This window comes from Homalodisca vitripennis, unplaced genomic scaffold, assembly GCF_021130785.1.
Source record: "Homalodisca vitripennis isolate AUS2020 unplaced genomic scaffold, UT_GWSS_2.1 ScUCBcl_976;HRSCAF=3990, whole genome shotgun sequence".
Lineage (NCBI taxonomy): Eukaryota > Metazoa > Arthropoda > Insecta > Hemiptera > Cicadellidae > Homalodisca > Homalodisca vitripennis.
Genome location: NW_025777092.1, coordinates 38333 through 101088, shown reverse-complemented (window position 1 = coordinate 101088; position 62756 = coordinate 38333). Strand labels below are relative to the sequence as shown.

General features: G+C 35.3%; 2 protein-coding genes across 2 annotated transcripts; one reads left to right on the top strand and one right to left on the bottom strand.

The window, feature by feature from the left end:
• Positions 1-2161: 2161 nt before the first annotated feature.
• LOC124371130 (ATP-dependent RNA helicase DDX18-like) lies at positions 2162-12387 on the bottom strand (the record flags this gene model as incomplete). The annotated part of the gene is made up of 7 exons (XM_046829444.1): positions 12166-12387; positions 9186-9290; positions 8772-8876; positions 6699-6851; positions 5135-5398; positions 4564-4713; positions 2162-2326 (listed from the first exon to the last, which is right to left on the bottom strand). Coding segments are annotated over exons 1-7 (1033 nt in total), but the record flags the coding sequence as incomplete, so codon positions are not given.
• A 9389-nt stretch (positions 12388-21776) lies between these two features.
• Positions 21777-41869, top strand: LOC124371132 (WD repeat-containing protein 36-like). Its single transcript, XM_046829446.1, is given in 5 exon segments — positions 21777-23325; positions 23328-23468; positions 23470-23554; positions 36134-36408; positions 40353-41869. Coding segments are annotated over 5 exon segments (2703 nt in total). The 5' UTR covers positions 21777-22011; the 3' UTR covers positions 41241-41869.
• Positions 41870-62756: the final 20887 nt, after the last annotated feature.

Here is a 62756-nt window from a genome sequence, read left to right as displayed (position 1 = left end):
ATGTCCCCCTTTTCTGCATTATTTTATCTTTTTAAATCACGGTATTTTGACAATAAAAAGAAATTCCCATTAATGTTTCCCCCTTGAATTACGATGGGGGTTCTACAGCTTTTCAAAAGGTTGTAAGACAATTTTTGGTAAATGATTAAAAGCTTTAGACTGTTTAGGACCCAAAATAAAAAAATTTTGAACGGTCCTGTCAGTGTAATTTAATTTAAAAAACAGATTTTTTTGAATATTTTTTTTTGACATTGTAAATATTTTATTATCTTAGTCTTCGATTCACCCCTGTTAAAGAATTGTTAACACAATTAAAAAAATTTGAAACAATTAAAGCCTCCCTTTAAAAAAATTGGAAATTCATTTTGGACCATGTTTCGGTTTAATATCTGTTGAATAAGGGGGCTCTTCATACCGGGGTTTAAAGCTATATCAAGCTTTTTCATTGTGTTAAAAATTTTATTTTGATTCGTGTGAAACCAAAAAGATTAGATTATATTTTTAAAACAAGAAAATACAAGATTTAATCCTTTTTCCCTACAAGTTAGTTAATGGGGAGTTTACATTAACTGATTTTAGTAAAAGTAGAACAAAAGTAATGTGAGATAAACCATCCCTTGATTACCATGAAAAATAAACCAGAAATTCCAGGAAAAAATATATCTAAAGCCCAAGTTCTTTAATTGCTTGGCTACAAAGCAGATCCAAAAGAAGAAATGTTAAAAAGCACAATCAATCCCCACAGTCCCTAGTTGATTGTAAGAAACCCCAACATGCAACACACAAATTATTATTTGCCCAATTGAAAATATACTGATGAGAAATTCCTTATACTTCTACATTTCTGTATATTAACATATGTAATCATTGCAGAAAATAATTAGGGAAAAGTATAATATAGAGATTAATTAATCTTACAGGTATACATTTTTACAACAATTATAGTTGACACAATGTCCACTCTCTGCATTATTTTATCAGCTCCATCACGGTATTTTGACAATAAAAAGTATCACATTAATGCTTGGCTGATATTACTGATGCGGTCTACAGCTTTTCACAGGTTGTAAGACAATGTTTGGTAAATGATTAGAGCTATTATGACTGTTTAGGAGCAAAATAATATATCTTGAACGGTCCTGTCAGTGTAATTTAATTTAAGAACAGAGTTTTTGAATATTTGTTTGACATTGTAAATAGTTTATTATCTTAGTCTTCTGATTCACACATGTTAAAGCATTGTTAACACAATTAAAATATTGAAACAATTCAGCCTCCCTTTGAAACATTGGACATTCATTTTGGACCATGTTTCGGTTTAATATCTGTTGAATAAGGGGGCTCTTCATACCTGGGTCAAAGCTATATCAAGCTCTTCATTGTGTTAACAATATATTGACTTCGTGTGAAACCAAAAAGATTAGATTATAGTTTAGACAACAGCCACATAAGCTTCAAAACTGTAAGCAGTGTAGTAGTTGTAATATATTCAGGTATACTAAGTTCAGCTAGATATAAGAAAAAACTTAAGCTTTCAACGTTTTTCACGAGGTATTATCAATTTAATTAAAGTAAATAATTCAATAGCTAATAACTCAATTTTAAAATAAGTATTGTAGCAAGAATCTAGAATAGTAAATTGTTATTACAAACTTGATTGACAACTACAGGGAAAATATTAAATTTCCAATAGAAGATTTAAATCATGACTTCACATGTGAAAGGGTGAAAGCGCAAAACACTACCTACTAAATAACCACCCAATAATAAATGCCAAAAGTTTTTTTTTGCAATATCAATAACACAAGATTAGGTTAAAAATGTTTCCTTACAAACTGGGTTTACACATAATGTAGCTATGGTAGAGAGGGTTGATTCAATTGAATTTAGAGTTTAGTTCCGGTTCACCATCCTATTTTTGCAGCATCTGGTATCTGACACTGTCGCAGACTTTTGACTCCTGGAATCTGGAGCCATGTTTGTCTGAAGGGATCCAAAGAAAGACGACAACGAAGAATACCAGACGCTGCTGAGCAAAAAGGAAGGTGACCTGGAGCTAAACTCTAAATTCAACTAAGGGTTTAGTTTTCTTTCTATCGATAAGATTAAGTTTTCATTACATTTTGACTTGTATCACAACTAAAACTACAGAGATACGTACTGGGTAGAAGGTTGATGATCTGTTTCATGTCTTCCTCAAAGCCGATCTGCAGGATCCTGTCAGCCTCGTCAATCACCAAGCACTGCAGGTTCTTGTACAGGAAATCTGGAGTGTTCTGAAGATGGTCCAGCAGGCGTCCTGGGGTGGCCACTAAGATGTTGATACCTGTACCACATAGACATTTTAGCAACAATATTCCTGGAAAATTCTGCAAGGCCATGTCAAATTTGTGAATTATCTGACCATGCAGGTCATGATAATAATTTTATTAATATCCCATTGCATACCACTCACTAGAAGTCCATCTTTATAAGACTTTAAATATTTTGAAACTAATTATATGTATCCCCTTCTTAACTTGGTTTCTAAGAAGGAAAAATATAACTGATACTTTTTTTTTAATTTGTGTAAAAAGTAACCTGTTCTTTAGATGGGTGACAGTACTTTCAGTCATTTTGCAATCTGTCCAATCATAATGTTGGGCTCAATTTTGGGGCCTACCATGTTTATAATTTACATCAATGATCTATCATCAGCCTTTACAAATGATTATGTAAGTGCCTACATGTATGCTGATGATTTAGCTGTTCAAATTAATTGTAAATATTCTAGTGTAGCTAATCACCTCCTTCTGACTTCTAACTCCATAACTCCATAATCGAAGATTAGACAGCTGCCAACTCACTATGTTTGAATAATTACAAAACTCAGAGTATTGAATTTCAGGTTTAAAACAAGACATGAGGACAGTGTTAAGTTTTTAGGCCTGTTCGTGCAATCTAATGTTAAGTGGAACATTCATGTTGAAACTCTATGTAAAAAGGTTTCTAAAGGTATTTTTATGCTTAGAAAAACTAAAATCTTTTGTAAGCGTAGATGTGTTGAAAGCTGTTTACTTTGCCCATATTCAAAGTCATTTATCTTACGGAATTATTGTGTGGGGGCATTTTGGTAATGTAAGAAGACTATTTTTATTACAGAAGAGAGCAGTTAGAGTAATGTTTAATGTCAGAAGTAGGACGCACTGTAAGCCATTGTTTAAGCAACTTGGTATTTTAACTATTATTTCTCTATACATTTTAGACTGTTTATTATATTTCAAAACTAATTTAGATACAATTTCTACAAATAATTCTATTCATAGTCATTTTACCAGACAAAACAATTTCCTTAGAGTAAATCAGTGCAATTTTTCAGACAACTATAAACAGTTTTTGTGAATTTGGTCTGAGGCTTTATAATATGCTACCATACAATGTTAAATCGCTCAATGTAAAACATTTTAAAAATGAAATTAGATCTATTTTATGTGATATTTGTGTATACAATGTAGAAGAATTTGTTAATTTCTTAAAAACAAAAAATGTTTAGGTAGATTTGTATTTTATATTTGTATTTTATAGTATTTGTTCAGTTTATGAATAAAGAATCTTTTGACTTTTGAAAAACTATGTCATGTCAGAGTTGCCCTAAACTGTCCAGAGTCTTTCTTGAAAAATAATCAGAGGGTAGTTCCATATGCAGAGCAACTTCGGAAGTCACCTCTGGAGTTCTTCGCGGTTTCAGTTTCTTCCTAATCTTACTCCAATGATCTCATAGAACTTACATCCAAAGCCCAAGTCCTCATGTATGCTGATGACACTTATTCAATATTAGCTTTTCTTATTAACAAAAAAGCCACCCTTAGTTGAAAATAATGGGCAATTAAAGTTCTGGGTTTTATGTAAATAGCTTCAATCTTAATTCTAGTAAACTCAGTTCATCTAAACCATTACAAAGTCACACTGTTTCTCCAATCTGATTTTAACTGTGTTACTTCTACTATTTCTTTAGGTTGATACCAATTATACCACAGTGTGGCGTCAATACATTGGTTTCTCTTACAAAATTGAGCAAAGCCTTCTATTCAACCAAGTACATGATCATCAGATTCTTCGACAAAGCGTACTTTGCTTATTTTAATCAGACTTAAAATCATCTTTATTAAGAATCTTATATCTTTGTAACATATATAAAGTTGTTCTTTTGTATTTTAAGTTTTGAATTCATTTCAATATATACAGTTTACTTTAATTTAATTTAATTTTGTATACGGTACGTTAAGCATTTTTGTGACTTTCTATTTACAGCATATGTTACTAATTTACTGCAAGTGTATCAAACTATTGTGAATTTACTGTATACAATATAAGGTTGAGTGGTAGAGAGAGCTTGATTGCCCTAACTCCGTCTCTTTAATAAAAGGCATTTTTTCATTTCATTTCACAGTTTAGACATCAATGTATTGTGCAATAAAGACAATGGACTACAGCCTATTACTAAGCTTCTGCTGCACTACACTACACAGCTAGACAATTGATGTAAAACACAATTAGAATTTAAATCAAGAATGAAAGCCATACCTTTAGCCAGTTTCTGTGCCTCAGTGGACCTGCTGGCACCACCCATTATAAGGCCATAGGTGAGGTGATGGTGGGTCATCAGCTCCTTCAACACGCCAAACGTCTGCATGGACAGTTCTCTGGTGGGGGAGATGATGATACATCCAACTCCTGGAAACACCATATAGTTTTAAAACATTCTTTACAAACAGATGATAATTCTTCTGAGGACTTCTGTAGGAGTTTGAATGTAAATAAGAGTCAGTCACAACCAGAAGACTATTCACAAAGTTGTGGAAAATTTGGATTTGAATCCCTTCTCTGCAACATGGAGCAATTTGGAATACTTAGAAGGACTTCCTAATTTTGGTTTTGGCAAAAAAATCTGTTAACAGGCTCAGTTGTTTGAACACATTTTATCTGTGAATATACCAATAACTGGTCTTGAAATCATTTACAAAGAACAACAATTAGATTATTTAATGATATAATAGTAAACAATCTATCTCTTCACCACTTGGATATTAATGAAATGTCTTATATAACAAGACCATGGACAGTGTTGATAAACACAGACTTCAATAACACATACCATTTCTAGGCATGAACTGTAGCTTGTGTACAAGTTCTATAGCAGGAATCAGGAAGGCAAGGGTCTTGCCGGAGCCGGTCTTTGCAGAAGCCACAACGTCTCGACCCTCTAGCAGCGGTGGGATGGCCTTGGCCTGTATCTCTGTCATCTTGGTGAACCCCATCTCCTCTACGGCCTTTAGAGTCTCCTCACTAACCCGGCCCTCCAGTGCAGAGAACGAGGAGTCCTTCAGCAGCAGGTCCAATGTGATATTGGAACCAGGCACTAAACAACATTAGATTTACAACATTTTAATTTTAATTTCATCACCTCTTCATTGATTGTTGAACTTGAATAGTCAAATCCTTTTCTGACTTTCAAAATTCCATTTTGGGTCATGATGGTTCCAATTAAATGTAACAATTCTGTTATTATAAGATTCAAAAGTAAAACAATAAAGATAATACATAATATGAACCTTTTGATGTTATATACAACAAATCCAAAAATATACCAATTTGAATAAAACCAAACCAAGGCACAAAAGTTAAAAACAAATAGTTGGTGATTAATCATATTGAAGCCATAGTTATTTATTTGAGAAAATATAAATTACAGTTTTCTTTACAAACATAAACTTTAGATACATTATTATAAAAAGAAATACTTTACCAAGTGTAAAAATGTTTTAAAGAGGGCATAAATTAACTTTTCAATCATCAATTTTCTTATGATAAAATATAACCATTTATAAAATATAATACCCATCCCATTGTTATCTTCAGACTCTCATCAGCCTTTATTTTATATTAAAATTGAACATCTTGAATTTGAAAATTTTCCTTTGTTTCTACAATATTTGTAAATAAGCACTAAAAAATTTAAGTTTCTATTTTCAAACACCATTTAGTAGCTGGAAGTAGTAGGTAAGAAGCTTTGCTTTAATTGAATAATGCGTCATTTTCTATTCAGACACTTAGAACGAAGGGCAACATTTTTTAACACGAATAAGTCGATCATTTCCCACTTAAACATTTATAAATATCTTAAAAAATAAGAAAATTCCCAAATATCAGAAGTTACATTTACAGTTTAGAGCATTCATTAACGGAACACCTATTTAATAAAGCGTTTTCTCAATCTTAAACTCCATAAGAAATCTCAAAACTTGGAGCTCAAATACTTTCTTCATTAAGGTAAATATTTAAAAAGTAGCAAGAAGAAAGAACTAAAATTACTTTTCTCATCGAAAATAGTAATAATATACAGATTGTTCCATAAGAAAAAACAAAATTGACTGCCATGTTGAAAAATGGTGGCAGTTTTTAAATGTCTCTAAAAACAAGGATAGGTATCCCATTTAAAATTTGCTGTCAGATTTATATTTTCCAAGATCATAATGGTGACCCCTTTAAAGACGTCACCCTGTATAGTGAGTGCATTACACAATTGTGATTACACACAATCAGGTTGATATATGTAAATAGATATGTGCTATGTAAAGGGTTGACCAGTTATTGTGCTAGCTAGTTTGTCTTTACTTGGCAGTATATAGTAAGTGTTTCACAAAAAGTATTGTACTTACATTGGATGGATACGTCATTGCTTTGAGCTTCTTTGACATCTGTATTATTCTCTTTACTATCGCTACTCTCGTTTAATTTGCCACTATTTTCACTCTCTTCAGTTGTTGTTAGCTGTGTTTTCTTCTTTTGCTTCTTCTTTTTCATGACTGGCTCTACAACAAAATAATGATAATTTGCATTGCATTAAAGATGTTGTCATAAGTAAATTCAAAATATAGTGATTTTATTTTCAATTCCCAGCTGCCTTACTTTATGTATAGTAAATTTTTGTACAAGGTATTAATGTACTATTTTATCTCTTAAATTTACAATAAACTTCTAATATATCTTGCACTTCTTGAATAAGAACAATTTTAGTTATAAACTCGTTAAGGTCTCTTTTACATGACAATCAGCATCAAAAATAAATCGCTGCAAATTGAACTAATTGACATTCTTTCAGTAAACGGAATGTCTTACAAGGGGGGGAGGAGGAGGGATAGGGTCAATGTGCTAAAAGCACAGAAGTATTAAAGAATACATATGATAGTGATAGAGCTATGGGTGGTTCACAGAAAGATTTCTTTAATATCAAAATTTTACTGAAGTAGATCCAACATCTATTAGCAGCCTATATGACGCCTTGGAAGCTGACATAAATTATTTATTCCCTTGTTCCATAACTTAACTCTGACTTTTTATTAATTGATGTACCATTAATTGCAATAATACTGCTATGCAGGGTGTCCAAAAAGTCCCGGGTGTCGGTTAAATATTTTTCAAAATATTTTAAATAGAGATACAAAACCTTACACAGAGTTACTGGACATAAAAATCTATTTTATCACATATTCAGTGATCCGATACTTCATCAGGGGGGCGGCCCGCTAGGAGTCAGAAGAAAATCTTAAATGTAAGCATAGGTTGATATGCATATCAAATAAAAGGTCTTTATTAGTAGAGTACAGAGCCGCAAACCCGACCTCAAACGGATATAACCGAGTCAAAAATGACAGCCGTTCAAAGATGGCAAGAGTTTGGGTCCAAAAAGTCCCGGGTCGGTTAAATCTTTTTCAAAATATTTGAAATAGAGCTACAAAACCTTACACAAAGTTACTGGACATAAAAATCTATTTTATCACATATTCAGTGATCCGCTACTTCCTCTTGATGCAACTTTGATGAACCTTTGCAACTTAGGTTAATGTAACAAAATACACTGATGAGCTTTTTGATTTTAACTTTACTAACCCAAAACTGTTTACAATTGAATCAGTCATTTTAGAAACACCTCATGTCCATTTTTTAATGTTAGTAAAGTTAAAATCAAAAACCTCATCAGTGTATTTTGTTACATTAACCTAAGTTGCAAACTCTAGCCATCTTTGAACGGCTGTCATTTTTGACTCGGTTATCCGTTTGAGGTCGGGTTTGCGGCTCTGTACTCTACTAATAAAGACCTTTTATTTGATATGCATATCAACCTATGCTTACATTTAAGATTTTCTTCTGACTCCTAGCGGGCCGCCCCCCTGATGAAGTATCGGATCACTGAATATGTGATAAAATAGATTTTTATGTCCAGTAACTTTGTGTAGGCTAAGGTTTTGTAGCTCTATTTCAAATATTTTGAAAAATATTTAACCGACCCGGGACTTTTTGGACACCCTGTAGATTAATGGGCTTTAAGATTTCATTTCAGAGTTACACTGTTATTTATTATCATACCTATATAATAGTGTGGTTAAAAAAATGTTTTTTCCCAGAATGCAATAGGAAGTAAAATTTATTATTAATATTGAATAAGGAAAAAGCAATGAGAAAAACTTGTAATGTTTAATGCAGCATCTGAAATCTGGCGCTGTACTAAGCGGAAGGTGAAATGGAGCTGAACTTAAGTGAAGAAAAGTGTACATGCCATTCAATTAAATTGCATCTTTGAAATTTGGAAAATAATATTAACATTTTTTTAGATACTGAAGGATGTTATGATATCCTATATCTGGTAAACACATATTTAAAAATGGGATAACTAAATAAACATATAAATAAATAATTATTTGTTTATCAATCATTACTAAAATAATACTAACCTGGAATGTTGGTATTCTCTGAGGATTCACTTGTTATGTTTTCTTCCTCATCTTTCTCTTCATTAATGGTTTCGGGAACATGTCTAAGTTTCTTTTTCTTTTTTCCTAAAAATATTAGATATTAAATCAACGCTTTATTTCTATAAAACACAATTATGCATGTAAGTAAAACCACATAAAACATCATACACACACATACAAAAAAGATATGTCTGTGTGTGTGTATATATATATATGGTTTCTTTTCTTTGTTTTGTTTGAACTTTAAAATACTTGAAAGAGTGTGTATGTATATATACACACACATATATACACATTTTAATAGATATATAAAATATAGCTCGATAAGACAATAAAAAATCACATAAAATGTATAATTTTTTCACTAAGCCATAATTTATTAAGGAAACTTACTGTTCAACACTTCCATTTTCTGTCCTTCCAATTTCCTCTTTTGTCCTATTAATGAGCCAGACAATCCAGCAACTGATCCGTTTTGAACGTTTGATTTATCAGGGCCTGAAAAGTAAAATTAAAATTCATATTTTAAAATAAGCAAACTTAAACAAACCAAACTTATTACATACAATAGCGCTTAACTTTTTTCTTGGTAGTATATAGAGAGCGTTACATTGCTCAGAGTTGTCACAGTCAGGACGATGTATCTAGATGGATACATGCTAATTGAAGGGTTAAATATAACAAATTTGTATGACAGCAATTTTTTTGAAAGCATATATGAATATTTATTATTTCAGTATTCATAGGATAGAGTAACTCAGAGCAAAATTGTGACTAGCTATAGTATATTTCTTGTGTTATAATTGATTTTGCTGTTTTTCTGATCAAGAAAAATAATACTTACATTTACAGGCTTGAGAAACCTAATCATAAAGTATCTATGGGTGGATTCTATAACAGTTTAAATAGTATTTCCAAGGTATTAAATGGTTTTAATTCGTCAATGGCACAATCTATAATGAAAATTACACAGTAGTTTGTCTTTGATATTAATTGTACTACTAATTATGCAGTTTATACTTAAAATGTTCTACAATTTATAGTTACATTAATAGTATACAGTACAATAACAATACAATTTTGTTATTTGAACAGTGGTTAGAAAAGGCTGAAATATAAGAAGTATTAAATATAAGAAGACTTCAATTTAATGTAAAACAGAGGTGTATTCGTTAACTTTCCAATACCGGAACGCGAAGGTGAAAAGACATGAAATCTTACAGCAAAACAGAAACCGGGGACCTTCCACCCAATGTGCTTTTCATGTTGATTTTTTACATAATCAATGCACAATTAATGTACAAAATTGTGAAACTGGATGCCGAAAAATTATAATTTTGAAGGCCAGAAGTGTCATTTTTCTGCATGACAATGTCAGGACATGTGCGGCAAACGCTACAAGGCAAACATTGGTTGCTTTAGGATGGGAAACATTGAAACATCTATACGACAGCCCAGCCCAGACTTGTGAATTTCATCTTTTTGGACTCCTTAAAGATGAGCTTGGAGGCCAGTGTTTCAAGGACAATGAAGCAGTGGAAGCGTTTCTGTTCCAATGGCTAAGAGAATATTCAAGGAGTTTTAATAATGATGAAAAACTCCCAATTCAACGGGAAAGAAATGTATTTCAATTTTTTTTTTAATTCAGTCCAGTTTATAATTGATACACCCTCAAATTGGTGACCGAAATTTAATGATTTACTTATGGCCAACAGCTGCCGGTGAACTTCTGAGATGTGGGTGCAAAACAAGTCAAACTTCATGAGGCAGAATCATGATTTACTCTGGAATTTCAATATGTTGTCTGAATAGTATTATCTCAAGAGATAATTTTTGTTGTCTTCTAAACTATAGGAAAAGTCATTCTTCCCATATTCAAACGATAAAAAAATAGTAAAAAATTGTGTCTCTTGGAATCAACCATAGAAATCAATTTAAAACTATTTTGAAAGCAACATGGGATATTTGTAAACTTAATATTTAGTTTACTACATTTAACTAATCTAATCAACTGACTCCACAAAAACAAGCATGGCATCAACTAGAGACTTAAATAATATACTGATTCCATGTTCACCATGAGCACCCATTCATAAGGAATGTTATAACAAAGTTTTAACAATATTACCGGTCTTGAAATCAAAATCTATTGTTTTCTATCACACTTTTAACCTACACGAATTTCATTATGTTTATGTTTCCTTGTATAGTATAGTAGACTGTGTCTCAAATGTGTATTTAAAGTTTTATCAAAATCGATTTGTACGTTTTTAAGGTACCTACAACTATCTATAGATTGGTTTTGTCAGCACATTGGTGTGGCTCCAAAATTAAGCGCAGCCTAAGTATGAGGGTTGTACTGTAGTATAGTAGACCATGTATTGAATGTGTATAGAAAGTTTTATCAAAATCAGCTCGTATGTTTTTGAGGTACGCCCATCCATATGTTATTTTCAAGTATTTTACATATAAATCGATATATCTCTGAAAATATGCATGGCATAAGAATAAGGCTTATATTGTAGTATAGTAGACTGTGTCTAAAATGCATATAAAAAAGTTTTATCAAAATCGGCTTGTATGTTTTTGAGGTACGGGTCCATCTCTAGGGTTTCTCAGAACTTGTCTTGTTAAATGAGTGTAGTCGTGAAAATGGCCGCTATAAATGGTGATTATTATCATAAACATAGTCTTTGTTCATTTAAATCCTTAGTTATAGTATTTATCTTCACGTTATGAAATTAATATATATTTTGCATGGGTTTAAGTTGATGAACTTAGGTCCAAATACTATGGATGGAATCTATAGCCAGTATCACGTCGGCTACAGTTGGTGCAGATAATTTTAGTTATTGTTCAAATTAATGACTATCGGTTGAATAGATTGACAAGTATAATAACTAAATATTGTATGATACTTTCGATATGTAAAAAAGCGGGTCCGCTTATCATACTCAAACTTCAGTGATTATCTTACATAGCCTATGTGTACCAAGTCCAAAACATCCATTTTGCATTTTTTGCCTTTACTATTATAAAAATAAAACCCACTTGATTTATGTTTATTTTATGCTCTACTAGGCATTTATTGTTAAATAACAACCATAATAATAGCTTTTAAGCTGTTTACATAACTCATACATACTGTCTAAAATGGCTTTAGTTTCAGAACATCACTTCATATAAGGGTTAAAGAACAAGGCCCAAAACTTTACAATAAAACATAAACCTACATATTATCTTTTATACTTTGTAAAAAATGCACATCAAACTTAATAAATTTAACATGAGCGATACAATTAACACAGGTCCATAAAGTAAATAAAATCATTACTTAACCTAAAACTATCAATTAATTTCTGGATATACTCACTCTCATTACTTGGTCCATCTTGATTTGCATTAATCTTTTTCTTGTTTTTATTTCTCTTCTTCTGCATTACAGAATTCTTCTCAATAGACATTACTTTATTCTAACAAAATAAAGCACAAAACAACAAAACAGAAGTAAACAATCACTCGCGTGTTCAGTCTAACCTACAATATAAAACAAGACACAAGACTACAAGAGGCAGGCACCGAGTGTGACAGTCGAGTAGTCAATACAACATTTTAGTACACGTGAGTTTTTCTCATGCAGACAGTGTATTAGGGTATTATATCCATAGAATATACAAGCCCATGAGAGAGAAGCCATAGTATAAAATCCCATATTACCTAAACAATTATATTTCCAAAGTTACGAAGTGTAGGATATTACACTGGTCAAAAGTAATAAAAACTCTATTTAAGAGTGATGGAATATTTCAATATTTCCCAAATTCCCAACTTTTCAAGAAACAGCCTCATTATGTCGAAAGAAATATATTTATTTTCGATAGCACCGGATGAGGAATAGGTAAACAAGTCTTGAAAGGAGAGATTAAGTGGAAGGAGACCGCCGTTTGTAAAAGGTCAAACATCAGAAACCTGAAGAACCAGATTAGTTTATATGGGTCTGTAGTGTTAACTCCCCTTCTTGTGAATAGTCAAAAAGAAACACCACACGCTGGAACAATCGCAATAAAAGCAAATGTAAAGCCAAACATTAGAAAACAAATTTACTATCAGTACAACTGCAGTTTTGTTGAAAAAAATAAATTTGTAGAGGGGTTGTTTCTGTTTCATTGATATATTATTCAGTTGTATTAAAAGTTTGTATGAGAAATTCGTTTATCTAAACACGTACTTCATAAAATCGTATAATAATTGTTATTTATATTGTTCTATACAAGTTTACAGTAAAATAATATTTTTTGCAATAGATTTCCACCATTTACTATTTTCTGTTTTAGTAGAATAATAAAATATTGTATTTATATAATATATTTATTTCATAAATATCACTTTTATTTCGTTACACAATATTATTCTTTAAAACATTCAGAACATTAATTTTTTTTTACAAAACTATGATATTTTCTATTAAATCTCACATAATAATCAATAGTCATAATACATACACAAAGTTGTGGTAAATTGTAAATAGTATTACTTATATCTAATGTTTATTATATTATAATTGATTTGTTTAAATTGTGAGTTTTTTTTAAGTAAGTGGAAGTCAACTGTGGTTATTTATTTAGACACTATTTTAGCATTATTGTTATGGTTTTGTTTATTTTTGTTTATTTTAGTTGATTAGATTGTATTTATTTGAGCTGATGGATCTATTTTGTGTTACTGTATGTTACTTATGTGGTCATATATAGCCCTTTTTAGAATAATGTTAGTTTTAAGTTTTGTACATTAAAACTACACGGTGAAGTTGGAAATGTTTGTGTGTGTTGCATGAAAGGGTTGCCTGCAGTGACGCAGCCACGGTCTGTCGGTCGCGGCCCGCGGAGCCTCGCGGCTTGTTGTGGTGCTGGCGTCTGACGGTGCTGCCCCGAGCCAGCGCGTGCTTCCGTCAGCCCTCCCAGATCTTCTCTGCTAATCTCTCACTCCTTTCTTAAACTTCTTAAAGGCAGCTCATGTCAATGCACAATCTCTTTATGGCCACATTGATGAATTTCGTTCAATTTTTCAACCATCTCCTGTTGACATTATTCTAATTTCAGAAACCTGGTTGAAACTTCACTTAAGTGACAGAAGTGTCGAGTTCCAGGTTTTAACCTGTACAGAAATGATCGACTGCACAAAGGTGGTGGCGGGGTAACTGTGTAAGAAGGAGGCCTGTGCGGGGCCTGAAGGAGCTCTGGTAAGAATGTTCCGCCCCCCTCGTAACCCTCATAGTCAACAGGAGGCTAAGACCAACTCTGCGGATATAGATTTTTTAGAAAAAGTTGTGTCCTCTTTAAATCCAACATAAACAACAGTGTGAGATCTGTGTCTCCTAAATCTGAGTTTAAAGTCAATTCTGACTCAGGATGTAGAGCTAATCGGAAAATCTTATTTGGCAATGTACAATGCCTAACAAACAAAGTGCTGGAAATTGAAGCTTTGATGACCACTGAACTGTTCTCAGTCATTTGTTTTGCAGAACACTGGCTAAATCATGACAACTGTACTCTGTATAATTTCAAGGGATTTAAATTAGCTTCGATTTATTGCAGGCGTCACTCGATTCATGGTGGTGCTGCTGTGTTTGTCTGTGATGCAATAAAATACTGTGTGATTGATGTTGAGAGGTTCTGTATAGAAATGAACTTTGAAGCCTGTGCTATTAGACTATTTACCCTAAAACAATCGTATTAGCTATATACAGACCAAGTGGAAGTAACAGTAAAATTTTCTTTGATCAATTGGAGGCTCTACTGGAATATCTGACAAAATTAAATTGTGACCTTGTAATTTGTGCAGATTTTAACATCGAGCTCTGTGGAAATTCGAAGGAAACTACTGTGCTGCATAACATTCTTCGCTCTGCTGGTTTGTATTGCACGAACTATGAACCTACTAGAGGCCTAGCATGTATTGACAACATTGCTACCAATTTGACTCCCTCATCTTACCTGACTGAGGTTTTGGATTGGCCTATTTCTGATCATAAGTTCATGAGTATCGAACTTCTTTCACATTCAAATCTGTGTACCAATGATGTACAAAATCAAAAGGTTTTGCCTATTAAACACCGCCCATTACCACAAGGTGCTCTTACAGATTTCAAACGCTGCCTGGATACACTCGATTGGGTAAGCATGCTATCTGATGTGGACTCTGAAACCTCATATAATAGGTTCCATCAAACTTTTGTCTACTGGTTGGACATTCATTTGCCAGAAAAGAAAATTAAGCCTTCAAAAAAACCGGCTAAAAGAGCTAAGTGGTATACACCTGAACTGGACAATCTTAAAAACATAGTGATGAGCTTGTTTCGTCGTTCCCAAACAACTGGCCTGGAGAGTGATATAAACTCCTATAAAATTGCCAAGAAACACTACAAAATTGCCCTGTGCCAAGCTAAGAAGAAATTCAACGAGAACTTTATTGCAACTGCTAGCAATAAATGCAAAGCAGCGTGGCAGGTCATCAAAATGGAGTCCGGTGCCTCATCTGCTACACACGCAGCTCCTGATGCAGACAACCTCAATAAGTTCTTCACTGCCGGTGTCGAAGAGGTGAGGAGGAGTATCCAGCCGACAAACACTTCTGCTATTGACCTCATCCAGACTCAAATTCCTGTACCAACCGAGAGTTTCCGATGGAATACAGTCAGCCCTAGTGATATTGTGAGTGTAGTGGCCAGGCTCAAGTCAACCAAAAGTTGCGACATCTACAATATGTCCGCTGTACTTATAAAAAGTGTCATACATGAAATTGCCGTTCCCTTATCCATGTGTATAAATAATTGTCTCGTGGAAAGCAATTTTCCAGCCAAACTTAAAGTGTCAAAGGTTGTTCCAATATTTAAGAAGGGTAACAACAATGAATGTGACAGTTATAGACCGATCTCCCTGGTCCCTGTCTTCTCCAAAATTTTTGGAGTAGTTATAAAAAGTCAGGTGAGTACTTTCTTTGAACAAAACAATATTTTTAGCACTAGTCAGTTTGGTTTCAGGCCGGGGAAGTCCACGATCGATGCAGTCGATGAGCTTATATCCTTCATCCATTCTAACCTTGAAGTGGGATTATCCACTGGTGCCGTCTTGTGTGACCTATCAAAGGCCTTTGACTGTGTCGATCGGGACATACTCCTGAAAAAACTAGAATTGTATGGTGTGATTGACCGTCAACAAGCTCTTTTCAAGTCATACCTCAGTGAAAGGTACCAAACAGTTTGTTCAAATGGAAAGTTTTCTGAATATTCTGAGGTTAAGTACGGGGTACCACAGGGGTCGGTGCTGGGTCCTTTTCTATTCATAGTTATGGTAAACGACTTGGTTTCTTGTGTAAGCTCGAAATCTGTAATGTTTGCTGATGATGCAACTTTTGCCACATCACGCTTATCAATCGCTTCCTTGCAGACAGAGACGGATAGTTTACTTATACAGGCGAATAACTGGTACAGAGCCAACATGTTTCTGATGAATGTAGAGAAAACAAAAAAAATTTATTTTTCTTTTAGTAACCATGGAAATAATGACAGTAGCCAAACGGTGAAGCTTTTGGGAATTATACTTGATCCAAAGCTATCCTGGAATCCTCATGTTGACTATGTGTGTAAAAAGTTGCATAGAGTGATTTACCTTCTAAGACACCTTAAACTATGCATACCAAATGATAGCTTAAGAATGGTTTATTTTGCATCTTTTCATAGCACGATAGCTTATGGTTTGCTTTTTTGGGGCAACTCCAGTGGCATAAACAGTGTTTTGATCACGCAGAAGAGGGCCATGAGAATTTTGGATGGGAGTGATCCCAGAGCTCACTGCAGACCTATATTTGTAAAATTAAAAAATATTAACAGTGGTAAATCTTTACATACTTTTTGCTTTGTTGCATGTTAAGAAAAATTTTAGCAGCTTCACGCTTAACAAGCATGTACATAATTATATTACTAGAAATAGAGATTTAATTAATAGACCATACACAAGATTGAGTAAGATCTTGTTTTCCTATGAGTTTGTTGGTATATCGCTTTTTAATAAATTACATTTAAGTGCTCAGAATGTCAGTGTAAAACGATTTAAGAAAGTCATGCATGACTGGCTTATTGAAAAACCTTTTTACAAACTTGATGAATTTTACAGTTCTGACATTAGCATGTTAATGTTTGAGTAGATATAAGTTACATGTGTATTTTAATTTTTACCTAAACTGTAGCTTATTTTGATTATCCCTTTGCCTATGTTACAATTTTAAAAGTATCATTTTTCCATGTTACGTTCACATGTTAAGTTAAATTAATTTCTTGCACTGGGTTGCACGTTTTGATTGTTTTTTACATTGCTATTAGTCTACTTAACTTTTTAACTTAATATTATTAAAAGCCATTTTTTAACTTATTAACTATTGCTTTTAGCTATCGCTTTGATTCAACGGTATTATGCCCGTGATTTAACTATGAATTTACTGCACGATTGATTACCATTGTTTTATGTAATGTATATTTATTTGAATGCAATTCTTGATCTGTTTTAACTTGCAAGTTGTAATTGCATCATATTGTGACGAGATCCATTGCATGTAAATGTTTAAAGATCAATAAAGATATCTATCTATCTATCTATCTATGTGTACGTCAGGTCACACTTCCTTGTCTCTGTCCTGCTATCATCCGATACATTCAGAGATGGACGGCCAGAATACATGTTTCTGGACGTCTGTGTTAATGGAGCACACATTGTAATTGCTGTTTGTTACAGAGCTCCTCACCTGGGCTACATGGCTGAGTTCGAACATGATCTTCTGGGTTTTTTGGCTCACTACAGTCATGTTATTGTGATGGGAGATTTTTAATACTGATTTACTTGGACTAATTACTTATGACCAAACTTTTTTAACTAATATGTTTTACTCGTGGAACATGACCATACTTCCTCTGCTAGCCACTCACCACACTGAGACTGCCGACACCTGGCTTGATATCATTGCTGTCTGTGACCAAACCCTGGTTGCGCACCACGGGCAACTTCCTGCTCCTGGCCTTTCCAAACATGGCCTTATTTTTCTTGCTTATAAACTAAGAACTCCCAAGATCGAACCAAAAGTTATGTTTTATAGAAACTACAAAAATATCAATCTTTATTCCCTGCTTATCGATGCTTCTCTAACTCCATGGCATGAGGTCACATCGGCTGATAATGTGGACATTATGGTATCAAAATTTAATTCATTAATGAATGGTCTTCTTGATAAACACGCTCCATTTGTTTCAAAAAGAGTAACCAAACAGCCTGCTCCATGGATCTCAGAATTTATTCGACACCTTCGGAAGCAAAGAGATAGAGCTTTCCTTAAGGCTAATCGATCCAAGTTACGTAATGACTGGGCTGCATATAAAAAATTAAGGAACAATGTGCAACAACAAATTAGAAATGCCAAGATCAGGTTTTACTACTCTTCCCTGTCTAAAAAACAATCTAGCAGAATTTTATGGTCAAAACTAAAAGATCTTGGAGTTGGCAAGCCTAACACTTACTCCCCGGTTTCCCTTAATCTCGATGAAATTAACAACTTCTTTGTTGAGATTCCTGTTGATCAGTCTGGGGCTCAGGAGTATATCTCCGAGCTCGAAGGTGCTACTTTTGATAAACCTGAGTTTCAGTTCTCTTTCACTCCGGTAACAGAGATAGATGTGTTAAAGTCTATTATAAAGATGTCCAGTAACCCAGTCGGGGCCGATGGCATTCCTATAAGGTTAATAAAATATACTCTTCCAGTCACTCTTCTAACTATCACTGATATTTTCAATAAATCTCTGGCTACTTCAATGTTCCCATTGACATGGAAGTCTGCTTTAGTTCGCCCACTTCAGAAATGTTCCTGTCCACAAAATCCTTTACAATTCAGGCCAACAAGTATACTCCCTGCTTTATCAAAGTGTTTGGAGCGGATTGTTCATCAGCAAATTTTCAATATACCTTGAAAGTAATAACATTTTATCAAATTTTCAATCTGGTTTTCGCTCCAACCACAGCACTACTACTGCACTTCTAAAAATAGTTGATGATATACGCCTTGGAATTGATAAGAGTCAGGTAACAATTTGTACCCTTTTCGACTTTTCAAAGGCTTTTGACTGTGTTTATTATCCCCTTCTCCTCATCAAACTTAGGAAGGATGGTTTCTCTTATGGTAGTGTCAAGTGGGTTGAGTCTTATCTTTCGGGACGACGCCAGTGTCAGGTCGGGTGAGAAGCAGTCGAGATGGAGACCAGTCACTTGTGGAGTTCCACAGGGTTCAGTCCTGGGGCCACTTTTATTTTCACTGTACATCAATGACATTACTACTCAAATTACTCATTCCAATTTTCACCTATATGCAGATGACTTACAAATATACCGCCACTTTTCTATAAGGGACATACAAACTTGTGTGACTCTCATGAATTCCGATATTGACGCTGTTACTCACTGGACTTGGAAACACGGACTAAAATTAAACGTAGACAAATCTCAGTGTATTATGATAAGTCATTCAAAGCTTGTTGGTAAAATTGACTTTACTACGGCTCCCAAATTAAAACTAAATGACCAAGAGCTAGAATACTCAGAGAAAGTAAAAAATCTAGGACTTATTATTGACAAACACTTAAGATGGACTGAACAGGCTTCTTTGATATGTAATAGGGTCTTTGCTGGTGTTCACAGCCTCAAGCGGCGGCTGGCTTCATATCTACCACAGAAAGTTAAAATAATGCTGATAAAGACTCTTTGTACTGCCTCACTTCAACTACTGTGACATAGTCATTAACGACATGAGTGTGGAGCTTTCAAATAGACTCCAGCGTGCTCAAAACTTTTGCATTAGGTTCGTTTTCAATCTCAGACGTGATGATCACGTAACGCCCTTCTTCAAACAATTATCTATATTAAAATTACAAGATCTTCGAGACTACCACTCACTCATTCTGTTGCACGCTCTTTTAAATACAAATTGTCCCAGTTATCTTTCAAACAACTTTCAATTTATGTCTGAAATAAGTGAACGAAGTACAAGGAGGGGTACATCCTTATTATCTATACAAATTCATCGAACAACTACCTTTAGTAAGTCGTTTACAGTTTCTGCCTGCCGATTGTGGAATGCCTTACCTATAAACGTCAGAGCCATTGATAAGCGCGCTCGCTTTGGGGCGGAGGTCAGGGCCTTGATGCTGGGGGCTCAGGGGGTATAGCGGTTGGCGGCTTTGGAATGAATAAATGATTTATTCCTTCCACAAAACAATAAAGTTAATATTGAAAAATGAACATCTTGGAATGTGTTACTTAGGGCAACTGAATGCAAGTTGAATGAATGCGTGTATGTCTTATTATAGTTTTGTAAATATTTATAAAGTTACATTAATTATAGATGTTGTTTTTTTATTATTTTAAAGCTAAGATTCTTTTAACGTATAAGGTAAATAAATAGATTTATTTTTTAGTTATACATGTATATGTATGTTAGTTTAATTTTTTTACAAGGTTAAGTGGTAGAGAGGACTTTATAGTCCTAACTTCGCCTCTAATAAAGACATTTTTCATTTCATTTAATTTAATTTCAAACCCATTTATAAATACTGGTTGATCTCCTCGGAATTAAACACGAAACCTCTCAAGTAGAGTCCCAGTTTGTCCATGTGCTATGAAGAAGATAATTATTTCTATACAGGCACTCAGTTCCCAGTTGATTTCTTCATAGAGCGCAGTCCGAAAGTAAAAGTACCCGACAGGAGTTTTAGATAGCGGCGTATGTAGAAATTTATAACAGAGGGGACTGATACGTGGACAGGGTGACCAGACGTAAATTCCTAAAAGGAGAACTTTTGGGGTGAAAAAGAGGACATTCAAGCAAAAAAGAGGACAGTATTAAATATTCAAAGTTAAATAAACTTTGTGAAAAACATTTATTTATACATTATTTAAAAAAAGTACACTATAAATTAGTACTGTATTTGAGCATGCAAATAAAAAACCTCAAATAGGATTTGATTTCACATATAAATTGAAAAATCAATTGTTATTAAAGAATATATTGATGGATTAAAGTATTATTTTAGGTTATTATTTTGTATGTGGCATAAGGTTAATTAATTATTGTTAGAATTTTTCTCTTTAAACATTTTAACTGATTTGAACCAAATGTTTAGAATGACATTAAAAACTAATTTTGTGAAATAATTGGAATTCGTTTATTCATTACATTATAAGTAAGCTATACTAACATAAACACATACAACACTCAACCTACAATTGAATCTAACAGCAGTTCACATGCCATGGTACGTGTGCGCTGCAATAGGTTTCTATGGCCTATAAATGAGGGGCAATGCTTAATCTTATGCAACTACAACAATAGGTTGCATTCTTTTAAAATTAATGAACTAAATTGTTGAAAGAGGAGCAATAGAATGTACAAATCATAGTACTGATTTTGTGTCACTAATGGAAATCGTTCCAAACTGGCCATGAAGTTTTATGTTGATTTAAAGTTAAATGTAACTTTCACGAGACAGATAAATCGGTTCACAAATTAAGATTATGAACTGGGTGGGTAGGCTATATTGTCTGAAGCATTTAGAAACTTGATGACTAAAATGTAATCGAAATAATTAAGGTTCATTATTATTATTATTTAGTCTGTTATTTTTCCAGTAACATTGGATCTTTGCATCGGCTATATCATTGTTATATTATATATATATATTGTAACTGTCATTGTAAAATATGTTTCCTTTATATATATTTTTTAAGAATTTATGAAATATTTATTATTTTATTCGGTACAGTATATGTTCGCAGTACGAATATATATAAATTAAGTTATAAGACAATATAATTAGAATCTCCTGATAAATCCTCCTCTTGTAATGATTGTTATTACTTTGAATTACTAAGGCCGTGGGTGTTAGTAAGACCACATGGTCGAGTTACGACAACAAACCGTGTTGTCTGTTTGGTTAGAATTTGATTTTAGGTTGTGTTTTTATCTTCATTTTAATGTGAAAGTTATTATATTTCTTCTTATTACTTTGTGTTTACCTTTTTGTGTTTTGGCGATGTATGTGATTAATTTAATCCCCATTTTTTAACCCATAAAAGTGCATTTTGTCACTTATAACCACAAATAGGATCACTGACACTGTCACGTAAATATGCCTAGTTCTAGTAAAATATTTCTACCTCATCGTGCTTTGGGTTATGTGAGCAATCATATTCCTTTAGTAGTGAGATATATCCATAGACGAAAAGAAAATGTAATTGTTACATGTGTAGGTAAATCATTCCATTCTTATGGAAGTACACATTTAAAACTACTGGCTGTTAGTGATTTACATGCAGATGATATTACATGTATGGCTGGAGATACATTTCACGTTTATACAGCTAGTTCAAACAATGTTTATGCTTGGAGGAGGGGTACTGAACTAAAACACACATACTCTGGTCATGAAAGACCAGTTCATGCCCTCTTACCTTTCGGCCCACATCTCATATCTGTTGATGAATCAAGTGTTGTTAAGGTATGGGATATTAAAACGGAGGAATTATATTTAGAGCTGAACTTTGATAATGATGTATTTCAAATAACAACTGTATGCCACCCTTTTACTTACCTAAATAAAGTTTTATTTGGAAGTCAGCAGGGTTCTCTCCAGTTATGGAATCTAAGAACCTCTAAACTCATTTACACTTTTCCTGGATGGGATAGTCCAGTAACGGTACTTGAACAATCTACTGCCATTGATGTTGTTGGTATTGGACTAGAAAATGGGAAAATAATATTACACAATATTAAATGTGATATGACAGTGGTAGAATTCACTCAAGACTGGGGACCAGTCACATCATTACACTTTAGAAGTGATGGCCCACCTATCATGGCTTCTGGAAGCATGGCGGGCCATGTAGTATTTTGGAACTTAGAAGAAAGAAAAGTTGCATCTCAGCTATTGAGTGGGCACGATGCTGCGATTTCTGGTCTGTATTGTTTTCCTAATGAACCTCTGATGGTGACATCCTCACCAGATAATTCTATAAAAATCTGGATATTTGACATGCCTGATGGAGGAGTGCGATTACTCCGGTTAAGGGAAGGTCATGCTGCTCCTCCATCCTATATTAGATTTCATGGAGCAAATAGTCAAAATATTCTGTCTGCTGGAGGTGACTCATCATTAAGAGTTTTTAATACAGTTTCAGAAACTGCAAATAAAAGTTTTGGCAAAGCTTCATACAACCGGAAGTTAGCCAAGAAGAAGGGAAAACATGATGCGCTTAATTTGCAAATGCCTCCAATTGTTCAATTTACTTCAGAAACCACACGTGAAAAAGAATGGGATAACATAGCAGCAGTTCATCTTGGTTTGCCAATTGTTACAACTTGGTCATTCCATAAACAGAGAATGGGTGACTTGAAACTTTATTCAAAACAATCTTCAAGGTGAAATTGTTGAAACAACATCTAACAGCTACATCAATTTGCCTCACACATTGTGGAAATTTTGTTGTCATCGGTTACAGTTCTGGAAATGTGGAAAGATTCAACATTCAGTCAGGAATCCATAGATTCAGCTATGGAACACCTCAGTGTCACAAAGGACCTGTCCGAGGGGGTAGCAGTAGATCTTGTAAATCAGATGGTCATATCTGGAGGTCAAGATGGATATGTCAGATTTTGGTTCTTCAAATCAGTAGGTAAGAATCTTTATTTATAATAGTCTAAAAATGTTATGCTATACCATCGTACAATATACAAAACAGAGAATGATGTATTATATATTTTATATTGAGGTAATTTTATACAATTCACATGTTACCAAAATTCTGTATAGGCTGTTTCTGAGATATTCTATACACAATGCATTTCTAAAGATGAAGAAACGTGAAGATAAGTTACAAAGTTGAGGTATTTGTAGAAAAGTGATGGCAACAATCCTTATCGCCTATTAAAAAGTCTGCTGCTGAGCTAGTTGGATTCATGGTCAGACCCTCTAGAAATTAAATTAATTTTTTTACTTGTAGGTAGCCTACTTATATCAAGGAATGTTTTTTGGGTACTTTGGGATTATACCGACCACACCAGTATGAAGAACACAAAAATATAAATTTATAGAAACAAAACATGATAGAACGAAAAAACAACTGTTTAATTATATAATTACAAGCATTTCCAGGTATTGTGATCGGTATTGTTGTCGCTGTTATCTTATCTTTCTCGATAATCCCGATTAGGGCAGGGTGCGGCATCACATGATTTGCACGTTACATAATTGCCTTTTCATTACAATTCAATTTATATTTCTGATCAGCCCCTCTAGAATTTGATATTTTACTGATAGGTACTATCTCGAGGGATGTTTTTCTTTCGTCGACATCGGTGCTGCCCCCGCGCTGATGGCCGGAGGCACTCGCATTTTGGGTGGCGGAGTGTGATCAAGAATAAAAACAAGTTTTGAGTGTTTTTTCAATAAAGAGTTTAGTTTTAGTTTGGTAATGTTTGTTTTTGTTGAATTTTTGTGTTTGGAGAAATGTAGAGGTAAAACACGGAAGTACAACAAAGCGACACACCAGCTGAACGGGCGGCGAGACTCTGCAATCACGTTATCTACTAGACCGTTCGACTTTGACCTCTGTCTGAGGATGGGGAGGGGTTTGCGATAAGACAATTCCTGTTTTATATTGACGAAATATTGTTCTACGCTAATCTAGTAATCAGTAAAAGCAAAATGTCGAATAACGATTCATGTCTGGGTGTGGTCGGTATAATCCCAAAGTACCGTTTTTTGTTCGTTGTCATCAGTGTGTGGCAGAACCTGTATTGCTACAGCCCGTGCTGATGTCCAAAAGCATTACCATCAGCACAGACCGTACAAAGTGAATAGGCTAAAAAACAATATAAAAGCATAAAGTTTTACAAATTAAAAAAAAGTTAGAAAATAATAAAAAAGAGGGTTTAAAAGGTTGTTTAAAGGATTAGTTGAATGGGCTGGTTGTAATCCACTATCAGCATGGGCTGTGCTGCTTCACGCTAATGGTGATGGAAAACAAACCTCTATAACTATACCTACCAGTGAAATATCTACATTTTAGATCTATTCACAAATGAGTGATAAAATTAAAACAAATTCACGGAAATATTTTGTTATAAGTAGACATAACATTTTTTTTCTTTGTGTATGTCTTACTTCATTTGATATAAAGTAACATTTTACATGCTTAACCCTTTGAGTGCCAAGAGCCAATGCAATCGGCCTGCCAGGTACAGTAGAACCCCTCATAACCGGCCTCCACGGGACCGAGGCCATGGCCAGTTAACGATTCGGCCGGATAAACCAACCTATTATAAAAACGATAATTTATACCTATTAATAATATGTAATTAATAAATACAGTCAAAATTAGTGTTTAAATCTCTTTTTGGGATTATTTGTTATAAAAATACACACGTCTGTAAAACGAATAAAAAATTTATTGTATAAGAAAAAGTGGTTAAATATTAACATAAAATACAGTACATTCGTGAATTCAGATAACATAAATTAATGTGAAATAAAGATAGAGATATAAAAATTACTCACAATAAATTTGCTTTGAAGATTACATTAGGCCTTATAATAGTCCGTAATTTTCTGCTGAACTTTGTTGTCCATTGTTTTTTTGTAGGCATAGTCTCTCCACTTTTTGAATAACATAACGTCAACAGCTGTTGAGTGGTCCTGTTGCTCTATGTAGGCTAGTGATGTCTGAAGTGCATTTCTCGCCTCCTCATGGCTTATTTTATCTTCTTCCGAAGTGTCATCATCTGATTTTTCTGCTTCTTCATTTTCATACTCTTCTACAACACTCTGCACGATTTGTTCATCACTTAGATATTCGTTTTCCAAATCATCATCACCAGTTACCCATTCCTGAACATCTTGATTTAAGATTTCTTCACCGCCAGTTAATGCTAACTTCGTCAGGTCATTTATAAGTTCTGCATTACAATTCTCTTGCTGCTCATCTGCTACCTGGATCAAATCTTCATTGACTGTGCCATTGACCAATTTCTCAATATCTGGCCAGGCCTTCCGCCAAGACTTGACAAATGTTGTACTGGGGATTTCATCATATGATTCAGCAGTCATATAGATAACATCCTTTATGTTAATTTGCTTCAGAGCCGAGACGAGATCCACACCGTCAGTGTCCATTTTTCCTAAAATCTCAGACAGAAGTTTGCGCCGATATCGCCTTTTCATACATTCGATTACACCCTGGTCCATAGGTTGGATAAGACTTGTGACATTGGCAGGTAGAAAAAACAATTTTATTCCGGGAGCATCTTCACACTCTAGTTCATGGGGATGGGTTCCAGCGTTATCAAGCACTAAAATAGCTTTTTCTGGCAACTTATGTTCCTTTAAGAATTTCTTAACTTTAGGAATGAATTCGTTTACGAACCAGTCAATAAAAATGTATGAGTCCATCCACGCTGACTTCTGGGCACGATAAACCACAGGAAGAGAAGAAACATTAATGTGTTTGAAGGCTCTGGGTTTCTTAGATTTACCGATGACCAAAAGTGGGAGTTTATGCTCCCCAGATGCATTTGAACACAGGGCAACCGTTATACGCTCTTTGTTTAGTTTAAACCCTGAAGCTGAATTTGAATCCCCAACAGAGAACGTCTTTTGTGGCAAACGTTTGAAATTCAGCCTGGTCTCGTCGATGTTATAGACCTGATCTGGGACAAGCTTCTCTTGTTGTATCATCTTTGCCAGTTTGACCACAAATTCACTCGCCGATGGTGCATCTGCTGACATTTTCTCGCCGCAAATATTTACAAATCTAACTCCATGTCTTTTTTTCCAGCGGTCTAGCCAGCCATTACTGGATACGAACTCAGTGTTTACTCCCAATTTTGTATATAAAATCATAGCCTTCTCTTTTAAAACTGGTCCTGAAATAGGAGTGCCCCTTCTTCTCTCTTGTAAAAACCAAAGCCACAAAGCGTCATCAACCATCTCATTGGAAGGTTTTCTCAAATACCGCCGTTCGGATAAAACCTTTTCACTCTCTATTTGTGTACAATAGTCCATCAAAGTTTTTCGATTACGACGCCAGTCATTAACCGTGCTCTTTCCCACGTTTAGTTCACTACATATTTTGGCCACTGATTCGCCTTTATCAATTCGTTCGATCGCGTTAAGTTTTTGTTCCACTGTCACCACGTTGCGTTTTCATTTTGACGCACTCATTTTTCCTTTTTCAGTACTGTACATAAAAACAACACTGCAACACAATACACAACACCTGACGAAACAAAAGAATTGTACTGTACTGTATTAACCGCACTGGAAATAATCAACGAACTGTTTAGAGGTTAAACCTACTAGCTCAACTGAGGACAACACAGCTACTGAAAAGTAAACACAAGAAAATATAAACAAACAGATATACCAAGATAACGCACGAGTCGTGGGAGACTAGTGCGTGTAACTGCGCGTCTGTAATCCGTGGGAAATAAATTTCGATATTGGCTTCCGGGAAGTGGCCGGATAAACCGAGGTGCGGTAAAACCGAGGCCGGATATGAGGGGTTCTACTGTATGTCAGAAAAGTGCCAAGGGCTGATTAGATTGGCTTTTCGAGTCTTTATTATTCTGTTACTAATTGTTGAGATATAACATTTTATATAGTTTCAAATTAAAGCTAAAAAATATACGGCAAAATGCACACTTCCACAGTTTGTTATTTCATAGTATTCATTGTTGTATTGCTGTTGATATCTCAAAGGCATTGGCAGTGAGCCTATCCACATGTGTAACTAATTGTTAACTTTTGTAAAAACTTTTTTTGTATTGTATATAGACTTTATTGAATAAGTATAACTGACAGACTACTATAGATAAACCGCTAGCAAAGAAACCTGTGCAGAAGCAAATTTCTAATGGGGGCAAATTTCTAGGGGCCCTCCTCCGGCGGGCATTAGTGGTGGAGAGTGGTCCCATCTTCTTCTTGTACCTGTTTATCAGCTTTGTGGATCGTGTCTCACTCGCACAGTTTTGTTTATACTGAAGTTACTTTATCTGCTCTATAACTATATTATATTTTGTGTGCACGCATATGCAAGAGTCTCAGTCTAAGCGTAAAATAATTAATTGAACACATTGAAGTAGCCGTAGACGTATCCGGGAGCTTGTGTTTTGTTGTGAAGTTAGCCGCACAGTGGCAGTGGCCAATAGAGAGTTTGGTCTTGACCCACCCAATAGAGAGTTCGGTCAATTTGAATGGGTCAGTCAAGTGAACGAGTAATCTGGATCAGAGTGTTTCAAACGTGTTCACCACAAACATTTTGTTCACTTCCTCCTGCCAACTGAGTAGATTTGATTTTTTTTCAAATCATATATTCAAATCAGATATATTATTTTTAATGATTGTTAAAACTTACAATATTATTATAAAGTTCATTTAAAAAAACGCTTATCCATGAAAAATAGCTTAACATCATATGGAACTAACTAAAACTATGGGTTACACTAGGTCCCCAAAATTGTTCAGTCAGTCGTTACTTTCGTTCACTACTAACCGATTAAGAATAAAACCGTAATCGTATAATTCAATGGGGGGGGGGAATAGGGAGTCTGGGTATTATTATGAAAAGTGGTGGGAAGTTTTTTTTTTTTTTCCTTTGGGATATTGGGGTGGATTCCTAGATCCTCACACGTCAACCTGAGCTTATTGTGTGCCCCTTTGATGTTAGAGGGGTAAGCCTATCTTCGTGCCCTTAATTAGGCTAAGAAGCTTTTCCCCGATACTAGCATCTGGTTCGTCGCCTGGTTGTTTATCACCGAAAAGAGCCCTTCTCCTTGCTCCCAGTCTCTCACAGTCCAGTATTATGTGTTTTGCAGTCTCTTCAGACTTATTGCAGAGTCTACACTCCGAGTCCTCATTTCGTAAACCTAGAGTGTTTAGGTGTTTCCTGAAGTGGCCGTGTCCAGTGATCAAGGCAATCACTTGCTTAACCCGATCCCTCCCCAGCCCCATCAGCCATCTGGTGAATCCGGAGCTAGAATCGGCAAGCAGTCTTTTGCCGAGTGCTTGTCCTTGGTGACTCTGCCACCGCAAGCGGTGTGTCTTCCTGGACCATTTGTTTATACTTTGATAAGCGGCTGACTTGCTTATACCACAACTCATTTCTGGACCGGTGTATGGCATGCTTGCTCCGCTTTTGGCAAGCCTGTCGGCGCATTCGTTGCCACCTATGCCTGTGTGGCCCGGTACCCAACCAAGACGCACACAGTTGCGTGATCCAAGCTTGCAGAGAGTGTTAAAGCACTCCCACACAAGCTTGGATGAAATGCTGTTGGAGTCAAGAGCTTTAAGAGCTGCCTGACTGTCTGACATTATACAGATGTTCATTTCCTGGTACCTTCTGGTGAGGCCTAGGTTGGCACAGGCTAGGATACCATAGATTTCGGCTTGAAATATGGAGCAGTTCCGACCCAAACTGCCGCTAAGGGCAGTTCTAGGGGATTGACTAAACACTCCATATCCAGTTCTACCCTTAATAAGCGAGCCATCCGTGTACCAGACAAAGCTCTTTCTTATTGTTGGGATGTTATCTTGCGATTTCCACTCATCTCTGGAGTAGAAGTCAACAGAGAATGGCTTATTGAATACGAACTCCGTTCTCATTGTGTCGGAGACCATTTCGAGAATAGCGCTTGGGTTTACAGCTTCAGTGATGGCACCATGGCTCGCGTTAGACGCGCCATTCCTCCACAAGCCAGCAACCATCAGCCGATAAGCTGACTTACGCGCTTCAGCTTTTATATGAACATCAAGAGGTAGAAGTCCTAAAGCCACCTCGAGGGTCGCTGAGGGACTGCTCCTGAATGCTCCGGTTACAAAGATTGTGCCAAGCCTTTGTAAGCTTTCAAGCTTGGCTTTGGCAGTTACCTGATTCACCTTTGTCCACCAGACTAATGAACCATAAGTGATTTGAGGCCTTACAACTGCTTTGTAAAGCCATAGTGCTATATGGGGTTTTACGCCCCATGAGATTCCTGCAAGTCTCCTGGACGTCATGAGCGCCCACTTTGCTTTGTGCAGGATATTATTAAGATGATCATTCCACGTAAGCTTATGGTCTAGAGTCAGTCCTAAATATTTGACTGTCTTTGACCACTCCAGCTGAGTGGATGCGAGTTTCAGCCTAGAAAGAGACTCTAGGTTCTTTTTTCTAGTGAATGGTACAACTACTGTCTTAGAGGGATTTACTTTCAGTCCCTCTCCCTGACACCAGTTGTGTACATGTTGAAGGTTGGTATTCATGATATCAACAACAACATTTGTGTATTTTCCCTGTACCATAAGGACTATGTCGTCTGCATATCCTTGGACATAGATTCCGTTGTTAGTAAGGTCCTCAAGTAGACCATCTACTACTAGATTCCACAGTAGAGGTGACAGGATGCCTCCTTGAGGACATCCCCTTGTGGGTGCGATCACAAGCGATACTTCATTGAGATCGGCCCTGATCCGTCTGGAGCACAGCATGGCCCTAAGCCACCGGCACAGAGCTGGCTCGAGGCCACGTCGCTGTGCTCCACTTACCATTGCAGTGAATTTGGCATTGTCGAAAGCTCCTTCAATGTCTATGAAGGTGCACAATGCCAATTCCTTGGCGGACAGGCTATCCTCAATCCTACTGACTAATTGGTGCAGTGCTGATTCACAGGATTTGCCTTGCTGGTATGCATGTTGGTTGCGATGAAGGGGAGTGTCTGAGAGAACTCCCTTTCTCAGGTGCCTCTCCACCAGTCTTTCTAATGTTTTCAGTAGAAACGAAGATAAACTGATGGGACGAAAAGATTTAGGGACAGAGTAGTCCGCTCTCCCTTTTTTAGGGATGAAGACCACCCTGTTGAGACGCCAGACTTGTGGTATGTACCCATAGGCTAGGCTCGCCCTGAATAGTTCACATAGAAGGGTAAGGAGATTCTCCGGCCCTTGTTGAAGCAGGGCCGGAAAGATTCCATCCCCTCCTGCAGATTTGAAAGGGGCAAATTTAGAAATTGCCCATTTGGCTTTAGAGAGAGTGACAATCCTTCTGGCAATGGCCCAGCTACCACGACAAGCTCTTGGCCGTGAGCCTGCCTCGTGATTACCAGACGTTCCAGTGTCGTCATTCTCAAAGATACAATCAGGGAAGTGAGTCTCAAGGAGAAGTTTGAGGCTATCACTAGACCCGGAAGTGTGTGTTGACCTCCCTGGGACCTTAAAGATCCCAAGTGACCGGTTGGACTTGAGGCTAGCAAGCGTTGCAGTCTAGCTGCCGCGCTTAACTCATTTACCTTCTGTGTAAACTGCCTCCAGGAACTTTGTTTTGCTTTTTTAATTGCTAGGCTGTATTCTGTTAGAGCTCTATGATAGGACTCCCAGATACGGCTCCTTTTGCATTGATTGTACAGCTTCCTGACATTAGCCCTTTTGCGAGCGAGGTCTGCAGTCCACCACTTACTATTGGTTCGACTCTTCCCCCGTCGCAATGGGCAATTGTCATGGAAGCTATTGATTATAGCATTCTGCAGGTCAGAAGCTATCTGATCTATGTCTGTGAAGCATCGCACCCTTCCGCCTACCGATCCCAACTGTGACTGAAGGTCAGACTTATATCCCAACCAGTCAGTCCTCCTGGGATTACGATAGAGGACCTCTGCAGCCTCATCTTGCAAGTTAAAGAGGATATACCTGTGATCCGATAATGAGGCCTCTTCGCTTACGTGCCACTTATCAACCATTCCAAGTATTCCTTGTGTGCAGATTGTTATGTCAATAACTTCTTGTCTAATTCGTGTTGCGAACGTAGGGCGGTTACCTTTATTACATATAAATAGGTCCCTACTTAGAAGAAATTGTAAAAGTGCCTCACCTCTAGGGTTAGTGTTGGTGCTGCCCCATCCAGCAGAGTGATGGGCGTTGGCGTCACAACCTAGAAGAAGTTGTTGACGTCTGGCTTGTGCTTCTTCCACCAGGAGCTCTAGGTCTCTTGATGGAGAGAGTTCCCTGGCATCATATGGCAAGTATACGGAGCCTACAATTGTGCTCTGCACTATACCTCCATTCTTCCAGGTCAGTGTGCCCACAGTGAGATCTCTGGAGCAGAATTCGTTGAGGGTTAGAAAATCCAAGCCTCTCCTCAACAGGATGCAGGTTCTGACATTCCTTAGAGAGGTACAGTAAATTAACTTACCTTTGGTTTCATTTAGGCCCGCCACTCTCCCTTGGTGAAGCCATGGTTCTTGAATCAGTGCCAGATCAAATCCCTCCTGGAGGAAGAACTGGCAGAAGGCTGCCGAGGCAGCCCTACTGTGCTGGAGGTTGATTTGTAGAACTCGTGGCATTGTCCTTGACTGTCGAGGAGACAATTGAGACCTGCCAGAGTCCTAAGTTGGCTCTACAGTTGGAAGCCTTCACAGCCTTGTAGCAGACCTCGTCCAGGAAGCAGACGAATCCGTAACCTTTCGGGTCTGGCTTGGATGGAAGGATTTTCCACTCGTTTACATTCAGGTTGGGGTTCTGCTTATTGAACATCTCAAGTACCTTTTCAGGTGTCTTCTTCAGAAGCTTCGGGTGAGCTCCGAAAAACACCCTGGTGGACCTCAAGATGTCCTTACGCAGACCCACTCTCAGAGAGATATCATCTCCCAGAGGTTTTATTCTTTGGATAACTTCTTCCAGCCAACGTTTGGTGTGTTCGTTGATGCAGGAAGCAATTAAAACACCTTTCTCTAGGTAGGTGCCCGCAAACGATGGAACGGAACCATCCTCCAGGGGTTGGATTTCTTCCATAATTGCGTCCTCGATGGCTTCTCCTTGCTCTGCACTAAGCTTCGCTTCCGGGTAGCCTTCGAGGGCTATGGCCATTTTAATCGCTGCGACCTCTCTGTAGGTAGCCTTGGGTGTGCTACCAGAGGCCTCGGGATCGTGGGCTTCGGGCTTTTGGGTTTCCCTCCTAGCCTTCTTTGCGGGTCCCTCAGCGGAGGGCGGGGTGACCAAGGTGCCTCTGGGGCGTTTGGCCGACCCCACCCCCGCCTTGGTACCCGCAGTTGGGCCCGGAGTTGAGACCTCCTGCCGTTCGGGATTCTTTTTCTTCTTCTTTTTCCCCCTCCTCCACTTGGAAGGGTCAAAAGCTTCACCCTTTTCAAGAAGTTTAGCCTTTAGTGCTTCTCTTCTTTGAGCAGTGGTGAGATTGGGCCTCTTCATTCTGAGGTTGCCGAGTTGCTCTGTGGCATCATCCAGCGTACCTGTAGACATGGGAGTGCTTGGGCTGTTGAGGAGCTGATCTTCTATATCTTGAAGGGATTTTACTTCCTCAGCGCTTGTACTGCCTTCCTCAGATAAAGCCTTGCCATGTATGGGAGCTTCAGTGTGCAATGGAACCTCCTGTGTTCCTAAGGCACTTTGTTGAGGAGAAAGTAGGGATGTTGGCATAACAACCTCTTGAGTTGTGTTTGCCAGGTGGTGGTATGTGCGAGGTAGCTTCAGGAGCTACCTCAGCAGGAAGAGGTAGGTTAGAAACAGCTTCAGGAGCTGTTTCAAGGGTTGGTTTGTTTTGTTTTTTGTGTTTGTTTCTTTCCATGTTGTTCCCACGAGAAGCTAGGGAATGGAAGGTCCGCCCAGACAGAGCCCCGCATGCCTGGGTAAGCTGCTTTTAAACTGGAGGGTCGCCGGTGTCCAGAGTCCGCATAGTATAGACTGGTTTGCCACCAGCCATTCAGCCCTGGCCTACGCTGTTCCACACCGTGGCTTGGCCCCTAGTGGGAGAAATGAAAGGGAAACTAGATCGAAGAGTTGAGGAACTTTACCTCAGATAGAAGAGAGTGAAGAAGAGAGATAGGCTGACACATAGAGAAGTGTGCCAGCCATAGGCCTCCAGAACAAGAAGAGAAGGGATCTGGAGCATTAGCTAGGGTACCTCGGGGTCGCCACTACCCGTACGGCCTTGAAAGTAAGACCGCCCCTGAGGGGGGTGGGAAGTTAATCAGTTGGATTTAAAATATCTAGTTATTTATAAAAGGAAATTATTTTCAGGCGAGCATGTATCTGTTTAATTTTTAGTAATTTATTTTAAAAATTTGTAAGGGAATAACCTTACTTATGATAAATCAAAGACATACCAATCAACCAAGTCCATTGATTATAAGTATGAACATTTAAAATATTTAGTAATATATCTGGTAACTTACAATTAAATTTTTTAAATCAGTTTTAATAGATATATTATTTACATTTAGTAGATTCCTGAAACAATACATTTATTGTTATATATCTATCCATTCACTGTACGATATGCTGTTTCTTCCTCTATTCGAACACTTTTTTACAAGCAGATCCTTTCGTTTACTCGATCATTACGTTCATTCGTTCCTTTTGTTTGGTCAACACCATGACCGGAATACGATAACACGCTCTAGCGGGAAGACTCAGTAAACTCTGTACTGATCGGTTCAACTGAATGAATCGCAGCAGTCAACGAGACCGACTGAGCCGAATCAATCAGATGATCCAATAGAGTGAAAGCAAAGCACTGATGGATCATCACAGTGTCAGATGGGTATTTACCCCACCCTGCATGAACTCAAATCACCCAGGGTCTTTTTGTAAGCGGTTTACCTATAGTAGTCCAGTTTCTGTGTGGTGGAACATTATTAATTGTTTTGACAGCACGTCTGTAGCAAACTGAAAAAAATGTGGTGTCTTTTATTTCGTAATGTAAATTGAAGTAAAGTGGATTTAATTAATTTTACAAAACTATGTACTGTTAATGATTTTGAAAACTTTTCTCTGATTCTATACATGTGAACTCAGCTAAAAAAATATCAATTTTGTTAATTTCATACTGTTGGTAAAAGCTGTTTGCCAAGTATGATAGTTGGTTTCTATACAGGTACAGATGTTAGACATTGCGCACTAAAAGACTTAGTTGTACAGGTACTTACTTTTTTAATTTTGTATATTTGTTCCTATTTATATAGAAAATAATATAAAAGGTGCATAAAAATAAATAAACAACATATATCACATCTTTGTGCTTCAAACTTGAAAAAAACATTACAAATTTAAAACGTGTTTAAATTATTTTTTTGTATTTCAAAATGTTTACATGTGCTATCATTCAAATAGATATTTTAATTTATAGCCCAGTTTTCTCCTTACATAATTCAACAAAAATTATCTTGTTATGTTTATTTTTGATAAAGTTATAAATTATTTAGCGGAACACACAAAAAAATCCAAAAGAGTGCTTAGCACTGAGAGAAGTGAACTGTCAGAAATGTTTAGTTCTGGCAGTGCTATCCCATCAAAAGTACTTGGCACTCAAAGGGTTAATGACAAACATGAAACACATTGTGGGGTGACAACATGTATTCATTAGGTACCTACATTGATATAACAATATTCTCAAATTAATTCCATTTATCTGTTGATGGTGATACATTTAATACATTTAACTATAACATTACAAAATAACAAAACCAACTATGGCCTACATATCAGAAAAACATTACAATACCTACAGCTCACCCGGATAGCAGTTAGCAACCGCTTTTGTGAAATGGAGGAAAGTATTTTCCCCAGTGGTACTCTGGAACCAAACCCACGTGTGTATATAGAAATATCTCACATGATTTCCTCATAATGATCACTATTTATAAATTCTCCAACAGTTCATTACTTCTTGCTGTTTATTACTTACATTAAAAATTACTAAGTTGAAATTATATGTTTAAACATTGCAATATTGATTCAGATAAAAACAATCAATCCATTTGATAAAAACAACTGAATAATGAGTGCAGGCCACATTAGAGTCCATCCTTAAAAGATGATAAATTGTGTTGGCTTCAGTACATGGACTGGTGAATTTGTTTATATTTATTTTTTATATGGTTTTAAACAAGCAACTGAATTATGCCTGGTATTAACTCATTAAACTATGTGCTGTTAATATACTTTCTTTAAAGTAATTGATGTTATCATGAATTTATATTTTTAGACACAAAACTGTAACACTGTTTAGATACATTTTTTCCATTTACCTCTCAACCAGAAAAATTATGGTCTATTTTGGTGTTTTAGTCATTTACATGAGATACTTGTTTATAAAAAAGCTGTAAGAATGAATTTATATTATAAATTGAATACAGCTGCCTCCAGTTGTTGTAGGGTTAAAACTCGTTATTTGTGTGCTACATTTTAAGTGGGAATGCTTGGTTTTTTCTAGACAAGTCGGCAATGAAATCGCTGTCGGTTGGGGAAGGAGTCAACTTTTTCCACATGCACAAAGAAAGTGCCATGCTGTGTGTCAGTCTAGATGACTTCTCACTCTCCGTGGTGGACTTGGATACGAAAGCAGTGGTCAGAAGATTTGTGGGCCACTCTGGGCAGGTGACAGATGTTACGTTCAGCCCAGACTCTCGTTGGGTCATCTCAGCCTCTATGGACTGTACGATCAGAACTTGGGATGTCTACTCTGGACAGTTGGTTGATTGTTTCCAGGTGAGGAAATATGTATAAAATATAGTAGTTTATTTAGTGCATCAGAGACGCCATATCTGCTATCTTTAGGAAGCATATTATATACACCTAAAATATGCCTATTTTCGTTTCAAAATTACATTTATTACATTGTATGTGTGCTAATGAATTCGACTTTTTGCCTCCTGTCCACGCTGGGCTAATATAGTTCAATTGTATACAAAAATCATAGAATATTGGAGAAAAATTCCAGTTATTTCACAGGTGCATATTGAGACTGATTTAAAATTTAAGTCTTAAATAGATCATGAGCTTGGAGTATCTTTCAGTGACTATCATTTATCTCAGAAGGGTAATAATGACGTTCAAAAGAAATATACCTCCTATGTCCCAATTTTTCTGTAGGAAATCGTGTGCGAAGGCGTGGGTAACTACTAGTAGCCTATAAGAGTAACAAATGGTACTTTGGTATTATCCGGAGGCTACTATTTTTTTAAAGTTTTTCTCACCCAGGACCTAAAAAACAACAATATTATAAATAACAGACTTTATTTGACTTATTGTGATAATAAACATATTATTATGACGATCGGGTTCTTGTTTACTGCCTCCCGAAAGAAAGCGATGTTGGCGAGAAGGAGACCACTCAGTCCCTCCTTTTGTCTATATTTTAGTAAGCTATACATATGTACGTATTATCAATATAAAAAAGTAGTAGTCGACATTTATGAGCACACATGTGATATGAGCTTGAATTTAGGTAATAGAAGGATGTTTTTCTTGTTTCGCCAGAAGTGTTGGTTGCACCACCGACGCTCGTAATGATGGCGTATTTACAATTCCTTCTTTTCCGACCTTATATCATATGCCAGATCATCCTACATGATCTGACGTCAGAGAAATTAGACGATCTGAAACATGATCGCTGTATCGTTTTAAAATTCTATTATCTCAGTTCCATGGTTGATTTTTTTCCAATGGCAGCTTTCTGTATATTATACATTGAGAAGAACTTATGAAGCCTCAATTCTGAAGAATTACATCTCCAGATTTGTTCCTCTTATCATTGTCAAAGTAAATAAGTAAGTTTCAGGCATATCACCATTCGGTTTGTCTATTATAAATTTAGATTTCTGCCTCTGAGAAACAGCTGTGATTTATTTCATAATTTTAAAACTTTTAAATGGCCAACAAAATTATACACACATTGTGTAAAAATTAATTAGTAATAAAATATACAAGTAGTATATTTTGTTGTATAACTAACTAGTTATTTACTGTATTATATCCATCATGCATTCTAAAAATTCAAAGCTTTTCTACATGTATTTCAATGTTTTGACTTTTTGTCAATATGCGGGGTGGTATCAATGGTTGTCAAAATTCCCATATAAATACAAAACACAGGATAAAAACAACACGTGAAAAAGTGTAAAACTTATAGCCTTAATATATGATCTTATATCATGTACTTACCGCTTGAAGCACGCTTGACAAACTTTACAGAACGATGTACAATCGAATGTACCTGACGCATGCATGTAATTTTGTAATTGTTGATGCAATAAAGATTATAATGAAAATTCTTACAAGCCACTGTTCGCATGATTATGGCATTGTCAGATGCACCTATCATATTAGATTTTTGAGAATAGCACAAACCTTATTAATCATGAAAGAGGTCTGCAGTTGACTGGACAAAACTATCCAGTGCACTATCTATTGATAAACAGATGATTGTAAGTTAGGTGGCTCCACTTTGTTCTGGAGGAGAGTGTCAAATAAACAGTTTGAATTATACTGGATCTTTTCATTGAGAACATTATTGTGTTCATGTTGCCATTTTGAAATGCTTTATGCATTTCAAACTTCTCCAAAGTATTGATTTGAGTTCATTACCACCAACATGTAAAGTATATCCAAGCCATCTTTAAAAATCATCCATGAAGTGACACATGTTGACTAGTTATTGAGTTAGGTTTAATTTTTTCATAACCTTTAAATTTAAAGAAGACTGCTCAATATAAAAAGTGAAATAGTCTGCACTTTTTATTTTATAAACACACACTGTTCTTCCGCATATAGCGTGTTTAATGTTTCCAGGAGAGAAAGTTGTTGGTTCGATTATTGGTAATAAAGACAAAACAATACCACTACTCTTTAAAACTCTTTGTACGAACCATTTTAAATTTTATGGCTGTATTTCAAACTAATCGTGGGTGTTTTATCTTCTCAACATAAGTAATTCAGAATAGGTCTCTTATTATGTTCATACTTAAATATCAATTTGTCAGTCTTGTTGCTCATGCCAACTGTAAAAAAGCTTGCCTTTGATGCAAAGCCTGATAGTAACATCGAAACCCATATAGCAACACTATGAGTTTTTGGAAAGCATAACAGAGGTTTTACAGTAAAGTACTATGCCAGCAAATATTTCCGGCGTTCAAAAGAATATAATATATATATATATAATATATTAAATTAAACTTCTGAAGAGAAATATCATAAACAGAGGAAGAATTTAGAAACAAATTAATGAATAATAGACAATTTATCAGATTGATAGATGATATATATATATATATATATATATATTCAACAACATTCTTAAATTGTAGGTCAGTATTTTCTAATTATAGACATTAATGGTTAAACAGAATTCAAAGACTATCTAAAAAGCAACAGACATGAAATTTTTTTAAATAACAGCAATAATAAAAGCAGAGCAAAGCTTAGCTTTTTACAACTAGGCAATTATTCATTTGGACTGTACTAGTCTACAACTATTCTCATAAAGATGCAGTCCTCAGCCCCGTCGCTCACAGTTACCGCACCATGAACTCTTTGAGTGTGGACTGACAAGTCCGTGTCATTAAACTGTCTCTTAACCTTACTAATGCTTGTTATGTCGCCAACACACTGTACATATACTTGCCCTCTATGATGAAGTGCCTTGATTTGAATGTGAATTATTTAGAAAAAAGCTTTTAAGAATATACTGTACAAATGCACATTATTGATTAGTATTGATTGAGACATGCAAGATTAGTTTTTCAATATATTCACTTTTTATTTCAAATGTTTTATTACTTGTAGCTCTCATAGGATCCCTATATTACTGATAGAGTACTTACCACTTTTTAATTCAAGGGAATTACTTCTGTTATATCTATAATATAAAAATGAAACTGTTCGTGTGTAACAGCATCACTCACAAACGGCTGGACGGATTCGCCTAATTTTTTTTAAATTTGTTCGTCTTGATCTGTAGAAGGTTATAGGATACTTTTTATCCCTTTCCCGATTCAGGATTCCGCCCCACTGGTTACAGAAATACCCGTAAGAAATGCATTGCAGCAAACATATGTTATTAAGTGAAAGAGTCTTTTCAAATTTTTAATCAGCTGTTCTTTGTAAACATATATAATGCGACAAAAAATATATTTATATATAATTTAATTACTATTTTAAATTTCTTTACACTTATAGTAATATATAAAAATGAATGTTTGTGTGTTTGTCCTTTATATACTCAGAAACTATTGGACCGATCACTATGAAAATTTGTATTTTTCTATGTAGAAGGTTTATATGCAATGCCCATTGATGTAACTCACCACCAGGCTGTACTGCAAGATATAACAGTTATCAAAGCGCCTGCACATTATGAACTGCAATTACGACACAGTTACGTTTATTAAATAGCCAAACACTATTTGAAGGCAAAGAAATATACGGGCAAAGCTTAAGAGACGCGTGCGAAGCCGCGGGAAACAGCTAGTGTTGTATAAAAATTAAATACATGTATTCATTTTCATTATAATCATAATGTTGTACTCTTTTAGATTAGAAATAGTGCACTGTAGTATTTTTCTTTGTTAAGGACAACACACTTTTATTAAGTAAGCTTTGGAACAGCTTAATGTGTTGCATACGTTTAATTCTTATTACTCCTCTTTTCATAGGTTGATGCAGCCTGCACTTCGCTGACCATGTCACCCAATGGAGAGTTCTTGGCTACATCACATGTTGATTACAAAGGCATCTTCCTCTGGTCTAACCGCACTCTGTACAGTCTAGTCTCCCTCAAGCCTCTGTCAGCAGATAGTGTATTCCCTCTGGTCAGTCTGCCATCCACTGCATCCGGAATTACTGACCAAGTGGTAGACCAGGAGAGTGACAGTGATCTAGACTCTGAAGATTTGAAATTGGAACAGATAGAAAACATGATAACATTCTCCGGGTTGCCTTCGTCGAGGTGGCAGAACATACTGGATATTGATGTTATCAAGAAGAGAAACAAACCTCTTGAAGCTCCTAAAGTTCCAAAGGCAGCACCGTTTTTCCTACCTACCCTTCCATCTTTGAATTTAGAGTTCGACCTCAGTGCTTTTAAAGAAAACGAGGATGGTGTTAGAACAGTAACATTGCAAAATGTTAGAAGAAATCTCACGCCCTTTGCAAAACTATTGATGGACAGCAGTGACTTTCAACCGGTTATCGAGAAATTAAAATCACTTGGTCCGTCTGCGATCGATTTTGAAGTGAATTCGTTGGCCATGGAAGGTGAGGACTGTGAAGCGTTGTTGTTGAAGTTCATGCAAATGCTCAATCACCTCTTGAGGTCGAGTAGGGACTTTGAGCTGGCTCAAGCATACCTCGCCTTGTTCCTCAAAGTGCATGGAGAGACTGTTGCAACCACCTCTGCCCTCTGCAGCTACATGGACGAACTACAAGAAGCACAAGATTGCGGTTGGCGAGAGCTGCAAAACACCATCTGGTACACGCTGGCTGTAGTGGACTTGAAGCTGAAGGAGGGTTCTGGTGGTTTGTTGTCGAATACTGAGCGTTAACAGACAATCTGTATTTCCATAGACAAAATATGGAGTGTAATGTGGGCATATTATATCATTTACGAGTTAAACTCGTAACATTTTGTAGTAATTTTACCATCAGTGACTTAGTAATAACCTAATTTTACCTTACTTTTTATTTTATCTTTCCTATTTTAAAGGTAAGATTAACTAGCTAAACAGTTTAATTTGTCAGACAATCTTTAGTTAATCTTAATGCACATATAAATGATTGATTTAAAATTTTCAGGTATACATAAACTTGTATTAAGAGGATTTTGATAAAAATGTGCATTTATTTTTGAAAACAGAATAGTAATTGTTTTATTTGTACAGAAAAATTTATGTTGGTTGTACAGAAAAATTTGTGTTAGTTTGGACAATTGCATGAAAAATCATAATATTTTGTAACTTAAATAAACAATCAATTGTAGTTTTAGCAAGGCAGTGTTTTAAAATGTCTTTAAACTTACAATGGAGAACTTGTGATCTTCAAATAATTTTGCATTGTTTTGTATAAAGTAAATATACACAGTCTAAATAGTTATAAATCAATTTTGTATATATTGTGAATATTCATGTACATATTGTATGTATTTATTTTATTATTAAAGAAATTGTCAGCAAAAAATATTTGTATTAATTTATCATGAGCCATAATCTAGTTATGCTCTAAATACATTCGTAAAAATCTGCTAGTGGTGAGATAAGTAAAGAAAACGGAATATTAAGACTTTTTTTTCAAGCCTGATACAATTTAAAAACCAACCATTACACACATTAGTAATATCACTGACTGATAACCAGATAAAAACTGAAGTCCAAAACTTTAAGGATCTGTTTATAGTTAGCTGATACTGATGTAACATTTATGTTCATGATAGTTGGTGTTGTCTGTCAAGATTGGAAAAGTCTGATTTGAGAAAAACGTTATCTTTCATAATTTTAAACCTTTAATATCCATCTATTTCAACCTTCACCAAAACTAGCATGGCTGAAAATCAGTTTCATTTTGTAGGAGATTTTTCTTTATTGATTTATAAAATACCAGATAGCTTGCTTATACAATGCAAATTTTGGCTCTCAGCTCTTGTACTAATAGTGTCATATGTAAAGTTAATAATATCGTCTTCTTGTCACGTGCAATCACTACATGCAGAGTCTAGTTGTCTTGGCTCATAAAAATTTCTTTTCAGAATAAAAGACTATGCACCAAAAGGTATTTGAGGCCAGTTTTTAATTGATATGATTAATTCCCTTTTTATATCCTCAGGGACCTATTAGACCAGCACCGACTTTTTATGGTAAATGCTGAGATATCGTCACTGTATGGCATCGAAATTGGAAATTGTTCCAGCCTCTAGTCTTATACTGATGAAGGTCCCTGCTCCGAACAAAATCACACTTTATATGGCAGTATAGAAAGAAAGGTCCCTTCAAATACATAGAAACAGGGCAAGGTCAAATCCAAACTTCCTAAAAGAAGCTCTACACAAATTTCTGTGATATTATCTTCCTATGATTCTCTGCCTTTTTGTGCAGCCTGAAAACTTGTTCTATTTTGTGTTTGGCACAGCCTCCCCTCTCCACACTTAAACCATAAGCAAAATGTGAATAGATGAGGCCAAAGTATGCTGTCCTTAAGACTGAAGGAACTGAACTTTGCTAGGCTCATCTTTAGTAGTTTGAATCACCCTTCTACATATACTTTGGCAATTTCTGAAAAATGTTTTGAAGTTTTTATTTTGAGTTATAATAAATATAGAGTGAAAGAATTTTCGTTTTCTCTGGAAGGGAGAATTCCTTTGGTTAACCAGAATTTCTTTGTAGGTTTGAAATTTTTTTTATTTTTGAAAGGACATGAAAGGTTTAAATAGTAAGTAAAACGACCAATAAAAGCCTGATACATGTCATTGACATTTTCAAAACTCCAGATGTTCATTTTTCAACAATTTGTTGAAATGGCATATGTTTTGAAAATGAAAATAAAAAATAATTAAATTATTTGTAAGATAATTTTTGAATTTTCGGTTGACATCCCTAAATCACAACTTCCTGCCAATGATTAGATAAAATAGCTGCATAAATAAAGACTGTGGGTTGGAAATGTTTGAAATGACACCGAAGATACAACTCGTCATATCCGTTCTCGTGTTAGAGGAATTCACAGACCAATTTACATCGAAAGAATTTAGAACATAACGCAGCTACTGGGTTAAGAGGTCTGTAGGGTACATTAAGAGGTCTGTAGGGTACATTATGTATTAACATAATACCCCCTAAAATTACCCCCTTAAATTATTAAGGTCTCCAATTATAGTAAATTTAACTAGTTTTGAAAAAAGACAATTTATTAGATTTTCAAGTTTTTCAAAAAAAGACTCGATACGTCCATTGGGATGCCTGTACATACCTATCACTAATATTTTTCTCTGAGTGTTTAATCCATCACTGGCTTCAAAATCAATATCACCACTATGATTAATTTTTAATGTTTCATGTTCAAAGAATTTTTCACAAAAATTTCCACACCACTCCTTTGAAGTGTGTTTCACAGAATTGTTTGCCAATACAAGATTTTTAAGGGAGTATCAATTTAAACCCTTGCTCTGAGACCACAGACATCGGATTTGTGCTCATCACATATAAGTTCATCTATTTTATTTGTTGCAATTTGAGCATTGTGATGAACCAATTTAATTTTTTATTTTTAAAGTTTCTGATTTTGAAGAAATTGTTTTATTTTGACTATTACCACATTTTGAAACTGGATCCAAAGTATCGTAACATTTGTTATGACAAGTATTGAAAATTAAGTTCTTTAGATCAGGAGAGATTCCTTTTTTATTTCCACTTATCTTCAAGGTTTTTGCTACAGCGTTGGTTTAAGTATCAAGATGCTTGGTTAGAACTACAATCATTGTAAATCTAATGTTAATAATGCATAATGTTAAGATAATGTTCCACATAATAGGATCAGTGACAGCGTGAGATTTTACCATTGCTTTTCACCAAAGCTGTGGTGTACATTATAGTGTCTTCTAGAGCCAATTAGGTTGGTTATAACGTGAAAATTCTCTACAGACATAATTTATTTGACAAACAAAAATGAAGAAGCTTTTGTCAATTAAAATTATTGTCTTGAAATAAAATTTTAACTGCAAAACAATCTAACTGTAATTAGCACAGTTTGCATATTGTTAAAACAAATGTTCATAAACATCACATGTCCATAGAGGATGAAATAGGGTTGGAACCCCTGAAAGAGCTATATTAGGTTTTTAACATTCCCGCTGTCCTAGAAAGGTAAAATTTTATACACATATGTATATAAACTAAATAGACTACGGATACTGGAAATATCTTAAAACTAAAGTAGATGCCGGTGATCGGAACTATGGGCTTTTCCACCAAAGAAAATGTAGACCTATGTATTTATATATTTTTTTTTTATCAGGGCAACAATGCAAATGATATATTGGTGACGGATGACACTGATCAGAAGTTGACACCGTTCACTATAGAAGATTTTCCAGACCTGCAGAGACGCTAAAAAACTTTAAGAGACAACCCTCTAAAAGTGACTTTTGCCTCTATACTTAGAGCAGATTTGCTTTCTCTATATATTTCCCTGGTAATACAATAAAAACAAAGTATTTTGCCGCAACTGTATTTGTATAAAGCTTAGAGATAAGATTTTTTAGTGATTTAAAAATTTCATAGAAACCATTAAAATCTATAACTTCTGAAGTAAATGTCCAATCATCTTGATTGTTGGCATGTTGTTTTGGCACAATATATGAAGTAAATAAATGTTATGACAACTAGGAGAAATTCACACACAGTTGGAAAAAAACAAAATCGAGAACTTGTAACGCGGCGAGTTTGATACAGATGTCAACAACACGAGAAATTAATAGAGATAGAGATAGCGCATCGCTATCTCCTCATTTATCCGGCGAGGAACATTGCGGTGTAGTTGGATTGCCTATCGATGTCGTAGTTCAGGCGCTATAACGCTCTATAGCGATCTCCATCGGTTATAGAACAACCTGTTTCACTCTTCGACTGAAAGCCTCCAAAACATTGCTCTTTAAACTTTAAGTCCAATTATTCTGACATAGATTAGGAAATTGGAATATCTTCCAGTGATCAATACTTATTTTCAGGAATTTTATTATGCAGTTAGAAAGGTTATGCATAGTGCCTTTTATTGAATAGGAAATCGCGTGCAAAGCCGCCGGCAATTGCTAGTCTTAATAAAAGCACTTCCGAAACAAAAGACCTGTGAGTGAGTGCAATTACTTGTATAGTATAAGTTATATTAAGGTATATTAACGTTGAGGAACTTACCTCGATCTGTGACTCCTGCAGGATGAAAATCAAGTAGGATGTCACAGTCAGGATCATACAATGTGCTTCTATCAATTAGTTAAGAATTGAGAGATTCCTATGCTCGCCCAGTTGTAAAACTACACACGTGTCGATTAATCGTCATATTTTAATTACCGTACTAAACTATAGACTGCACACTTAAAAATGATTTAAAATCCCTCACTCGTTATTAGAAAACTGACTGACTCATGATGGCTTAACTAACATCTATGAATAAATTAACCCGTCCTAGGTCGAGCTGGAAAATTCATACTTTTGGTCGCATATTAGGCTCAACCTAACATACGCATTTTACCTTTATTTATATTTGTAATGTTTTGTTAATTCCATTTGTGCAAATTAATTTTAGATGTACTAAATCAGGCAGTAAAAACCAGTGTTAAAAATTCAGCAATATAATTAAGGTTTTGGTGGCGACAAATTACTCAAAACATTATACATAAACTATATTAAATTAGTAATTATAGCCTACTCTTGACTATTTTTATATAGACTGATAATTACAAATAAATATCGTTCTGGTGGTATGTATACGCATCAGTGTCTATTCTAAGATTTTGACACTCACCGTAAACAAAACTGTGAATGGAGCGGTATGTTCCGAAGAGTCGCATACTCATGGCAGCAGGATTATGTGAATCTGCTATTTTTCATTACATAACACCAAGTCTAAAAATTACACACAAAAAAAACAGTAGTTAAAACAAAATAAAATACGTTTAACTTATATCAAAAACGTGTAAAACAAACTTATAGTCAAACGCTATCAGTCAATCAAATTTAACCATCTCCTCCCTTTCATCTGTGTCTACCCTCACTTTGAGTATATCGTTACTGCTAATTTGTTTGTGACTAACTGCGTGATGTAACTAGCAGAGGAAAGTCGTGCTGAAACTACTTTTGAAGATAAAAATAGTATGTTATCATATGTATGTATAAACGAGTACTACTAGTTATTATGTCAGGCTATGTCCGCTCGTCTCCCTGACCACCCAGGACCACTGATTAAAACCAATATATGGTACAACATGCTTATCTCCCCTTGTTGCGTGTTTTTTTATAGTGTGACCATGCGCCCAGTTTAAACGTTTTATCAGAACGAAGACTATTCAATGGTAGAAAGGCATAATTTAAACATAGAGTTTGGCATAACATCCTGTGACATCTGTGACGAGCCGCTCCTAGCTATTGGTTTAGTCACCCTGAGTCAGTCTGCTTGCTATTGAACAATGAGGGTTTTTCTAACATAATTGTTCATGTACGGTCTACAGTATACGGTGATAAATCAAGACGATCAGTCAACACTTGTGTAGTTTTACGAGAGCATCTAGAAGCACATTATATGATCCTGACTTTGACAATCTACTTAATTCACATCCGGCAAGAGTCAAAGATCAAGATAAGTTCCTCAGCTGCAATATAATATAACTTAGAACTATATATATATATATATATATATATATATATATATATATATATATATATATATATATATAAATGAATGTTTGTATGTTTGTCCTTTATGGAATCGTGAACTATTGGACCGATCATGATGAAAATTTGTACGTATATGTATTTTTCCACGGAGAAGGTTTATAAGCTATGCCCATCCCTTTCCCGATTCAGGATTCCGCCCCACTGGTTACAGAAATACCCATAAGAAATGCATTGCAGCAAACATTGTCTTTTCAAATTTTTAATCAGCTGTTCTTTGTAAACATATATTACACTTATAGTTTTAAAGCATAGAGTAAGCTTAAGAGAAACGACAAATTTTGTTTAAACTGTTTTTGCAATCACTGTTAAACATAGACTTTACTATCCAGATAATACAATTCAAATTTGACGTAAAAATTCACCTTTAACTGCAATATTTATTTAATATAAACCATGCTCATGCTTGATCAGAAGAGTAATGCAGATATCATAATTACTATCTTACGTTGGCTACAAATATAAAGAATGTTATAAAATCAACCTTAGTTGTTTTTTTTTGACAGAAGTATGGTTCTCAAAACTCCGTGTGTACATATTCTCTCGATCGAGACAACAAAGCAAGCTCAATCGTGGCATCGGAGATATAACTAATTTAATCTAAAATTTATTATAGTAAAAAAAAAATTTACTAAGTAATATAAGGACTTCGGTTCTTAAGATTTGCGTGCGAAGCCGTGGGTAACAGCTAGATAGAGGCAGGAATATGGTACATACCTTCATAATACGCCAAGAGGCTCACGATGGAACGACTATCAATTATCTCAGCAATGTTTAGAATGTGATAGAAAAAGAATAAGTGAATATAGTGTACTGTTTTCAACGGGAAATTGCGTGCGAAGCCGCGGGCAACTTTTGCAAAAAATTATTGAAATGCGCAGCAAAGCGCGCCGGGCCCGCTAGTATATATATATAAAAATGAATGTTTGCGTGTTTGTCCTTTATAGACTCAGAAACTATTTGACCGATCATTATGGAAATTTGTATGTATATGTATTTTTCCACGTAGAAGGTTTATATGCTATGCCTATTGATGTAACTCACCACCAGGAGGCGTTGCAAAATATATAAGTTATCAAAGCGCCTGCACATTGTAAACTACAATTACGAGATATTTGTGTATAATAACCACACAATATGTGAAGGCGCCAAGTTTTTATGGATATTTGTGTTTCAAATGAATTTCTGTTTGGCCTTATAGCTTGAATGTTAGACCACTCTATTATTAAGTACATGTACGTGTACAATGGCTATAAACATACACTGTTGGCAGATTTTCTTGATGGTGTCAACAAGGTAAACTCTACATCGGCGTTGACAATATAATTCACTTGAACCAGAAGTGCTCATACACGAGCAAAGCTTACAAAAAAGCGTGCGAAGCCGCGGGGAACAGCTAGTATATATATATATATATATATATATATATATATATATATATATAAATGAATATTTGTGTGTTTGTCCTTTATGGAATCGCAAAATATTAGACAGACCATTATGAAAATTTGTATGTATACGTATTTTTCCACGGAGAAGGTTTATAAGCTATGCCCATTGATGTAACTCACCACCAAGCGGCGCTGCAAAAGATAAAAGGTTTCAAAGCGCCTGCACACTATAAACTGCAATTACGAGACAGGTTACGTATATTACAAAGCCAAACACTATTTGAAGGCGCTAAGTTATTATGTATTTTGTCTTTAAGATACATTTCTGATTGAACTTAAAGTTTGAGTGTTTAGACCACTTTATAATAAAGTAAATGTACGTGCACAATGGCTATAAACATAAAGATATTTTCTTGATCGTAGCAACAAGGCAAACTCTACATCGGCGTTGTAAATATAATTCAATTAAACCAGAAGTTCACATACACGGGCAAAACTTACGAAAAGCATGCAAAGCCGCGGGAAACAGCTAGTAGTATATAAATAATTGTATTAATTCACAGATGTTCGTTCGAAAGTGCTTTTATTGAAAGACTAGTAGTTAGAGTCCACGGATTTGTATGCCGTTTCCTATTTAATAATAGGTATGCCTTAAGCATAGCCTTTTTAAATTCACAATAAACACTTCTGAAAATAAGGGATGATAATCACTGGAAGATATCCCAATTTCCTAATCTATGTCAGATTAATTAGACTTTAAGTTTAAAGAGCAATGTTTTGGGAACCTGAAGTTGAACAATTAAATAGATTTTTTGAGTTCCAATGAAATAAACAAATTTTAGATACAAAACTGAATCATATCTGAATGAGTAGCTCCAACAATTTCAGTAACACTAAAACTATTTTAGACCCGAGTGGAGATTATTCCTAGCGCGTTGTAATGCGTTATAACGCCTAAACTATGAGGGCGTTAGGCACTACACCGCGTGTTCCTCGCAGAGCAAATGAAGAGATAGCGAAGCCCGCGCACCCTCTCTTCATTTCTTGTGCTGTTGATATCTGCATAAAACTGGCCAAAGTTATGATTTTTATTTCTTAAATAAAAAAATTACACGAAATTTGAGCGGTATCCAAACTGTGTGTGATTTTCTCCTAGTTGATATAATAGCGTTTATTTATACTTCATATGTACATTTTGTACCAAAACAACAAGCCAACAATAAAGGTGATTGGACAGTTCATAAGTTATAAATTTAAACGTTTACAAAACCAGACGTTTCTGATGAAATTTTCAAATCACAAAATAAATCCTACCTCCAAAAGTTCCATACATACACTAAGGAGAGTTGCACCAAAATACTTTGTTTTTATTGCGTTGCGAGGGGAATATCAACAGAAAACAAATCTGCAGCAAATATAGGGCCCAAAATTACATTATTTTTTGAGCATTGTCTTTAAACTTCCGGTCACCGTCATCTAGACTACTTTAGCTCTAAGGCAGTCCTCCTTCGTAGGATGGATACTAATGGATACAGTCACGGCTCTCTAACTGAGATATCACGGGTTCAAATCCCGAGAGGTCCAATCATGGAAGGAATAATAGCCACAGTTATTTAAACAAGCCAGCATACCCTAAGAGCTGAGGCTTAAAAGAGAATAAAAAAGCTGTAAAGCATTTTAGGTACTCGTATTTTGTTTACTTCATATACATATGTGTATAGAATTTTACCATTCTAAGACAGCGGGAATAATATAATATAGTCTTTTAGGAGTTCCAACCCCTAATACTGCTCGATATTCATGAAAAGCAAGACAATGTTGAGAGCATAAAAACACGTGTTTGTCAAATCTCGCCTTTCTCGGACATCTAGAAGTTGAAAAACAAAATGTAGTTCTTCGAGGGGTTGTAACCCCATTTCAACCCCTATGGCTGTTTGATGTTTATGAAAATATTTTAGTTTTTATGTTTAAGTCATGAGACATACCAAATTTTAACTTTCTGTGATATCGGGACGTTGGAGAATTAGTGATGACTGAGTGAGGTTATCTATACAGTAGGTGTATTAAATTTTTTGAAGTCAACTGCAAAAATTTTGCTTTTTGGTCAGGTGAGTTTCGTCAGCGAGGAAGTTGTAAAATTTTGATTTTGATTTCAAAACTATTTACCTCATGACTAGTTTTTTCCCCAAAATCTTGATAGAAGACAGTTGTGGAACCGTCTAGAATGCTCATGTATGAATCCGGGCGTTCTCGGTTGTCACGGCATCGGCAGTTCACGCATTGTGTTTTCTGTTGCTTGATCACGTTCATAGGGGTATCTAGGGTGACCAAATGTGGGATGAGGATTACCACTACCAGAAAATCTGGAAACTTTCCATATCTCCCAGTCAAGCTGCTGTCCGAGGGCACTCACTCTGGATATGTTTAAATGCTTTAATATACAAAATTGCAAGTTTGGCAGCCTTCTGACATCATATTATTCTTATTATATGCCCCACACAACGGTTATCACTTAAGTCAAAATTGTTGGAGACCACTCAACAACACATAAAAATAAAAAGGACCTTATTTTAAAAGGATTTACAAAGGCTCTAGAAAATTGCTGTATCTTAAGAACTTGTGACTTGTATCCTCTATCTATTAGGCAGTGAGACTCTTCGAGTCATAGGCATCTTCTGTTATTTTTTGTTTCCAGTGAATGTAAACGTAGGCCGCAAGCATTTGTGTGTTTAAGAGGTCGTACGTTTGTGTAAGAGGTCCTTTGAGATTTGAAAAGGTGTAGTAATGTCTAATCCTCTAACACGATATTTAATTTAATTTTGATTTTTATGTAAGTAAACATTAAAAATAATGTTTTAATTCTGAGTCAAACAGTCAGTCCTCTTTTATTTTGAGAAACAACATAATGTAGAATTATTTTGAATTACAAATTGGCACCTTAGTTACTAATCTTATATATATAAAAATCTTGAGTCACGATGTATGTTGCCAATAAACTCCAAAACGACTGAACCAATTTCAATCAAATTTCACATGTATCCGTAATTTAGTCTAACTTAGAAGATAGGATAGTTATTATCTGAATTATTCGCTTATGTCGTGAATATAAACGAATAAAATGAAGAAAAGTTTTCAAAGCGCCTGCACATTATAACCTGCAATTACGAGATAGATACGTATATTAAACAGTGAAACACTATTTGAAGGCGCTAAGTTATGATGTATAATTGTCTAAACTAAATTTTTGGTTGAACTTAAAGGTTGAGTGGTAGACCACTTTGTAATAAAATACATTATGCATGTACAATACATTTTTGACATATTTTCTTGATCGTGACATCAAGGTAAAATCTACATCGGGGTTGGAAATATACTAATTTACTTCAACCAGAAATGCTCATACGCGGGCAAAACTTACGAAAAGCGTGCGAAGCCGCGGGAAACAGCTAGTTCTACTATAAATGACTCCAGAAATAATTGCGCTGTTAATTGTGTTTCAATATTACAATGTTAACAATGTTTTTGAGATAAGGTGTGCATGTTTTGTGTATCCACATTAGTCCGCCTGATTACCTGAGGGGGGGGGGTTCTATTGACCTCTCCCCAAACTGTATACTACATCCGCCCCTGCAAGATGAGTTGAGTTGCAGGGGCGAATGTAGTATACAGTTTGGGGAGAGGTATACTACATCCGCCCCTGCAACTCAACTCATCTTGCAGGGGCGGATGTAGTATACAGTAGATGTAGTACAGTACATCCGCCCCTGCATAATACTATCGAAAAATTTAGACATAATTAGGTATTGATAACTGATGATGATAATAATAATAACTGATGATGACTTAACCGGCGAAAGCGCTTTTAAAATTAATTAAAATTGTGGAATAATAAAAAATGTCTTTTATATTAAAATAATTAGGTACTTATGCATTATATCGAACATACTTATTTATTGTATTTATTTAGTTAAAGGTAAAAAAAATATAATGGACATGAACAATATTTTCCCTTAATTTTGTATCATTGTGATAGTTTATCTTGTCTCACGGTTAAAGATGAGTCCTGCTACTTTGAAAAATTGGCTTTAAGTGTGGCCGTTACTCGTATAATGCATAAGTACCAGCATTGCCTTTGGCATATTTACAGCTAGGTCTCTCATTTAATAAGTAGGTCAGTATGGCAGCCAAGCTTAACTCACTTTTGCGGCAGCCGTCATCACTCACTTCACATGTTTGTCATCTGACAATGAATTGTACCGAATGGACAATAATACACATGGGGTTGGATACCGCTGAGGTCGTAGTAATGAATACTCGAGATTCGAAGTTTTCGTATATGTTTAATATTGGCAAATAAACATAAAAGCACCACTTCTAGTTGGTAAAATAAAATAAAGTATTGCCACGTTGCTGCCAAATAGAGTATGAATGAAGTAAAATATGATACCATGGGATGTGCCTAAATATACCAATGTTCTATGGATTGTACCTTCGAAATTAATAATTATTAAAACTTTAAAAATAACTTCCCTTTACGATAAACTTGTCTCACAAACGCGGGCGTTAGCATTATTGGCTCGACAATGCAGCTGTAGTCGAAAAAGGGAAAGACTAGTAGACTGGAGGTCTAAAACATGAAGTAATTGGGCTTGAACTCAAGAAGTGAGCTCGAAGAGCAAACTGCAACTCGCCTAAAACAAAATCGTGACGGTATTAGCCATTTATCGAGACAACTTATAATTACGACCACATGGTCTCGTCAGAAGGACATCGCCACAAATATTATCCAAGTTGATCTGGCAAATAAAACACATTCAAGTTAAGTTACTTTATAAGTTATAATATACTTTACATTACATTCAAATTAGATGTCTCGCATGAAAGGTCTAAGTTATGATACGAAAATATAAATTTTTATTTACGAACAAGGCGCGCGAGATGTAGCTTCGGTAGAGAGGTTCGGCAGCTACAAAGTTCCCGAGAAAAATAATTAATACGCGTGCCAATCAGATTATCAATCCGTCAAGAATTTAGTTCCAAGAACATCGGATGTAACTTATACTAACCAGTAACAAGTAACTGGATTTCGAAAATCTTCTATATATATAAAAATGAAACTGTTCGTGTGTAACAGCATCACTCACAAACGGCTGGACGGATTCGCCTATTTTTTTTTTTAATTTGTTCGTCTTGATCTGTAGAAGGTTATAGGATACTTTTTATCCCTTTCCCGATTCAGGATTCCGCCCCACTGGTTACAGAAATACCCGTAAGAAATGCATTGCAGCAAACATATGTTATTAAGTGAAAGAGTCTTTTCAAATTTTTAATCAGCTGTTCTTTGTAAACATATATAATGCGACAAAAAATATATTTATATATAATTTAATTACTATTTTAAATTTCTTTACACTTATAGTAATATATAAAAATGAATGTTTGTGTGTTTGTCCTTTATATACTCAGAAAACTATTGGACCGATCACTATGAAAATTTGTATTTTTCTATGTAGAAGGTTTATATGCAATGCCCATTGATGTAAACTCACCACCAGGCTGTACTGCAAGATATAACAGTTATCAAAGCGCCTGCACATTATGAACTGCAACTACGACACAGTTACGTTTATTAAATAGCCAAACACTATTTGAAGGCAAAGAAATATACGGGCAAAGCTTAAGAGACGCGTGCGAAGCCGCGGGAAACAGCTAGTATTATATAAAAATGAAACTGTTCGTGTGTAACAGCATCACTCACAAACGGCTGGACGGATTCGCCTAATTTTTTTTTAATTTGTTCGTCTTGATCTGTAGAAGGTTATAGGATACTTTTTATCCCTTTCCCGATTCAGGATTCCGCCCCACTGGTTACATAAATACCCGTAAGAAATGCATTGCAGCAAACATATGTTATTAAGTGAAAGAGTCTTTTCAAATTTTTAATCAGCTGTTCTTTGTAAACATAATAATGCGACAAAAAATATATTTATATATAATTTAATTACTACACTTATAGTTTTAAAGCATAGAGTAAGCTTAAGAGAAACGACAAATTTTGTTTAAACTGTTTCTGCAATCACTGTTAAACATAGACTTTACTATCCAGATAATACAATTCAAATTTGACGTAAAAATTCACCTTTAACTGCAATATTTATTTAATATAAACCATGCTCATGCTTGATCAGAAGAGCAATGCAGATATCATAATTACTATCTTACGTTGGCTACAAATATAAAGAATGTTATAAAATCAACCTTAGTTGTTTTTTTTTTTTGACAGAAGTATCAGGAATGTGGTACATACCTTCATAATGCGCCCAAGAAGCTCACGAAGGAACGACTATCAATTATCTCAGCAATGTTTAGAATGTGATAGAAAATGAATAAGTGAATATAGTGTACTGTTTTCAACGGGAAATTGCGTGCGAAGCCGCGGGAAACTTATTGAAATGCGCAGCGAAGCGCGCCGGGTCCGCTAGTATGTACTATATGAAGTAAAACTCAATAACGGTACAGACTTTCTACTGCCTTAACACCTCTTTGAAAAACAGCATAGAGCAAATTTCGTAGTCGGCAAGAATATAAATTTTAATTATTGACAAAATCAATCACCCATAGTATGCACCTGATGCCATAAAGAAACAAGGGTGCTTCTTTAGAGTTCCAACATGCACTGAAAAGGCAGTAGAACAAAATGGTACGAAGTACTAAGATGGCATTCTATAGGTCTTTAATTTACAATACACACATCTGCTACTAAACCTTGACCAGATCAACCAGGCTGGCGTCAAACTGTTTAAGTTTAAACTCTTGGAGATATATTTTGAGCATCCTTTATCTAGGCTGATCCTCCGGGCCGGATGCGATCAGAAAGTGACATTTGCAGTGTAACCAATGCAGTGTTGTGTTCTCTGAAATTGAAATTTTTCCAGCGTTTTCTTCACGCATACTTGGAGTCAACTCTGGAAGCCAACCCTTCTATGACCCCATTGTCGCCATCCTTAAGGTTTCAGCAACGTGCTGCTTTCTCAATTCGTCGCCGAGTGAAGAGGTCACACCCACGCCGCCACCCTTTCACCCTTGGTGAGTGGTGAGCCATAAAACCATCACTTTCACTGCCTCCCATTCATTTTACTCCATACTCACTCCTTACAACAAACCTTATTGACTCACTGACAGTCTACCAGCTGATTTCCAAAACAAATTCTCTTCACTAAACAACCAGGTTGAAATATATATATATATATATATATATATATATATATATATATATATATATTGCAAAAAAGTACTTCCCGGATCTCTCACTTGCCGGGTGAATGTGCTTATTATTTTGTATTTGGCCGTATCTGTCACATATGCGTTTAAATAAGCAAACTAACATATGATCGGAAGACCAAAACTTGTCAAACGAATTTTATTCATATACAGGCTGTCCCGTAACTCTCTGGTCAAAGGTATACCACGTTATTGCTCAGGTCAAGATAAACCTATTTTACCATATGAACATGCATACTAAGCACATTCATATATATATGCTTAGTTTCCCATCTTACTGTCTGTATGTGTTTTTTGAATTAAACAATTCATATATCAAAAACCAATAAATTAAATTATACCAAATTTGGCTCAAATGTTTATGATAACAAGACCTGTTGCTGAAAGAAATATCATTAAGTCATATTTAGTATTTTCAAAGTGACGGCCATAATAAACTTACAGTATCTTAAAATCACTTACGTTTTTAGAGGATGTTATCATAAATCTAATGACATCTAAATTATTTAAATTGAATTATAAATAACTAACTGATTTAGAGCAAATTTACTGTGACAATATATGGCCCACATTGAGAGCTGCCGTTTATTTAGTTTCTGTATTGTTGGCTATTCGCTGAGAACCTCAATATGGGCTATGTCTTGTCACAGTACATTTGCTCTAAATCATTTATTTATTATCCGATTTAAATAATATAGGTGTCATTAGATTTGTGATAATATCCTCTAAAACTTTTTAAATGTAATTCTTGAAAAAAAAAAAACTGCTGGTTATTTCGTGGTAATTTTTATTCGATAATTGGCCTTTTTATCAAAAACATTTGAACCAAATTAAACTTATTAATTTTTAAGATATAATTTTTTTCTAAAAAACACATACATATAGACAGATTGGAAACGAAGCATCACAGACCCATGTTCATATAGTGAAATATGTTTTTTTTGACCTGAGCAATAACATGGTATACTTTTGTCCAGAGAGTTACGGGACACACTGTATAATTTATAATGTATCTTCTTTCATAGCTGTTGATTATTTGTGTCGTATTGAATTTTCACTGTTCTTAAAATTATTTTCTTTTAAAGTCTTTGGAGGACCGTCTCAATATCTTCCCGGGCTACGACACTGGCGTGTAGGAGGATGACACACGAACAGCGATAGCCCAGTATTACGATCTGGTTATTTCCGATTTTCAACTAATTGCATTGCTAACCTTCCTTTTATTGAAACCTTCAAGCTTGTTTTCATCCGAACAAAAGGATCGTAAAACATTTATGCCATCACGTTTTATCGAAGGTCCGTGACGATCGCAGGTTTTGCTTATCTAACAACAATACGATCGGAGTTGGGTTCTTTTATTGACGACCTACTTAACATGTTCGTTTGGCACGTACATTTGTGTTCTGTGAACGTCGCAGATCTGATATTAGTGATTGGGATTCAGCAAATAAGATTATATTTTGCACGTACTGGAATTGTACCAGCTGTATTTATTTAAACCAAGCCATTTTTTTAGTTTAAGGATAGACGTTCAAGTTGAAACTACGTCATGTTGTATCTTTTTTTGAAATGCATCATTTTCAGAGATACAAATGAGAATTAGTTGTATGATGTGTTAGTCTAATCAGTAGGGCGAGGCAAAAGTCTGGTTATAAAAGTTTAATGGTGAGAAGAATTACACTGGAGTTAGTATGGAATGTCTGTAGGTGGGGTGCAAATTTTGAAAACTGGATCAATGGCGATCGTTATGAAATCCACCATTTTGGATTCGGGTTGAATTTTTAAAAGGGAGAGGAGTCATGTTGCAGATAGTTTTGAACTGCCTCATTGTAAGTAAATAAATGTTAATCTGTTTTAGATATCTTTTGCTAAAATTGCGTGGTACCATTGAGATGAGGACATATTTAAACATAGGAGAGACTCGATACTTTTAATTGCCTTTAATTGACATTACTCGATTGATATAGTTGGGTTACTTAGAATTAGGCTCTATCCGTCAACTAAGGAATTGGTTACCTATCACTACTATTAGATTTATAGGGTATTTTTCAACTTTTTATGCCCATTTATTTGTGACCTGTTGTCTTTTCACTATTCTTAAAATGGTCTTTGGGCAGGATACATCTCGAAATTTCCTACGCCTCTGAGACAGAAATAGTAATTTTAAGAAAACCGCATATCTGCAAATGATGTAATCTGGCTTCTCCATCATCTTATACGTGCATCCTCCTAAATAATTTACTGGTCATTTACTCATCCAATCTTTACAAAATTACAGTAGGACCACCGGGGAGGTTGTGTCGCTCTCTTTAATTTAAACACAGATTCATCAAAATCGGCTCAGTTCATTTGTAAAAATAACTGGGTGAATTATATAAAAATTAAACACAAGAAGAATTTGAATTGTATACCTTTCTCATTTTTATTGATATCAGTAAAAAATCCCAGGTTAATGTTCTTCTGTCTCTGTATGAAGATTTTACATTGTAGTACCACACCAATGTCAGTGGGGCACCGAGGATTGTCAGCCGCGTGAACATAATTTCCCTCCCCTCTGAACATTTTACTTAAAACGTGCGCTTTTAGCATGAAGTTTGCAAAAGCGGCAAAAAGATTTGTTTACACGTAAATATTAAATATACAGTACTTGATCAGTTGTGTAATGTAGATTGCAAATTCAAAATGATTATCTAACAAGCTGTTACCCGCTCCTTCGAACGCAATTTGAAAAGTTAAAGCTCTTATCCTACTTAGACAAAACACTTATGATGTAATGAGTGTCCCCTATGATATATTTCAAACGTAAGTAGGCATACGATCAGGTACATATTATTTTAGTATTCATGGTTGTAGGGAAGAAGTTGAGGGATTAACTCTCTTTTAAGTTCACTTCTATTCTGACGTATTCGCAGTGCTACAGTTGAAATTGCCTTATTGACTCGATCAAGATATATATATATATATATATATATATATATAAACACACGGTGTGTGTGCGTAAATCTAGGAGAAACCTATAACCTATTTATTTTCAGTTCTATAGTTGAGTTTACCTTGTTGTTACGGAGAAGAAAATAATAATTACTTAGGGCTGATAAGTCTTCTACGGTCAAAAAAAATCTACTCCCGGCAAAAGTGGAAAGTTCCTAGGAGGTTTATGCAACATTCCAGTTATTATTTATGATAGATTTTGAGGTGTAGATGTCTTTTCGGACTGTAGTCTGGGAAACAATAGTTCGTTGAAGCATGCAAATGTTAAAGTGCCACATCACAATGCAAAGGAAGCCGACCAGTCTTGAATATCTAGACATACATAAACATTCACAGTTTTACTCATTAATGTGGGTTTTATAATAGTCATTTATTAGTATTTCTAAAAACAAACTTTAAATCAAGTATTTCCAATCCATTAGATGTTTTTAATTAATCACTGGCTCAATCTGGAATAACATGCATCTTTATCTTTGTTATCTGCATTACATTATTAGTATTATTAAATTAAATTTAAAACAAATGTTTCGGTCTCTTTGATGTACTTCAGCTGAAAAATAAGTTTAAAAGTGCCAACAGCTGTTTAGTTTCAGTTACATTTAGATTATTATTTTTTATTTATTTTTTTTTTACTTTAATTTATTTACAATCTGTTTATATACAACAAACAATAAGTAAATTTGATGATAAATCTTAAGGACATGGTTAATCAAAGTTCATTAACCTTAATTAACATAAACATTTAAGAGATTGTTCATCTTTAAAATCGATCAGCTAAGTTTAAGAAATCATGTCTTTTTAGCCGAAATTGATGGTCACTGTTGTCCAGCAGATTAATAGCCAAGTAGTTAGGATGAGAGTTTAATTTGTTTTGATACTTGATGCAGAACTTTGGAATTTCTTCAGTAACAAAAGGGATATTCGTGTCTCTGTGAATGACTTCATTACGAACATACCATGGGGCCTGTAATATCTTTCGGAGAACTTTAGATTGGAAACGCTGTATAATTTCAATATTTGATGTAGAAGCAACTCCCCACAGTTGAATTCCGTACGTCCAGATGGGCTTTAGAACAGTCTTGTACAACAACAGTTTGCTTTCTATTGATAAATGGGATTTGTTCCCAATAAGCCAATTTAGTTTTGAAAATTTTGAATTTAATTGGAGCCTTTTGTTCCATATGTGTGGTTTCCAAGTCAGCTTCCTATCGAGATGTACACCCAGATACTTAGCTTCATTTCTTTGAGGAATTTGAATGTTGTTTAAAAACACTGGTGGACAGGTGTCATGTTTCAACGTAAATGTGACGTGAACAGATTTAGTTTCATTCACTTTAATTCTCCAAGTTTTAAGCCAAACTGTGATAGAGTTTAAGTTAGTTTGTAGAATTTGTGACGCTACAACTTGGTTGGAGTGGGATGCCAGTACGGCAGTGTCATCGGCGAATGTTGCTGTCAAAGAATTTTGATTAGTTGGAATGTCTGCAGTGAAAATTAAGTACAGCACTGGTCCTAGTACACTTCCCTGAGGTACACCAGAGTTTATTTCATTCATACCTGAAAGGAAATCATCAAACTTGATTTGAAAATACCTTCGTTCTAAATAAGATTTTATAATGTTGTAAACAGTGTGAGGTAGATGACTTTTTATTTTAAATAGAAGCCCTTCATGCCACACTTTGTCAAAGGCTTGACTCACATCGAGAAATGCTGCAGAACAAAATTTTCTTGATTCCAAATCTTGCCTTATTATATTAGCTACTCTATGGACTTGTTCGATAGTGGAGTGGTGCACTCTGAAACCAAACTGATGATTGGGAATTAAATTGTATTCAGTTATAAAAACTTGAAGTCGTTTTAAAAATAACTTTTCGAATAATTTAGAAGGTATAGGTAGTAGACTGATTGGCCTGTAGGACATTACTTCGTTTTGAGGTTTTCCTGGCTTAGGAATAACAATAACTTGAGCCACCTTCCATTGTGATGGGAAGTATTCAAGCCTCAAAATAGCATTAAATACGAAAGTAAGAAAGAGTATGGCTTTCCTAGGAAGTTCTTGTAGTATCTTACCTGTTATTAACTCATAACTAGGGGCCTTTTTGGGATTAAGATTTTTAATTTGGATTATAGAACAAAAATATTATAATCGTGGTTAATCACACATATGGTTTTGCTGTCATAAAACAACGTTTACTCAAAAATTTAATTATATTAACAGGATATTTTAATTAATATTTCACAGCAATAGAGACCAAGATGGGATTTTCGTACCATTAGACACCAGTAGCCCGGAGGAGTTTCGAAATAAGAATAAGCCTATATTCGTACCAGAGATCTTAAAAATGTCCATGTAAAATTTCAGTACAGTGGGTTGAATAGTTTAAGTGTGAAAACTAACAAAGGCACTTTCGCATTTATAATATTCTCATAATTATGATTAGGTTTACTGCAGATTGCACAAGTGACGAATTTAAACCATTTAACGCACTAGAAGTCTATTTCAACTCTGTTATAAGCCGACCTTAATGAAGAAAGCTGTAAATATTTGTACATAAAAGTGCCCTGAACAGGTTGGTTTTCTTGATAATGTGTATGGCATTTTTAGTGTGCTTAAGGCAAAGCTGTCCATGTATTTTCTACTACCTGTACAGTTAAAACCTATCTGATAAAAATAGTAAGCTATTTGCTACCGGTTTCTCTTTTCAGGAAGCTGATTAAATCAAATTGACACCCCATTGGTATAAATTTTATGTGTAATAATCACAACTAACTAATGTTTATTCATATAGTAAAAACCTGTAATATACGTATGTTTGTAAAAGAAAGCTTGTTATAATTATTTGCCTTAAACACAAGGGAAAGAACAACTGAGTTCATAACAATGTTTATAAATTAATTCACTCTTCAATCATAATATGTGATATGTTTTCGGCAGTGTTTCCTTAGTGTTTGGTTAGTGTAACATAGTTACAAATAACCAATAAACCAAAGTTTTAATACAAATATCATGTCTACTACGCGTATTATGTGTTTCAAAGATTGTTTTTATTCTCCTGTAAAATTATACTTCTATGTTAGTTTTTCATCTGGATCCATCAACTTAAAGTAAAATGTATAACATATTCAGTACAGTAATGAGCTCAACAATAGTAGGATATCCCAAGTATCTCAATGAATTGATATTCAGTTTCCGTGAAACACTTTTCAATACAGAAGCTTTTTGAAGAAAATGGATTTTTTATACTCTTTTGACAAGAAATTGCCATTGGTATGGTGCGGTGGCTGCTGTCTTGGTTGGAAGTGATGTGTGGGCATACCACAAATACCGTTCTTCTAGCGACCCCCCTGCTCCTGGTGTTCCTGTCCCTGCAGAACCTGTTGCAGTCGGTGATAAAGTTGGAGTTGAAGACCCTGCAGCTGATGATCCAGACCCAGTATTTGGCTCCGAAGCTGCTGCCGATGCTGGTTCTGGCAACGAGACTACCACTCCCCGCTCCGTCAATTGGTGATCATTCGCTTGGAGACAGGGAGGAAAGTCAGTACACGATGATAGCAGCTAATGCTTCGGAGGCCAGCATCATACTTTTGGTGGGAAGCGGATAAATGCTGTGATTGGCTGCAACAATGGGCAGAGAGCACGAAGAAGACGAGGAGTAGCAGCCACCACCACCAACGCCACCACACACCACCACCAACATCACCAATGGCAGAAGAGTTTGAAAGTACGCTGCACCGCCACTGGACTACTGGGAACGTTGACTACGAAGCCAGATCTACGAGTGAGACCTCTGACAATCGTGGTAGCGAGAATATACTTGTCAAACTGGAGTACTCACAATGTATCTAGTTTAGTTTTACGATACAATAAACAAAATTAACTGAAAGTTATTTCTTTAAGTATATATAGAACTTCGTCTATAAGACGACGGATTATAAAAAAAGTAGGAAACTTCCATTAATTTGG